General features: G+C 45.0%; 1 protein-coding gene across 4 annotated transcripts; it reads right to left on the reverse strand.

The window, feature by feature from the left end:
* Window positions 1-29648: 29648 nt before the first annotated feature.
* On the reverse strand, window positions 29649-54440 carry Mcur1 (mitochondrial calcium uniporter regulator 1). 4 transcript variants are annotated; one of them, XM_013110657.3, is made up of 11 exons: window positions 53964-54440; window positions 45084-45203; window positions 42597-42700; window positions 42015-42116; window positions 40550-40591; window positions 39646-39717; window positions 36524-36577; window positions 35147-35264; window positions 34596-34618; window positions 34242-34356; window positions 29649-32961 (listed from the first exon to the last, which is right to left on the reverse strand). In XM_013110657.3, the coding sequence occupies exons 1-11, from the start codon at window positions 54307-54309 to the stop codon at window positions 32906-32908; spliced, it is 1152 nt and encodes a 383-aa protein (XP_012966111.1). In that variant the 5' UTR covers window positions 54310-54440; the 3' UTR covers window positions 29649-32905. The 4 variants fall into 4 exon arrangements, 3 of the variants coding, with proteins under 3 accessions (XP_012966111.1, XP_005066402.1, XP_040611837.1); XR_005880901.1 differs by lacking the exon at window positions 35147-35264; XM_005066345.4 differs by lacking the exons at window positions 34596-34618; window positions 35147-35264 and having other exon boundaries at window positions 53964-54434.
* Window positions 54441-66565: the final 12125 nt, after the last annotated feature.

Here is a 66565-nt window from a genome sequence, read left to right on the forward strand (position 1 = left end):
TTGAATGCACAACCCTCCTGCTTCAGCCTCCTGAATGCTGGGATTACAGGTCCACCACTGTGCTCAGCTCAGTATGAACTTTTTTTAGGAACACAGTTTAACCCATAGTGGTAGCTAAAGAAGTGATGAGAGGAAAGTCAGGGCATCATTCAAAGGCCTCACAAGGAAGATGATAGGAACTGTTCTGTGAACAGAAAGAGAAGAAAGTTGGGTATGGTGGTACAGGCCCACAACCCCTGTACTCAGGAGGCTAAGACAGTTGTGAGTTTGAGGCCAGCCTGGGCTATAGAGTGACCAGCCTGGGCTCCATGGGGAGACCTTATGTTAAAGAAAGGAGATGAGGGGAAGGGAGGAGTTCAGGGAGAGGAGATAAAGGTGAGGTGAGCCCGCCGTGTCTGCTGGGGCAGACCACAGAGCATCTTGTAAACCAAACATGGCTTTAATTTAAAGGCCAGGTGTTTTCAGTGTGATATTTAAATGTCAAAATGAAACAACAAAGCAATCCTTCTGCCTTGCTGCCCCCTACTTGTTAACACTCTGGAAGCTGTCTTGGGAAGAACTCAGCTCAGAGTTCTGAGGAAGCTTCTGGGTCCCTCAGCTCAGTCCTGGCATGGTCCAACTAGAGTGCAAGGGACTGTCTTGTGTCTCGGTATTCATCTCCACTCACCATGCTGTTGTCATGGTTTGCTTAGAAAGCAACTTTTTGGTTATTATGGAATCTTTGGTCATAATTCCTTGAATGATATCTTTTCTGAAAGAGATTCTTGCTACGTAGCTCAAGCTTGTAGTAGGATAATGAAAACCTAGAGACAGATACTGGGGTTCAAGCTGAAAGATCAGAGAAGCAAAGCAGCTAAACCAGTAGCTCTTACCTCTACCCAGGCTGAAGCAAACCTGCCATCAATGTGGCTGGAGACCAAAATGCCCCAGACTGAATATCTGCTCCTATCTTATTTACCTCAAATTCTGGGATTAAAGGTGCATGATCCCAAGTGCAGAGATCACCTTTGGTGAGCTGTTTCTCTTTTAGACTGGATCAACTTCATGTAGCTCAGTGTGGCCTTGAACTCACAGAGCTCCATCTGCCTGTCTTCTGAGTCCTGGAATTACAGGTGTGTGCCACCACTTTCATGTGCATGTCCGAGAGTACCGCATTTAGTCAATATGAAATGAACAGAAGCCAGAGCTCTCCAGCTGTGGTGCTGTCCTCAGTTGGGCATCTTCTGGTACCTAAGGGAGAGCCCGGTGGGCCTGGTACTTTTTTCAGTCCAAGGAAGTCATCACCTATCATGGTATCTAGGTGGCCTAGGACAAAAATTCCATGGTAAACACAGTCCTGGCAGTGACCCTGCTATAAAAAGAAAGGTCAGCTGTGCAGGGTCAACCTTCTTAGGAAAGGCATGATCCAGAAGACACAAACTTAAAACTGGTCAGATTTGACTACATAAAAGAATTACAGGTGGGTGTGGAGGCTCATGCCTGCAACCCCAACACTTGGGAAGCTGAGGCAGGAAAATAATGAGTTTGACTCCATCCAAGGTACCTTGGGAGACCTTGTTTTAAAAAATCATAAAACTAAAGCCAGTAATGGTGGCAGATGCCTTTAATCCCAGCACTCAGGAGGCAGAGGCAGGTGAATCTCTGTGAGTTTGAGGCCAGCCTAATGTACACAGCAAGTTCCAGAACAACTACATAATAGAGAGAACCTGTTTCAAGAAAACAAAACAACAAAAACCATAAAGCACACACACACTTTATAGGGTTTTAGAGATGGCTCAGCAGTTAAGAGCACTGGCTGCTTGTCCACAGGACCCAAGTTTGAATCCCAGCACTCATATAGTGGCTCACAACTAAAGTTCCAGGAAATCCTACAACCCTCTTCTGGCCTCCTTGGTTAAGAGATACACACATGATACACACACACACACACACACACACACACTTGGGAAACAGAAAAAAGGAGGACCAGAAGTTCAAGGCCAGCCTTGGCTGTTTAGTAAGTTTAAAGACATCCTCTTAAAAACAAAAACAAAACAAAGTCTACATTATATATTGTAACTAAGATTTAATAACCTAAATGCACACAAAGAGAAGATAAAAAGGAAGAGGGAAAGATGCAAGCCAAATGAAGAGCCATTGGTGTAGCAGCAAAATGAAAATTCTCATTAGCGACTCAAAACTCATAAACACTGTAAAAAGGAACTTATTTTTCCTATTGCATAGTCAAAATGTGTGTGTGTGTGTGATATGATGTGTCTGTGTGAGTGTGTATGTGTGTGTGATATGATGTGTCTGTGTGTGTGTGTGATATGATATATCTGTGTGTGTGTGTCTGTGTGAGTGTGTGTGTGTGAATGATGTGTCTGTGTGAGTGTGGAGGTCAGTGTGTCTTCCTCTGTCATTCTCTACCCTATTCCTTTAAGGCAGGGTCTCTCCCTGAACCTGGAGCTCCATGTATGGAGTTGCCTCTCTTCCTCCACGTGACGTGAGATCCATGGATTGAACTCAGGTTGTCAGGGTTGCACAGCAGATGCCTTTTCCCGATGAGCTATCTTTGCATCCCAACATTTGTCTTTTTATGAAGCATCTGTCCATACACTTGAACGTTTCTTCTTTTTTATAGCTAATTTTTTTTTCTGGGAATGAAAAAATATGGGGGGTATTTTTAACTCCCTTCTAATGGGAAAACATTAGGTGGTGCCGAATGGTTGATGGAGGGTAGGAGGGATGATCCAGGAAGAACTCTCTAAGTGATAAGGGGTTCAGGTGACAAGAACAGAAAAACTCATCGTGGACATAGCCAGTGAACTAAGAACGGCTGTGACAATGTCAAAGGATTTAAAAGCGACACAGACAAGCAAAGAAAGAGCATTTATGGAGGGGACCCCGTGATCTATAAAATCTAAAATATTTACTATCTGATCTCTTACAGAAAACACTTGCTGAGCTCCAGAAGGGATGCACATAAACAGAGGGCACTGAGCTAGGGTCATCTGAGAGACCAATGAGACACTGAGGCCCACTCAGACATGAAATAAATTACAAGTCTGTGAGACCAGAGACAGAATTCTGAGTGTAGCCAAGATCTAGGTAAATTGAAGATGAAAGAGTGCTTTAGAATCGGCAATTAGAAAGCAGGTCACTGTGACCTTTGGCAGTGAAATTTTGAAGGAGTGTTGGTACTCAGTCACAAGGGAAATAAAGCAGGGAGGGAAGGCGAGGTGGAGGGGAGGGAGGGGTCATAACCAAATGGGTGTTTAGTGTAAGTTAATTGAAAACAGTTGCATGGTGTGCTTCAAGTCAAATAATTAGTATTTTGAATGTGAATAGTGTTTATTTAGCACACACCATAGGTCTTTTGGTCTAAGCTATGGCTCTTTTCATTTCTGATCTCTCTCTCCATGAGGATTTTGGGTGGGAGGCAATCCATCCTCCAGGCTGCCAGGCTGTTAGCAAGGCAGCAGGTGCTCCCCAGAGAAGTGATGTCATCTGGCCACCCAGCTGTAACTGGTATTAGAAGCTTGCTTCTGCTAAAAGCAGCGATTTTTCTCCTGGGCCCACAACATAGCACAGGCGGGGAGGCCTGGCACCTCCGCATGTGTTTTTTGTGTCTCCCTTACTTTGGGTCATCTGCTTACCTCTGCCCATGGGCATGTTAATCACTCAGAAGGCACACTCTACAGACCAGCATCACCTAACCCATCAACACTGATGATGCAGTGGTAAGAATAGCCAAGGCATCTCACTGTCATCTTTTACAACTTCCTGTTCACTAACCCCTCAAAAAGTCATTGTCCCAAACCTGTAGTAACCTTCCAGAAACAGCAGAACTTCACAAACACATATCTCCATGATGATACTTTCCCTAGTTGCTTCCCTCAAGCCGAAAGGACTTGCAGAACCAGAACTGAGATGATGATTGGCCAGACCCACACTGGACCAGGACTGCTTACCCATTGCCATTGCATACCCATTGCCATTGTCTCAATTATTCTGCTATTTAATCCCAATCTCATGTCAGTATGCTTAAGATGGACTTGTGGGGGACCCCTCGCCTCATCTGGACTTTCCAGTGTAGACACATTGATTAACTCTCTTTTCTTTGCCCATGGACATATTTGTTTGTTTGTTTGGCATATTAAGATGGGTGGCTAAGCCTGGCTGGTCAGGCTGTTTAAGAGTTCTCCCAAAATGTTTCACATAATCATATGTTTTATTTCCAGACATTGTATTTCATTCTTTTCCAACCTCCTATTTTCAATACGTTTTGGAAGGGAGGGGGTAAAATCTATACAATAGAAGCATAAGTCGCCTATAGAATGTCCATTTAGGAAAATCATTGACATACAGGGTAAAATCTATACAATGGAAGCATAAGTTGCCTATAGAATGCCCCACTTGGGAAAATCATTAACATACACTTAGTATAATCATCATCATAAACAAGATTTTGAATCTTTCTATCATCACAACACATCCTCCACTTGCTTCTTTCTCACTCTCTGGTCTTTGGTATCACCGATTCTGCACTGTGCCCTTTCCTAAGATGTCATATAAGTGGGATTAAAGACGTGAGCCATCACACCCAGTGTTTATGAGTTCTTAAGTGGACATGTTTTCATCTCTCTTAGGAGTGGAACTGCTGGGTATATGACTAATGTGATTTTATAAGTGACAGCCCATCTATTTTCCAAAGTGGTGTACCATTTTGTACTTCTCTTAGCTCCAGTGGCTTTTCTTCCTTGCCATAACCTGATGTTGTCAGATATAAGATTTTAGTTGTCCTAGAGACTATACAGTAGTATCCTATTGTAGTTAAAAGCTTTTATTTATGCTGATTATTATTATTGTATGGGTGTTTTGTGTGTCTGGTGCCATGGGAGGCCAGAAGAAGGCTTTGGATCTTCTGGGATTGGCATTACAGGTGGTTGTGAGCCCCCAGGTACGTGCTAGGAATCAAACTGGGTCCTCTGAAAGAACAACGAATGCTCTTAACCTCTACTATTGCTCCAGCCCCCTACTATAGCTTTTATCTTTCTGTGATAAACAGAAATGTGAGCCATTTTCATGTGCTTATTGACCAGTTTCTTATCTTTTTTGGTAAAACACTTGTTTAAGTCTTTTATCAGGATTTTAAAAATTGAATCTTGTCTTCTCATTGTTGATCTTAAGAGTTATATATATATATATACATTATAGATACAAATATTTTCCAATATATATGTGAAAAGCTAAAGTTTGATGGAGTTGTTATGGTTTGAATATAAAGTATCTCCCATAGGTTCACGGGTTTGGGCACTTGGTCCCCAACTGCCAGTGCTGTTTTGTTTGGGGTGATGAAACCTTTAGAGAGGGGAGTCTCACTAGAGGAAGTGGGTCATTGGGGGGAAGCCTTGAGGCCTTCTAGCCCAGCCTCATTTCCTGTTCACGCTCTGCTTCCTGAAAGTAGACACATTATCACCAGCCACTTTCTCCTCCTGCTGCCAACCCTCCCGACTCTCCTCCCCACGGTAGATTGTATCTCTGGAACTGTAAGCTGAAATAAACCCTTTCCCCTTAAGTTGTCTTTGTCAGATGATTTTACCACAGTAACAGGAAGAGAAACTAAGGGCTTAATTTATTAATTTCTAATTGTATTGTCCAGTGTTGTTCTATTTTTAAAATTCTTGGTTTTTCAATGTCCTTTGAAGAATTCCATATGTTTTAAAATCATTTTTGAAGAATTTGCATACAAAACAGTGAGTTTCGTTGTGACATTTTCATACAGCGTTTAGAATGAGCTTGTCAGTTTCCTTTCAGAGTGCTGGAACACTGATGGGGATCAAATAAATGCACAAGTCCTTCTTCAATAAGTGATCATCATTCAGTTTTCTGGCTGGTTTGCAGGACAGCTGTGTGTTCTGAGATGGTTTATTGGTGAGTTCATACTCCTTGGAAGCTACTTCTGGTAATTTGTTGATGTCTGAATTTAAAATGTACATTTCAGAGACTATTCCTACTTTTAGGCATAATGTAAAACACAGGTTTACTTAAACAACAAAATTAAAACAAACAAAAAACCTTTTCGTTGTTGCAGAATGACACCCAACTCCCATTTGTTTTGTTCTCGCTCTCTCTGTCTCTCTCTCTGTCTCTCTGTCTCTCTCTCTGTCTCTATCTCTCTCTGTCTCTCTGTTTTGGTTTTTCTCATAGATGGGTGGAGATGATTGATTTGGGTCAATTTACATCCATGTGAAATAAAGTTATAATGATGCATTATCTTCATATCACATGAACCAGCTCAGGTCAGAGGAGAAAGTTTAGTGGCAGAGCACTTGCCTACATAAAAAACAAACAAACAAACAAACAAACAAACAAAAACCTGGGCTTAATTCCCAGACAAGGGAAAAAACAACTTCCAGTTGCTACAATGTTAGACTATGCTTTGGAGAGGATCCTTAAGAACTAAAATGAGAATTCCAAGAGAATGACACCAGTGGTTACTATTCTGTTACTGTGGTAGAATACCGGAACAAACCACAAACGGAGAGAATGACACACAGTGGTTACTTTTCTGTTACTGTGCTAGAGAACCCGGACAAAAAGCAACTTAGAGGAGAAAGGGGATACAGTCCGCCATAATGAGGAAGTCATGCGGCAGCACAAAGACTGCTTACATTTCTTCAGGGTGAGAGAAAGGGGGTGACAGGGTATAAAATCCCCAAAGCCCACTTCCAGTGACATACTTCCTCCACCCAGGCTCCATTTCCTAAATGGTCCCTAACCTTCCTAACTGGGGATCAAGTAGTGTTCAAGCATGACAACCTGTGGGGGACACTTTATATTCAAGCCACTGCCCAAAGCAACTAAGTTGCATTTCTTTACTGGAGTCAACCAGCAACCAATTCATGCTAAATCATCCCTATTGAAAGTGAACCAGGTAACTGTACAAATAGAGAAACAGGTTCACGATATTCACCCCTGGTGTGTGGAGGCGTGTTTCTGTATGTCAGCATTAGAAAAGGAGAGTGTGAAGGGTGGAGGGAGAGGAGGGCGAGTCACATTTTAGAGAAGGTTTGGAGGAGAGGTACCAAGAGCGAGCAGGAAGGTTTCCACCTGCGGGGAAGTTTTCCCTCCCTCAATCACACACTCAATCGCACACCGGCTGCCCTCTAATTTTAAACAGCATGGTTCCATGCTGGTAGAATGAGTGATTCCAGTACCTCCTAGTTCTTGAAAGCAGTACTTCACAGCCTCTCCAGCGCTTACGCCTGGGCATCTCAGTACTACACAGACTCAGGGTGGTGGCTTAGATTCCACATTCCCAGAAAAGCTCCAAGAGGTCTCAATGCTACTGGTCCATGGCAATGTTTTAAATGTTAAAGCCCTAAAAATATGTCTGCCCTAAGTGCATACTTGTCACGTAAATCAAACCCTTAGCGCGTCTCCTCCTCTTTCTGTTCTGTTTCTCCTTCTTTTCCTGTCTCCTCCTCCTCCTCCTCCTCCTCCTCCTCCTCCTCCTCCTCCTCCTCCTCCTCCTCCTCCTCCTCCCCTATTTCCTGCTCTTCTTCCTATTCTTCCTTCATCTCCTCAGTGGTGTTTACAACCTGTGGTAACCCTCCTTCCCTACCTCCTCCTCCTTCCTCCTCTCTTTTCCTCTGCCAGGGCCTTGTGCATTCTAAGAACACACTTGTCACTCACCCACAAGCTAAGCCCCGGCACTACTTCTTAAAGGAGACATATCAATCATTAGTATGTCAGTGTGAATCTGTGTATCCGATCATCGATGTTTCAACAGCAATGGTTTGTAAGCAAGGAACTAGTGAATTTTTAACAAGGAAGTTCTTTATACAGCTGATGTATAGCTCATGGATACAACCCTTACCTATAACGTGCAAGGCCTTGGGATCTGATTCCCAGGAATGTCCAATAAAAAAAAATTAAAAGATAGAAAAGAAAATATTCCTGAGGGGAGAGAGAACTAAACCACATTAGCTAAAATTCATTTTACATCAAAGAAGCATATATATACAGAAACTAAAAATGAGTCATTATGTAACCCTGAAGCACACTGCACTAGGCATATGATAGTTCCCTTCTATTTAGATCCCAAATGTGTGATCAAGAGACTTCAGGCTTCATGAAGAAAATACAGCTGAAAGTGAAAGAATTAAGTATTTTATCACACACCAGCCTCTCTGCTAAGCTAAGCGTGTTTATGCCACGCTGCACACTCTCATTTAAACTCCAAAAACAGACTCAAGGGAGGGACCATTGCATCCTTATTTCACATATGGGGACCCCCTGAGGCCTTCTGAGTTTCTGTCTATTTCTTGAAGACACTCAGCTTGAAGGCTGCAATTCTTTCCTGTTGCCAAACTAATTCTTATTTTTTCCCACCCATTCATCCAACAGATATCCATTAAGTCCCTCTATGTTTAGAGTGCAGCACGGGGAATCTGCTTAAGAAATTTCTCCCTGGATGAGCAAGCACGTGGACAATCTTCCAGGAACATGAATGACGTGGCTGAAATGTTCTGCCCTTCAAAGCATTGTATGTTAGTGATGTTTCTTGTCAAGACAGAAATACCTGAAAAAAGGGGGGGGGCAACTCAAGGAAGCAATGGTTTAATCTGGTTTATAGTCTGAAGAGATACATTTCATCATGGGGGAAAGGCATGGCAGCTGGAGCAGGAGGCTAGCTGGTCAGACTGCATCTCCAGCCAGGAAGCACATAAGTGAACAGGAAATTAGACCAGGCTCCAGAACCTCAACACCTGTCCAGAGTGACCCACTTCTGGTGAGGCTCCTCCATCTAAAGATTCTATAACCTTCTGGAACGGTGACACCAGCTGGGACCAAGCGCTCAAACACGTGATCTTGTGGGAGACACTTCCCATTCAAGCCTTGACGTATGGGATGGATGCTCAAATGGACAGCAAGAGCCACGGGAGAGCAGCCGGAGCCCGCTCTGTTGGGACAGGCTGTTTCTTAGGGGGAGTGATCTAAGCTAAGAGGGACCAGGAAGCCAAAGCCAGGGCAAGATCTAAGAACTGGGAAAACACATCCGCCAAGATCAAAGAACAAAGGAGAGACCACAGAAAGAAATAAAGGGGTAAGAAAATGGTGAGTCCTTTTATTTTATGGAGACTTGGGAGTCTTGAGCTAAGCTGTGAGGGGTCAAGTTGTACCCCAGCGGCCTGCTCTCCTTGTAGGCTGACATTGGCTGATGGACTCATTCATTCATTCAACACTTAACTAACATCTACTGTTTATCAGGCATTCTTCCAGGTTCTGGAGATGCAACAGTGAGAAAAACAGATTCCTGGCTCTCCTGGGAAAGAGGCAGTCAGCCATTAGGCAAATGAGCATATCAAAACATCAGAAGGGACCATGTCAGGAAAACAGGCAAAGGAAAGAGTCCATGTAACCTGTGTTAATGTATATAGCAGTTACTTTGCTCATTGCTGTTACAAAAATGCTGGGTAGAAGCTGGGCAGTGGTGGAGCACACCTTTAATTCCAGCACTTGAGAGGTAGAGACGGGCAGATCTCTGTGAGTTCGAAGCCAGCCTGGTCTACAGAGTGAGATCCAGGACAGCCTCCAAAGCCACAGAGAAATCCTGTCTCGACCGCCCCCCCCAAAAAAAATTGCTGGGGAGAAAACACCTTCATGGACAGAGGGTTGATTTTGTTCTGCAGTTCAGGAAGGCTCAGTCCATCACGGCAGGGAAGGCCTGGTAGAAGGGATGTGTGGCTGTTCACACATGGAGGAACAGGAGGCAAAGAGATGGATGCTGGCTTCTTTGTTTGTCTTTTTTATTTAGTCCAGGATCCCAGTCCATGGAATGGTGCCACTCACATTCAGCATGAGTCTTCCCTGGTCAGTTAAATCCAGAAATGCCCTCATAGACTCACACAACAGTGTGTCTTCTAGTTGATTATAAATACAGTCACGTGATAATGAACTATCACAATTGACATTTTTACATAGGGCCCTCAGGACTGGTACCCCTGGTGACAGTTATTACAGACCCAGAGGAAGGGAAGGAAGGGGCTTTGTCTGCAGAGGCCCTGTCCACTCCACACAGACAAGTTACAGACTTTAAATCCCAGTGACCCTGGGAGGCACAGACCCTTACATTACTTTAGTCTTTCCACCCTATACCATTGGCTTAGCTCATGAAATAGCTATATAGGTGACCTCTGCCGCACCTTACTAAATAAGATGCCTACATACTTTGTTAGCTAACTCACTTCACAGCCGGATTTAGACGAAGCAATGCTGCCCCATGGAATGGAAACAGCTTTCCCAACTAAGTGATTTTTCAGGTAAAATCTTAAGGATGATAGAGGCTATAGGGAAGAGGGAAGGCCTGTGAGGTAACTTACTCATCCTAAGGATGTCACTCTCAAGGTGATATGGTCCAGCCTTGAATCTGTAAGCATTTATGATTCTTATCATAAATCGGGGTATGCATGTCCTTTGTACCCATTCCCATGTTGTGGTCAGATGTGTTCCATATACCGATAAATATTTTATTACATGCTGATCTTTAGATGGTGTGTGTGTGTGTGTGTGTGTACACATGTGTACATGTGGGTGTGGATATGCATGTTATGTGAGTATGTGAAGACAAAGGATTGGCATCAAGAGTCTTCCACAATCTCTCATCACTGTATTTAAAAATGTATTATTATTACTATTGCTATTATTATTGTGTGCACACACACATGTGCGGGGGCAGGCCTGAGTGTGCCATAGCATTCATGTGGAGATCAGAAGACAACTTTCTGGAGTTGGTTCTCTCCTTTCACAATGGATGTTAGGGCTTGAACTCAGATCATCAGGCAAGCACTTTTACTTGGAGAGCCATCTGGCCCTTCAACAACAATCTCTCTCTACCTGGAGTTCGTAGATTTGGCTAGGCTGGCTGGCCAGTGAGGTCCAGGGATGTGTCCAGCTCTTCCCTCCAGCACTGGGGTTCCAGGAGCATGCTGCTGCACCTGGCTGTAACAGGTTTGGGGATCTGAACTCTGGTCCTCACAATGGCATGCCAGGCACTTTACCAACAGAACCATCCCGCCAGCCTCCTGGTCTTTTACCTTCTTAAGGCCCTCCCTCAAACTTGGAAAACACACCCATTGTTCCTGATATGTGTTTCCTTTAGGTCCTGAGGGTGACTGGTTTTGTGCCTTTGAATTCTTAGTCCCCGTTTCACTGCCCAGCTTGGCTGGGCATTTATTCAGCAACATCTGGAAAACAACTCTCCTGCTCCATGTTTTAGTTTTTGAAAATGAATGCCATTCTTTCATCTCACAGCTGTATTGTGATGGCCTCAAGTCTTTTTTTAAAATAAATCTTTGTGACAATTTGAGGAAAATATCATATAAGTGCTTTTAACTCTATATTAGGTAGATAGAGAAGCAGAAGTGTGATTATAGGTGTGCCCTGGTTTGGAAAAAAAATGGATACATGGAAATTCTTATAGTCTGGAGATCATTCATGTTAAAAATATCCACTGTTTTCTTTCAAATAATTTCTCCGGCATAGTTAAAATGAGCACATATTTTTCATAAAACTGGGTACCTATTCAACTTGTCAACCTCTGTAGGAATCCATTTACTGGATGAAAGCGATGCATGTGTGCATTCCTATTCCCCATCCTCTACTGGCCATGCAGCAAGGCATGCTGGTCTCCTCTCCCATCCCACTAACCTCTACTCAGTTGTCCCTTTACGTATATATGCATTAGTCAGCTTTCTACCACTGCAACAAACCTGAGACAACCACTCAGTTTTCAAAGAGAAAAGCTTCACACTGGCCCCCAGTTTGGGCCTTGTGTGTGTGTGTGTGTGTGTGTGTGTGTGTGTGTGTGTGTGTGTGTGTGATGCATGCATACTCATATGTGCTCTTCTGTGTGCAGGCCCATGGCTACCTAACCACTTCTCTGCCTTATCTTTTGAGACAGGTTCTCTAACTGAACCTGGGGCTCACCTATCCCACAAGGCTGCCAGGGTTTGTGAGACACAGGGGTCTGCATGTGTGTGCCTCTCTGTTGCTGGGATTACAGGGGTGCGCTGCCACACCCGGCTTTTTATGTGAGTGCTGGGGATCTGAACTCAGCTCCTCATGCTTCCATGACACTTTACTGCTGCTCTGTCTCCCTGGTCCCCAGCTGCGGAGGTTCAGCTCACCCTGCACTGGCTCTGTTGCTTCTGGGCCTCCGTGAGGCAGTGCAGCGTGTTGGTATCAGTAGCAAAATGTTCACCTCAGGCCCAGAAGAGGGAAGAGGGGAAGAGGAAAAGACTGGTGTGTCAACATCCTCTTAAAGGACACACCTAATGCCCAGAAGTCTTCTCACTAGGCTCCACTCTTTAAGGGTTCCTCCCCCTTCTGAAAGTGTCATGTCCTGGGGACCAAGCTTTTAACACTTGCATTTCCCAAACTGTAGTACAACCCCACAGATTTGGCTCAGCCCAAACTCTGGAGCCAGAACCAGGAACCCCTGACTTGCCAGCATAAGCTTGGTCTAAAACCTACCCTAACTAATTCCCCGTCTCTTTGCCCCTATTTCCCACAAATCCCTCATACTAATTTTTCTGTCTTTCTTATCTTGACTCCATTTAAATCAGGTGACCATCCCCTAAGATGCTTTTGTCAGGGGCACCAACCAAACCTAGTGAACGCAGCTCAGCTCTCCCCTAAGTTGCTCTCACAGTGGTCCATTGTTTTGAACTCTTCTTCTTTTCATGACAGCGTTTCTTTGTGTAGCCCTAGCTGTCCTGGAACTCACTGTGTAGACCAGGCCTGAACTCAGAAATCCACCTGCCTCTGCCTCCTGAGCACTGGGATTAAAGGTGCCCACCATGCCTGGCAGAACCCTTTCTTTGCTTGGCCTCTCGACCACCATTATCTGGTGCTTCTCCTCCACTTCCGGATTACTCTTTGTGTTTTCTCCTTATCTCCCTGATCCTACCCACTGGAATGTTCTGGAGCTTAGTTCTCTTGGTTGAAGAGAAGGGCTCCCCGCAGCGTCTCATGGCAAGTCCTTCCCATGCAGCAGCACCTAAACTAAATGATGGAGAGTACGCAGGCTTGGCTCTTCCCAGCTGCAGTGCCTCTCAGCATTGACTGGGTCCTCAAACTCCCCTACGCAGTGTTTGAAAGTATCCACTGTGCCACGTGGCACATCTGTGCCGGCTTGCTCCTCTCTCTCCTGCAGCTCTGCCCCCTGAGAACGTCCTGATAAACACCATGTGTTCTGAGTGCCACCTCAGACACTACTTCCTGGAGACCCAACTTGGGAATGCATTTCTCTGCTATTCTTCAACTCTCCAAGCACCCCTTTGCCTCAGAGCTTTAGCGACGGCTCTTCCTTGGCTCATAGAGCCTTTTTTCCCTATATTCACAAGCATGGTCCTTTTCTCCCTGCAAGTCTCTACTCTACTCAAACATCCTGTGGCACTCTTTGAGGGCCTTACGGGGAACGGCAGCGGCCATCAGCACCAGCACTACCATCTCCCTTAGGCATCTCAGCTTTCCTGTAGTTTTTAATCCTCAGCAGATCCACATTTCCTTGTTTTCTTCTCCTTGTACTCCAGCTTCCCAAGGGCACAGAGTTGGCTATTTTGTTTCCTGCTATTTATAGAACAGCTAGAGCAGAGCCTGTTGGGTATGGAGTTAGGACGGTGCTGGCTGTGATTCATGTCACATGCTCACCTGCCTTATCCCTCTAGGGAAGGTCCCATCACGGGGCAGCTTTCTCTTCCTACTGCCACAATACCTAACAGAAACATCATAGGGGAGGAAAGATTTTGTTTGGGCTCATGGTCTCAGAGTGTTCAGTCGCTTAGCCCCGAGTGCTGCGATAAGACATAGTGACAGGACCCTGTGGCAAAGGAGCTTCTTCATGAGGACTAAGAGGCAGAAAAAAAGGGGTAGGTAGGGAGCCAGGAAGCAGAGAAAATGGGTAGAGGAAGAAGTCACTACAAGGTATACTGCATGGGCATGCCCCCTGTGACCTACTTCCTTCAAGGAGGCCCCCCTCCTACCTTTCAGCTCCTCCCGATAATGTCACCAGATGATGAATCCATGAAGAGACTAACCCATGCATTAGAGCAGCATCCCCATCGTGTAAACTGTTCCAGCAAACACCCTCACAGATGTCTCCAAACCTTTGCTTCAGTAATCCCCAAAGCCCCTCTTAATCTTTTTTTTTTTTTTTTTTTTTTTTTTGGGTTTTTTCGAGACAGGGTTTCTCTGTATTGTTTTGGAACCTGTCCTGGAACTCCCTTTGTAGGCCAGGATGGCCTTGAACTCACAGAGATCCGCCTGCCTCTGCCTCCCAAGTGCTGGGATTAAAGGCGTGCGCCACCAACGCCCGGCTGCCTCTCTTAATCTAATCGAAATGAACTGTCCCAACTGCTTTCTGTCTTGACTCCTATCGTTCCACTGATTCTTGATGTTGGCATTGATCCCAGAGGGATGGGCACATGCTACTCCATCCCCTCTCCTATTATCTCCTCCAAGGCTAAGGATCTGCTTTGAGGTCTCCTCAGTCTTTTTTGAGATTACAATCTGGCACCCAAGCCCCAGTACCTACATACCTGCTAGTAGCCTAAAGGGAATCCCACCTCTCAGGTTCCAGAAGCCCTTGTGTAGTCCACTATGAAAACAAACCTTGGTGAAAGACTCTGTGCTCATCAGTGTCCTACCCAGGCAGGGTCCAGCCAGCCTTCCTGAAAACCACACAGGGGAGGATGTTCATACTGGGGTCAGGATAGCCTGGGATGTGAGTCCCAGCTCTGTTGCCTACCAGCTGGGTAGCCTTGGCGGGTCACTGTCTCCCTGTGTAACAGCTGCTCCCCTGGAGAAGCCGAGTTGGTGATGCCAGACTGGCATCTGGCACAGCAGAACCTGCTGTACAACAAGATGTGAGGACATTTGAAAGTGGCCAGCACACAGCTGGCAGAAACTGACCCCTGACTGTACTGAGGTCGCCTGGAACACCTGCCCCATGGTGTTAAACACAACATCCTTAGCAGGACACTCTTGAGATCAGGAAGCTCCAGGCTCAAGAGAAAGCATTTGCGCCAGGCAGTGGTGGTACACACCTTTAATCCCCCAGCACTTGGGAGACAGAGGCAGGTGATCACTGTGAGTTCAAGGCCAGCCTGGTCTACAAAGAGAGTTCCAGGAAGGCCAGGGCTGTCACACAGAGAAACCATGACCTGAAAAACTAAAATAATTAATAAAAAAATAAAAGAAAGCATTTGCTGTGGGCCTTTAGTACAACACGGAGTCCCATGATAATTCCACACATACTTTATGTAGGAAAATGACATTGTCAGCCAAGTTTGCTAGGTCCAGGAATTGTCTCACATCAAGGAAAACATGGTTTCACCTCTGAAGGGTAGCCTTATTTCATCTTTTCAGTGCTAGGGATGGCATCCAGGGCCTCACTCATATTAAGCAAGTACTCTGCTACTGAGCTGTGTCTGCAACCCCCAAAGGGGGGCCTTTCCTAAACTGATAACGAAACTGTAGCGAACGGGTAGACCTCTCTTTACCACCTCACTTTCGCCAGATCTAATGGGAGCATTTTACTAAATCTTGCCAAATTCACAGGAAGTTTCTCTAGTTCCCATCCCTTTGCTATTCAAAAGGGAGTTGTTGCTGGAGAGGTAGGGTGTGGCAGATTCAGCTGAGTGCTGAAAGCAAATTCAACACAAATAACCAATGTGGGCACATTGCACAATTCTCAAGTTATTTTTGTGATGGGCTATGTTTTTCTTTTTCATTTTCCTGCCTCTCAAGTTGGCTAACGGTTTCCAAAGACTAGAAATCTGTCCGGGATGATCCTCATCACATAGTGGACACTTGCATCGCTGGGGGATATTGTGTTGATACTCTATTTTGATGGATTCCTAACGGAGTAAATACAGAAAAGGAAGCACTGTTGGGAACTTTCCATTGTAACTTGGCTTGGAAGTGGGTCATCAGCCCAGCAAAGTGAACACAACATCACAAAATAAGGTCACAGCAACTTCTGGAGTTCTAGAGAAGCAAAACAGTGTGTAGACACATTGTGCAAGTGTACTTAATATTCTGCGTGACTGGGTAGGAAGCTTCCTTGGCCAGCCCGGTGAGCTGTCTCATGTTGGTTTGGCAGGCAACTCAGTGGAGCATGTGATGTATGCACTCAGCTCCATGCAATCCGCCCCTGCTCGATTCCCAACCAGCTGCATCTTTTTCTGCAATGTTGCCAGAGAGAATGTGCCTAGAGTCATTGTTGATTACCTTTTAGTCCATACTGTGGAATAAACAGAATCAAGTCTGACAGACACGGTTCTCTTCTCAACATTCTCTTTCCAGTCTAACGGACAGGGGTGAGACTGTGTCCTGCTTCTGAGGAGTCAGATGGGTTCCTTCTTGTTTTCAGCCCATGACAGTTGAGCTTTCTGATTTCTTCCTGGAAGCTGAAGGTAGGGATCAGAAGGGGTATTTGAGTCAAGTATTTCCCCCAAAGAAGCCTGGACATTTAAACTCCACTTTATATTTCTAAAGTATTACATGAAAATGATCAAAGTTAATCTACATGAAGAATTAGCCTCTCTTACTCCACTGGCCCCTGCCTAGTTTTCTTCCCCAGAGGCCACTGCCTCTTCAGTGTCCTTTCTGTGTCTAGGCAGAGGAGAGAAGCTTTGAACGGCATTTTTATATGTTCAGCTCGAGTGGTTCATAAAATGCCTTTTCCAAATGACTCTCCATGGCAACATAGCTCTGGCACACACGGACAGACATATACATGTCCACACGCTGTCGCTCTTTGAAGCACAAAATGGAGGAAATGATGATGCAGCCGAGGAGTGAGTGAATAGGAGGCACGTTGCAGTCAACCGCAGTGGTTAGTGGCTTCTCAGATGGTTCCAGACAGCTTTTTATACAGAAATAGCTCGGTGAGAGCAGCCCAGCCTACTCAAACTGCAGAACAGATCCCCGGGACCTGTCTTTGTGCAACTTTCCCCCTGGAGCTCAAGTCTAAACACATCCTAGCTTGGCAGGGCTATGCGTAGACACATTAGCACACAGACAAACACCTCAGCTCCCCTGCTCGCCTCATTTTTTTCCCCTTCAGAACCAGCAGTTTTCTTACAGTTTACACCTGTTTTCCCCAACCCCAGCGCCACCCAGCAGTGGAAAGCACTTCGAGTTTTCAGTCATGAGGTTGAGTAAAAACCCAATTCTCACACTCTGAAGAGGAAAAGTAAATAGAGTCCTCTCTCTCTCTCTCTCTCTCTCTCTCTCTCTCTCTCTCTCTCTCTCTCTCTCTCTCTCTCTCTCGTGTGTGTGTGTGTGTGTGTGTGTGTGCATCTGATAAAACTGAGTTTAGAAAAATCCGTTTTTGAAGCAATTTTGAAACTAAGCAATGAGTAGAACTGTTCTCAATCAGAAGGTATATCTGTCACCAGACCAGAGGTAGCCGGGCAGGAGTGACACAGTCACTTCTTAAGTTGTGCTAGAAATTTCCCATAGCAGAAGCATGAGTGAGGGCATGTAGGCACTTTTACCTAACCACTAATATCAGAATAGACAACGATGTGTTGTGCTGGGGACTGAATCCATGGCTGTGTATATCCTAGGCACACGCTCTGCTACCTGCCTAGATACAGAATAAAAAACACTAAGTTTTCATAAAGGGGCTGTGCAAACAGCTCAGCTGGTAAAGCGCTTGCCACACAAGCATAAGGGCCTGAGTTCAATCCCCAGAACCCACATTTAAAATGCCATGTGAGGTAGCATATGCTGGGGAGGAAAAGCCACGTGAATCCCCAGGGCTCAGCGGCCAGCTGGCAGAGCCTACTGCTGAGTGCTGGGCTGTAGGAGATCTCGTCTCATAAAAACAAGGTGGATGCACCTAGGGACGCTCTCTGACCTCCATACGCACAGGCACATATGTACAACTACACAGACAACTATAGAAATCCAAGAGGAAAAGTCCCTTATTGAAAGCTAAATTCTTGCTGGGCAACAGTGGCGCACGCCTTTAATCCCAGCACTTGGGAGGCAGAGGCAGGTGGATCTCTGTGAGTTTGAGGCCAGCCGGTCTACAGAGTGAGTTCAAGGACAACCTCCAAGATAATACATAGAAATCCGGTCTCAAAAAAAAAAAAAAAAAGAGTACAGCATCCGTAGTGCTCATTTCCACAGCACTTAAGTGAGAGCCAAGCCTTCCTTCCTCACTAGGCAGGACCTTAGATGACTTCCTTTAGTCTCCGCGGTGGCTCCTCCCCAGGCCCCTTGCCTCCGTGTATTCCTCTGAGCTCTAGTGGGTACTTTCCCTTCAGTAACCAGCAGGACAGGGCAGACACGGTGCTGCGTGGCATTTCTAAGGTTGGGTTCGGAGAAGCTGTATAGCATCTGCGTCAGCCTCTTGGGGTAGTTGCTCTGAAGAAAGTCAACTGGCACCTTCAAAAACAAAACAACCACAGGGACGGGGAGCAAGTGCTTGGTGCACAAGTGTAAAGACCTGAGTTCAATCTGGATGCACACATAAAAAACTGGATGCACACACCTCTAACCCCAGGGCTGGGAGGCAGAGATGGGGTTCATGGGGCTTGGTGGTCAGCAATGTAGCTGATGAGAGACCCTGTCTCAAAAACTAAAGCGAAAAGCAATAAAGAAAGATACACAATGTTGATCATTGGTCTCTATGCACACACACACACACACACAGACACAGACACACAGACACACACTTGCAGACTCCTCTTGGGATCACCATATTGTAAGAAAGCACAAGTTTTGTGGGGAAAGAGATGCTTGAGCAGCCCTTAACTATCACATGCCATACTTGAGTAAACTCAACTGTCATACTTGAGTAAAGATAGAGTATTGGATGTACAGTTTGGTAGTCTGGATGGCTCTGGTCTCAACCAACAAATGCACCAGAGACTCCAAGTGAAAACTAACCAGCTAGGCCCAGCCAACCCCCAGAAACATCAGAAATAGTACAAAGCTACAATTTTAAGCCACAGAACTTTGGAGTGCATTGTTGTATAGCAACAGGTTAATCCCCACAATCTCCACATTTCCTCCGCAAGATTTCAAATCTCACAGTCCACTCTCCAACATGTTTCACCTCTTCTTCACTGTGAATTATGGGTAAATAAACCCACATTAACCGTGTCCCTGCTTAATCTATGTGTTCATTGTTATCCAAGTGTGGTCCGATAGCACCAATGTCCCTACAGAATGTGTTAGAAAAACACGTTCTCTGGTTTTCTCTGGACCAAATGACTTCGGCTCTGGAGCTGAGGTCCTCGTTCAAATTTAATAAGCCTTGTGTGTGGGGGGCAGGGGTGGAGCAGAGGGATATAGCTCAACTAGTAGATACTTGCCTAGCATGCACAAAACCCTGGGTTCAACTGGCAGCATCCCATACACTAAGTATGGCCATGCTTGCCTGTAATCCAAGTACTCTGGAGGTGGAGGCAGGAGGATCAGAAAACTCAAAGTCTTTTTTTTTTTTTAATTTTGGCTACAAGTGAGTTTGAGGTCAGCCAGGCTACATGAGGCCCTGTCAGGAAGCAGTCATTTGGGGGATTCTGGTACCTGTTCATGCTTTAGACTGTTCCCTACCAGGCACGGTAACCTTGTTCCTCCTTGCTAGAGTTGGTTTAGGAACCCAGACCCAAGCCACTCAGCACATAGCATTCCTTGGTATTAGTAATTCCTTTGTGGCTGAAGGAATGGTTCCCTTTCTTCCCACTATGAAGGGAGCGAGCTGGAATATGCTGCTGATACTGAGGGTGGAAAGCAGAGATTTGGGGAGAACACAGGTTTTCAGTCAGCCCATCCCGTCTTTGAATTTCCTGTTTTGGGGTAAAAAGGACTCCTTGTTGGTCAAGCTTTTTTGAGTCAGCTGTTAAATTATCTGCAGCCACGAGTGCACCTCCAGATACAATGGGCTTTGCACCCTGTATTTCACAGGAGATTAAGACATTTGCACCAGACAGTTAGAAAATGAATTGCTAGGATCTGAACTCAGGGCTTTGCTGCCAAAGCCCATCATGAGGTTAGAGCTGGAAACGAGACATGAACTCCTCTTTCTTAATGGGTTAGGGTCCTGAGAAGCCACGGAGGCAGTGAGTATCTCACAGAAGAAGCAATACCATGGAATGAAGAAAAGGTCCCCAGAGCTGGGGGGGGGGGGCGGTGGTGGTACACAGGACAAATGACATTTGCCTGATTCTCTCCAGAGCCTGTGTTGATACTTGTGTCCTTAAGTCAAATGATGTTCTTTCTCCCAAACAGATTGCCATAATGTGCTGTTTTGCAAGACTCACAGGAGAAGAGCATAAAGCCAGTGTTCCTTTGAGAAACAGGCAGATTGGTCCAAGTGCATCTATAAACTGTAACCACCCACACATACGGTTCGAAAGGCAGTGCCTAAGACAAAAGCACAGTCTAGGAGATTTCCATCAGTGCAGATAAAAGGTGAGAGCCACAGACCTGGTCTCCAGCACACACATAGCATGGCACAAGTTCGGTGTCCTACAACCCTGGGGAGTCTCCAGCCATGTGCCTCCCAGAGGATGACCACATCCGAGGGAGGCTTGTGTGGCCTGCTCACACGCTGTCACTGTTGTCTGCACTTCGGGTTAGCATTCACCCACTCCCACCATGTTCCTGCTCTCTCTGGCGCCCTTCAGAGCTGTGCGGCTAATTTTAACCTGTAAGCTGAATCGCAGAGCAAAGAAGACCTAGGACTCAGGGCGGCTGTAACCAAAGGAAAAAGGACCCAAGTGCTCAGAGAAGTAAGGCAAGCTGGGCGCTAGCCACTTTTCTCTCTGACCATTACCCAGAATTTAAAAACAAGAGCAGATCATCTGTGGAAATACATCTTGCCATGGGAAACAACCTGCTATGGCAAACAGATACCAGGCATTTGCTGGAATGTATGGAACATTGTTTTGGAAGAGGCCTGCTTACAAAGGTGTGCTAAGTTTCTCTAGGCTTGGGGCCATACGTATACAAACTGATATAACCAAGGGGAGGCAGGAGAATAGCAGGTTGTTTGGGAGGGACACAGAGAAGAATTGCATGGATGAGGAAGCTTCTCAGAAACATGGCTCGTCCAAGAGTGATGGCAGTTCAGGGAAATTTCAGGAATACGAAGTTGCCCCATTTGCTAACTGCTGCTCTGTGTGTTTTGATTCAGAGGACTGCTACAGGACAGATGAGAGGGACCCCTCTTTATCCAGGGCACTGGGCAACTGCTATGGGGCAGATGAGAGGGACCCATCTTTACCTAGGGCACTGGGCAGGTGTTAAGCACTGTTTAAGCACTCTTAAAATCAGTTAATACTAACAATCAGCCTTCGCTGTAAGCACTCCTTCTAATGTTCATTTTCCTGTAAATAGCAAAGATGTTGGGGGATGGGCAATCTGACTTCCTAATTGGCAGCTGTTGGACTCTCCTTTGTTGCCCAGGCTGCCTTGAGCAAAAGGAGTGTCAATCAAAAGCCAGCTGGACTACACTTAATGCCAACACTGGCTGTGTCAAACACTACACAGGCGCTTTGAGAGAACTACCCTCTGATTGCAGCTGCCTGGCCCTGCACCTGAAGGGTGGCCTCAGCCAGAGTTGTTCAAACAGACAGCGCTGGATTGTTTGATATCACAAGCCTCAGTGAACTCAGGTTACCTTGTAACCACTTCCAACCTAGGCCAGAGGGGGGAGCACTTCTGCTGTGACTAAAGGGGCTGAAGGGACAATGCTCTGATTGGTGCAAACACAAACCATCATTTGCATGTGGCTTGCTGTGATTGGTGCAAATTCCAGGCAATTTAGTAAGCTGCCCAGAAGACATACCTCCTTGTACTGCTGTCCTGTGTTCTGTTAGCCCAGTAAAAAAAGGCTTCCCTTGAGTGATCTTTCTTGCCTTTTTAATAGTGTGGGCTGAGTTGATAGTATGAAGAAAGGGGGGGGGACAGAGGAGCAACAGTGATGATAGATGACTTTCGGGGCAGGCTGCCAAAGCAGTAAGGTGAGTGGCTACTTGACAGCTGAGGGACGACAGAAGGCTACAAAGAGTTAAAGGCAATGCAGGACTGGAAGAGTGATAGAGAGCTCTCAAGCCTTCTGGGCCACAGATCTCTGACACCCTAGGCCAGGAACTGTAACACTGGCCACTGTCAACATGTCAGTGCTGCTAAAGGCTGGAGCATTCTGACTTTGCAGGCCTACATAAGAACAGCAACACTTGCCGGGCGGTGGTGGTGCGCGCCTTTAATCCCAGCACTCGGGAGGCAGAGGCAGGCGGATCTCTGTGAGTTCGAGGCCGGGCTGGACCGATAGCCTCCAAAACAATACAGAGAAACCCTGCCTCGTAAAAACCAAAAAAAAAAAAAAAAAAAAAAGAACAGCAACACTTGTAGAGCTAAGAATCCAGTTACCTAAGGCCTCCATAAGAGCTATGGACACTAAAGGGTGCTGCTTGCTGCTGGCGATTGACTGGTTCTGTCAACATCGCTGAATACGAATGCTGTTGAGACCAGGCTGCTTCCTACCTACCCACACTTGTCATTATTTTTCTCTTAAATATGACGTTGTCTTCAAGTTTCAAAAACAAATGAAAGAAACACACACACCCCAAAACAAACCAACAACAAAGAACCAAAGCCTTCCTATGCTAGTTGACTGGTCACAGCTATATAGCCAAGGCTAGCCTCCAAACTCATGGTTATCTTCCTGCCTTGGTCTCCTCAGTGCTGGGATTATAGGCATGCAGAGCCAGTTGAGCTTAACTTGTGTTGTTTTTAATACTGTGATCTCTTCCCATCTGTGGAGTTCCTGAGTCTTGGTCAGAGCATGTATCGCTTTGAGTTCCTAGATGGAAGATTTTTAGGGCCCCAGCAGTGGGCTGGGCAGGACCACCAACTGTTGAGTTTTTTTAATAGGTTTATAGCTGAGGCAAGAGAAGGGGCCAGAGAGCCTGTGGTGACACACACTGTCCTCCACTCTCTGTCTTCCATGCTCTGAGGTTAGCGTTTGAGCTTTCACCATCCTCTTTTCCTGAGGTATCAGGGAACTGCAGTATAGCTGGGTTGAGTCTAAGAAGGGTTTCCTGGCTGGAGAGAACCCGGGCCCCTTGGCTAGCCTACTCAGGTCCATCCTGAATCTGAGGGACAAGCAGGGGCTCCCCTGAGGACCTTTTCCTGGTGTTGGTGGTTTGGGCTCCCTGGGTGGCTAACCAGAACCTTCCTGCCCTGAATCTGGACTCTGTTGTTGGTGCTCCCTTTTGGTCCCTCACTGAGTTGCTCCAGGGAAAACCCCACGGGGATGCCCCTGATGGAAAGATGGCCTCTGCAGACAAGTGAGTTTGACCCCCAGAACCCACTGAGTGAGTGAGCTCTGGGTTCAACCACCTCAGCAAGGAAGATGGAGAGTGATTGAGGATGATGCCTGACATCAACCTGGGTCCTGAATACCCACATGTATGTATATATATGTCCCTGTGCATGTATGCACATGCGTACTTCACACATATACACAAGTCTTAGTTAGGGCTTCTATTGTTATGAAGAGACACCATGACCATGGCAACTTCTTACAAAGAACATCTTCACCTGCTTTGTGTTTTCAATGGCTTCCTTAACTTCCCAAGTTTGGCTGTCCTTGAACTTGTTTGGTGAATCAGGATGGCCTCAAACTCCTTGCTCAGCTGGATCCTTTTCATTATAAATCCTTAAAAGCATGACCACTAGTAACCACACAACAGAGTCTATACTAGGCTGTTTTGAGATTTCCCCTGTCAAAGGAGTTAATCCAAAGCTCTTCAGTTTAGCCTCAGGCAAACTTCTTGGACAAGGGCTTTAAAAATAGCAACTACATTCTTTACCAAAATATCACACGAATGATATCTAGGCAACACACTACAATTCTTCTCTGAAGCCTCTTGACCCCACAGTTCCTACACTCAGCACCACTGTCTCCCATGCTCCTACCAGTATGGCCCATCGAGCAGCACTTATAGTGTTCCACTGCCTTTATAACACACAGTCCCGAGGTCCTTCCAAAAAAAGCAGTGGTCAGGCCCATCACAATATCCCTGTCCCTGTCCCAACTTCTGTCTTAGTTAGGCTTTCCTTTTGTTGTGAAAGGACACCATGACCCTGGACCTAGTAAACTACTGTGTGGGAGCTGGGAATGGGACCTCAGTATCAAGAACAAACACTCTTAACTGCTGAGCCATCTCTCCATCCCCAATGTAGTTTGAAAGAAAATGGCCCCCAAAGGGAGTGTGTGGCTTTGTTGGAGTAGGTGTGACCTTGTTGGAGTAAACGTGTCACTGCTGGGGTGGGCCTTGAGGTCTCCTTTGCTCAAGCTACACTGAGGGTGGCACACAGTTCACTTCCAGTTGCGGGAAAATCAAGATGTAGAACTCTCAGCTCCTTCTTCAGCACCATGTCTGCCTGCATGCTGCCATGTATCAGCATGATGATAATAGACTAACTTCTGAAACTGTAAGCCCCACAATTAAACGGTTTCCTTTTCCAGGGGATCAGGTGTCCTCTTCTGCCCTCCAAGGGCACTAGGCATGCAGAGGCTACACATACATACATGCAGGTAGAACACTCATACATGTAAACTAAAGTAAAAAAGAAATTATATAATATTCTTATTTTATTTTATTTTGAGTCAGGGTCTCACCATGCAGCCCTGGCTGGCCTAGAGCTTTCTGTGTAGACTAGCCTGGTCTCAAACTCATAGAGATCTGCCTGCCTCTGCCTGTTGAGTACCAAGATTAAAGGTAAAGGATGTGCCATGGCATTGTAGCGCATTTTTGACAGATAGAAATTTAAAACCAACAAACTGAGGTCCTGTTTTTCTTGAGGAAGACTGAAGAAGGCACATGATTTCCATAGGAAGCTACCAGAAGGTAAGAATGAAGCAGAACCTAGAGGTGCGTGCTCTGAGGCCTGGCCCCAGCTTTCCAGGGAGTTTTGGAAAAGCTGCTGAAGAGTATTTATTCCCTTACTGCTATGGATGGTAAGAATGACAAGACACAATGAACAATGACATCACAGAAGAAGACAATGGAATCAAACGGCAGGCTTATACTTAGATGGATCTAAGGCCTAAACAGAGGGTTCCATGCTTTTATCAACCCATTGTGTGAAGACCCCTAAATATAAAACATGAATATAGCCACCTCCCTTGGGACATGGATGAGGAGTGTTCCCAAGTGGTAATTTATACTCTCCTGCTACCTGTCACAGTGTGGTTTGTACTCCAGCTGTTCAAAGGAGAAGGTTAGTTTGGAGGCTACTGCATGATTCTCAGTCTGTTTGTCCTTCTTGGCACCCTGGATGGTTGCTCTGGAACATTTGCAGGGAAATATGTTCACCTGGGCAGTTGTGCAAATATAATTACAACCACCAGTGAATGATTTCAGCCGTTGCGCACAGACTGCACAATGGTTTCTAGGCACGCTTGGGGCTTACTGTTTACAGAACATTTTCATGTTCGACTTCATTTGATTCTTGCCAAGTGTGGTGTCTATTTTCCGACAGGAACGTGTTTTGAGGAATCACCACCTCTAAGCTGGTTGTTCGGGGCAGGGGAGTCACTTCAGTTTTCTATGCCTCATGCCCTCACTGGAAAGTAGAGACGGTTCCAGTAGGTTCTTCAGCAGGGCGTGATGGGTGAGGTGAACAAAGGCCTTGACACCTGAGTCTGCAATGACTCTGGAGGTAGGGCTTTGCAAAGTCTTCAGGTCTTGAGGGTGGACACCTCCCGAGGATGACATTAGTGCCTTGGTAAGAGACTGGGTTTTCTTTCTGTGTCTCTGCAGGGGGAGTGCTCAGAGAGCGCCTGGAGAGGGTATGGTGGGCAGGTGTGCGCATCTTTACAAGCAAGATGGCCAAGGTAAGGAAACTGCTCCCTGCTCCCTCTAAGCAGAAGAGAACCCTACTGAAGCCCCCCCAGTTCTCAGGTTAAAACAATACATCAAAGATGAGGTTATATAACTGTATGAAGTTTGAGATGTACCCAAATGTGTTTGTGAACTTTCCCCCTCCCTCTTCAAGTATCTAAGTCAATTCACAATTATAGTAAGAGTCTATTAAACCAGTCATGTGATTTTGAAAGTCACTTCAAGAAGTGGGGCTGGACAGGTAGCTCAGAAGTTGAGAGCATTCACTGCTTTTGCAGAGGACCTGGATTTGGGTCTCAGCGCCCACAGGGGGGCTCACAATTGTCTGTAACTCTAGCTCCAAGGAAGCCTACACCCTCTTCTGGCCCCACTGGAACTGCACACACATGCTGCACATACATACAGGAAAAACTGAACTGAAACACATAAAATAAAACCAAATCTTTAAAAAAGTAAAGAGCTTGTGAAAACACTGTTGAAGAGCTAGAGAGATGGGTCAGAGGTTAAGAGCACAGGCTACTTTTTTCAGAGGTTCTGAGTTCCATTCCCAGCAACCATATGACAGCTCAAAATCATCTATAATGAGATCTGGTGCCCTCTTCTGGCATGCAGGCATACATTCAGATAGAACACTGTATGCATAATAAATAAATCTTAAAAAAAAAAAACCACAAAAACAACCCATGGTTGAAACGGAGTAAAATAAAATCACCCCTATACTGTGGGTATTAAAAGGGACATCCTCAAGTGTTTGTGACCACTAAGGGATGGCAACTGTGTGCTCATTGTGGGCTTCCCACTGTGTGTGGCCTGTTTTAATTGTGTAACATTGTAACACTGATGCATGCCAAGCTAACAACCATTTCTGCCTTGTAAGACTTGTCTTTTTATCTTGATTCTGGTCTATAATGTTTAAGGAGATGAGAAATCCCCCCCCACACACTTGTTATATCAAGGATGTGATGTCTGGAGTTGTGGCAGCCCTCTTGTGATCAGGAAACTTCCAGCTTGAAGCTAAAAACTAGCACAAAGGGAAGTAAGACTGGGAAGATGAAAATCGTCCCTGTGACAAGAGTTTTCATGGCAAGATGCAACATACACATCTACTTACTCCAGACAGGCAGTCCACGACAGACCAAAGTACGGAGAGCACCAAAGTCCAACTGGGCGAAACAATGAGTTTTATTGGAGTTACTTACAGGAATACAGGAGACTTCCAGGAGCAAAAGTGACTCAAAGAAAGCTGCACCACCAAGTCCTTCCCAGTATGGGTGGAGCTCACAAAGTTGGGCTGCAGCACCTTGCTCAATGCAGGGTCCTTGTCAGTCGTCTACAGAGCTGCCAGGCAGCTCAGCTGGTTCCTGCTGCTTCTCCAGAAGCTGGTCTCTAGTCCAAGAGTCTTTGCAGCTTGGCTCATTAGAGAGTGACTCTCTGCTATTTTATTGTTTACTCTTGGGGAGGAAGGGGCCTAGTGAATCTGGTCAGTTTGGGGGACTTGCTGATGCTCTCTTGTTTACCTTTTGTCTTAAGGAACTTGTGGGCAGAATGGAATGTTTCAATCTGGAGGAAGCTGCTACACAACAGTCTCCCTGTTAACTGCTCCATTAGCCTGAGGGTCACTGATCACCATATTAAATAAAAAGTCATTAGGTATAGTTTTGTGTGGGGGTGGGGAGACAACTAAACACATATACTGATAGAAATGTTTAATAAAAACCTCGTAGGTGCTTTCCCATGTTTAAGTATGTTGATCTTTTAGACTTCATCTTTTCCCACTGAGGTAACCATGGTGATTCCTGAGGTTGGAGAGACAGTTTCTCTCTCTCTCTCTCTCTCTCTGCAGAAGATCCACTATATTCCTAACAAAAGTAAGGGCTATAAAAAATAATGTTCTGGGAAAAGACTTCAGGGCAGGCAAGATAGCTCAGTGGGTAAAGGTGACTGCTGCCAACCCCAACAGCTGGAGTTCTATCCCAGAGACCCACATGGTATAAGGATACACTGACTCCCTGTAAATTGTCCTCTGACTTCCACACATGTGTCACAGAGTGCACACTTACAAATACACAAATAGCCAAGAAAGGAAAGCACTGACGTTCATGCTGGGAGGGAGGGGCCACCAGGCAAGCAGCTGTGTCTTCTCCTGGAGTATGGGTACTATGGAGCCTGAGGTGGGGGAGGACAGTGGATGACCTTCACCAAAGGACACTAGCAGCAGAAATGATGCACTAGGCGGAGCCTGCAACCAATCACAGCTTCCTGGGCTTTAATATTAAGCTGACCTGGAATTACAGAGTGACCAAGAACTGATTAGGCTCTAATGACACACCTGAGTGCATTGAGGAAAAAAAGATTGGTTCAAAGTGAAGAGTAAGGGTCTGATTAACACTTACCACAACGGCTTATGCTTTGAAACATCGGCCTAAAAATAGTTACCTAGCAGGAGGTCTCAGTGCAGATTCCTAGCATGGTAGGGGTGCCTATGATCCCAGCTTTAGAGACGTGGAGATAACTGAATCCTGGGGTGGAGGCTTGCTGGCCAGACAGTAGTGGGATCTCGCTGAGCCCAGGTTCAGTAAGACACCTTGTTTTATTAAAAACAATCAAACAAAAACCCCCCAAACAAGAGGTAGAGTGCTATCAAGGAGGAGGCCTGATGGTGATCACTGGCTCCCACATGTACACACTGCGTGAACACACATGAACACATGAATACACACACATACACACACACACACACACACACACAGAGTGACCAATGTCAATGCTGGTGGTAGCTTGTGGCTCCGTGGCAATAACCTTTTGTGGAAACTGCAGGTCTAAGAGAAACACAAGTCTGTCAGTATAGCAAACAGTTAGATGGAAATCTTTTTCTAGAAAATGCTTTCCTTTTAAACACTTAGAAAAATCAAAGTGCCTAGACAAAGGCTTCGGTTTGGTAATGACGTGAACAGGGCTGAGGAAGACCAGGAGATGCAGGACGAAAATATAAAACGCTGCATAGCATATTGCCACTGAGCTGAATCTCTGACTCACTCAGGGGCTCACCTTGTCTCTTCCATCTGCTGTTCGTCTTTGAGGAACCATGGCTGCTTTTCTTGTCCTTTTTTTGAAACAGGGTCTTACTCTGTAACCCCAGCTAGTCTGAATCTCATGACAGCACCCCTGCCTCAGATTCCTAAGTGCTGGGAGGGATTGCAGATGTGAGGCACTAGGTCGATCCCTAGCAAACACCTCAAGGAAATAAAAAACAATAAAAAAAAAATCCTGGCTACATCTAGTTTCTTTGACTGTCTTAACTTTGGTGAAAGATTTCTGGTCGGAAAAAAAACGAGCCTTGCTCAATAAGGACTTTCTGGCTATGTTGACAACCCATTTCCCCACCTCCCCAAGATTTCCTTTGAATCCCTCTGGGGCACCATTCCTGACTCAAGGTCAGCCTGGAGTCCTCCCCAGGAAGAGCATTCCTAAGGTGGGGAATTCGACTGTTGCTCCCCCAGTCCCAGTGCCAGCTTCTAGGTGGTTTTGGCAAAGGGGAGGTCTCTGGTCACATGACTGCCCACAGCCGTAGGTCTGAGTTTGCCCATTGGGGACAAGGGGAGGACAGCGGAGCTAACTCTGATGGCAAGCTGCACTACTGCTTTCCTCAGCCCATAACTTAACCCCATGTGTTAACTGAGCCATTTCTCCTCACACAGGGAGTTCACACGCAGATGCTGAAGATTCTTTCAAATAAAAATTTATTTTGCAAATCAGACATTTACTTTCAAATATAGTTTCTCTGTAAATCCAATTTTTTTAGGTATTACATTTATTCTTAATTCACTAGAGGCAACTGAATGGTGTCATTTTGCAATGGGTGGAATTAATAGTTTAGATGCAGTTGTTCCAGGTAGAAGGTATATTCCATTTTCATAATTCAGTCTGAACCAGAAAGGTATATTAGCCACACAAGCAGAAATCTTTTTTCTTAGATAATAAAATACATTCACTCCATACAATAATAAAATATAACTCAATATTTGCTGAAGTAATAAAAGGGCTACAAAATGATTCAGGTTGTCAATGAAGAAATGTAAATACAAATCTATAAAAGGATTATTTTCTAAATAAAATTCTAACAAGGCTGAACATTTCCAAATATCTTACATACAAAAAAGAATAAATTACTCCTGGTTAACACATTTTTGCCTTAAGGCCACTAAAAGCTGTAACAATTTTGATCACCTTAAAGTCGTAAGTTTTCTAGGGTAGGCTTTGCCAGTTCTGGCTCACAGCATACACGGTCGGGGGAGGAAGATGCTCAAAGCAGTGACAAGGTTAATTAGCTGGCAGAAAGGCTCGGGAAGAAGGGACAAGGAAAATCAGAGGGAAGATGGCACCCAGGCACTGACAGGCCAGCCCAACCGCAGGCTCGCTGTGGCTTGGGGTCCTGGTGCTTAGGGCCATCTGAGAGACCCCAGCAAGCCTTCCACTTTGAGTCAGGCCTTTCCTCTTGAATGCGATTTTTTTTAACTGAGGTGCGTGGTATACTTGAGGAGGAATCATGTTACCAGATGTTAAGCAAGAAAAGCAGGACAGAAATCAAAGCAAACGTCTCCAGTAAAGAGCCCCAAGGGCTCTGCATACGAATGCAGCAAGGAGTGAAACAGGACTTGAGGCTCTTAAAAAAAAGGCAGAGGGAGCCAGACACGCTGACTAGCGCATGCAATCTCGGCACTCGGGAGGCTGAGACGAGATGAAGGAACATTCAAGGCCTGTGGTTTGGTCCCCAGCAAGTACCACAGGGGAAAAAGGGGACAGAAAACACAGTACCCAGCAGGAAGGCAGAGACACACTTTGAGATTAGAGATGAGAGAGTGGAGTAAGTCTCTGACCACTGGACTCTTCTCCCCTACGTAGCTACTGTTAAATGTCTCCACAGGCCCAACCCAAGGCAGCCACCTGGAAACCTGCCAGACATTTCCTAAGGGCTCCGAAGCTTCATCGAGGAAAGTTCAGTTAAGTGTCTGATCACAGCGACGGGAGGACATGTGTATTTATAGCTCAATGCTTTTCAACTTTATTAGGAAATAAAGGGAACATAGCCCTGAACTCTCCTAAACTTCAGATATGCATGACACCCACACCCTCAATGACAGCAGTTTCTGAGGCCAAATAAGACTGTAGTGTGCTACAGAGGAGGCTAGAGTAAAATCAGCAGCGCCACAGCACGCTGAGACCAGGTATGAGGGAATGTATACTTGGTCAGGATATGAGGGAATGTATACTTGATCAGGTATGAGGGAATGTATACTTGATCAGGTATGAGGGAATGCATCTGGACCTGGAGCCCTTTCTCCAAAGCTGTGCTAACACGAAGCAGTTAACAGTGGTCTAGATGGAATGGCATTCATGGAGGCCTGCAGTGTGTAAGGGGAAGCTTTTGCTGGACTCTTTTTTGAAAGGGGGAGAGAATATATCAACGAAGTATTTTATTAAGTGGCTAAGACTTTTTTTTGTCTACTTGAAAAGGATAACTTCCATTGCACCCCGATACTGTTCCAAGACAAAAGCATTTGATTTCCATATCATGTGGGGCTCAGAATCTTTTTATGTAATTGTTTTCAAAAGAGGCAAGAACTTAATGATTTCTAAAACAAGAGGTAGCTTTTATTTTTAGCAATGTGTTTGGAACAGTGACAAGGGGGGATTTATTCCACAAATCTGATGGTGCAGTCTCTTGGGGTTTCTGCTCTGTGTACCAGCTTGTGCATTTGTGCCTGTGTGGGGAAAGCCAGGAAGGGTCCCTCGGTGTCACTGCTTCCCAAATGCTCACTCTTAGCCATGTGCCAACAGCTCAGGTAAGAGGAGAATGAGCTTCTCCAGAGAAACCCGCTGCACCCAGGATCAGCTTGTTTCAAAGAGGAAAGGTGGCCATGGGGTGTCTTCGGCCACAAAGCGATCAATGCACCCAGGGCCAATGCCAAGCACGGTGGCTCTCTCCCTGGGCAGGCGACAACCTGAGCTGCTCACAGGCACTGGATACTCATTCTAAAAGCTGTGTACACTATAGACATCCCTCAGGAGGACAAACAGAAGGCAGTTCACTCAAACCACAAACTGAAGCAGGGTTTCATTCTAAGAATTCCAAGTTTTCTAGGTAGTAATGATGAGTGTGGTGTTAAACTCCCACATCATGAAAGAAAGCAGGAGGTTGAAGAGCGAGGAAAGTTAGCGTTCTGAAAGGGAAAGAGGTTGAGCATGGTGGAGTTGACGTGGGACTGTGAGTTCAAAGTCAGCCTGGGCTGAATAGCATGACCTTGTCTCAAAACCAGAAATGTACTCGTGAGTGGCAGCAATAAAAGAACTCGTGCTAGGATTTCAAGGCTTCATTAGGTACCAAGACTCCCAGCTGCAAGGCACATTAACAACAACCACGGCAATGTTACTAAGACAATGAAAGCCCAAAGACAAAGGCACCTAAGGTGACCAGCACAGACAGCATCATTAACACCACAGCTGCTGCGGCAGAAGCAGGGATGGGGGGGATCGGCTGCTGATGAGGCAGAGAAGAGCTGGTATTCTGGGTTGAAATCCAATGATTCTTCAGATTTAAAGTCACTTTGTCTTCCAAGTGACTTTCCACAATACACACTACTTAAAGCTGTAGAGGACTCTACTAGTATTTATTTTTGTCATATACTGCAGGTTAGACCAAGTCCAGTGTTAAGTTCAATGGAGTCTTGAAAGTGTGGTCCACACAGTTCAGTCCAAAGGCCAACTAAAGAGAGGAACTCCGAAGAATAATTACAGAAATCCCAACTTCTTCACCTTGGTTATGGATCCACAGTTTACACAGAAATAAATAATATGCATGAAGTCAAATTAGGATTAAAAATTAAAACAAGAAAAGAAAAAAGGATTGAGAGGGGTAGGTGGGACAACACTCTGGTACTCTTAAGGCAAAACAATGGGGATTTCTTTAAATAGACACTTTATTATATCCACAGGCGGTAAAATCCCAGAGCTACTGTTAGGCACGTAAACACAGACCCTGCAAGACAAACAACCAAGAGTGCTGTTAGCCCCCTCAGTCACTTTCAGGGATTTTCTTTCGTACTGTACCAGGTGTCAGGGCTGAGGGACGAGGGACGGCAGGCTACAGGCACTACCTCCCTCTCCTTGCGCCAGTCAAGACCTGGAGACAGCACACCAGAAGGTGGCCATCCATGAGACCCTGTTTGTTAAAGAACACGTCTCCACCCTTCCAATCCAAGGCAGAATCGAGACAACTGTAGTATCAAAGCGCATGCATGTGTGCTATGCACTTCCAGATAAGGAGCAAAATTTCAGTTAACCACTGCTGTAACTTTAAAATGCTTGATTAATCTGAAATATTAAAACTGACTGGAAATAGTGACCTTTGAAAATATTTATCTCTTTACTTGTATGCAAATGAGTGCTTGCCTGAATGTGTGTTTATGCAACATGTACATGCCTGGTGCCCATGGAGCCCAGAGAAAGGCATCAGATCCCCTGGAACTGATGTTACAGGCCGTTGTGAACCACCATGTGGGTGCTGGGAATTGGACCCAGGTCCTTTGCACGGGCGAACAGTGATGATGTTAGGCACCGAGCCATTTCTTCAGTCCCCTAGTGATATATTTTTTTGATGCCAAAATATTCCTTCTTTGGCTTAAAAACTACAAAAGCAAACATGTCTTCTTTACAAGATTGTCCTGTGGCGAGAGAGATGGCTCAGTGAGAACAACCTGAGCCTGTGTCTCTAGAATCCATATAAAAAGCTGTGTATGCCAACAACCCCAGCTCTCTCTCGTCCTCTCTCTCCCTGTGCATTGGGGGAGATACAGCTGCCAGCTTAGCTCCAGGTTCCGAGACAGATCCTGCCTCAGGGAACAAGGTAGAGAGTGACAAAGTAGGGAAGCCATGCCATCCACTGGTCTCTTCAGGTACCCTCCTGGGTACTCCTCACCAATGGAGTAAGATGGTCACAAATCAAATGCCTTCCATTCTGTTTATGAGCTACTCCCTGTGCTGAACTTCACCGAAATCCCCGAACCACAGAGGATGGCTAGCATCCTATCAAATTTAAGGGCTCATCAATTGTAAGTACAGAGGTGTCTTTATTACTAAGGGAAAATGCAAAGTAAAAGAGGTGCTCCATCTACTGAAAACTGCATGGTGTGCTGCAACAAAAACACGTCAGAGCAGGAGACGGCGCTGCCAGTGACGTGCTGCCTGCCCCTGCCTGTTCTACGCCATTGACCGCATCCTTCCCAGCTGTGCCAAATGCTCGGGCGCGAAGCATCTCACCTGCTAAGTATTTGATCGTGTCAAGCTTGTGTGCCTCCAGCATCGTCTTGAGGCCAGCCACCTCGGTTTCTATCTTCCTGTCTGTCTGGGTCAGGGCTCTGTCTTGCTGGGCGTGCTTTGAAAGCAAAGAGGTTGAGAACATTAGGGTCTGTGGGTGCTGGTCTGTTCCCTGGAGCTCTGAGCGAGAGCTCGCTCTCAGCAGTGTGCAGCCCTGGATGGAGAGCTGGAGCTGGGCTCAGTCTCGACCCTGCTAGCCTCAGGCCACACTGTACTGTCCAGGGCCCTTAATGTCTGCTGGCTCGTTTCATTCTGTTTGAAAAAAGGGATTAAAAACAGAACAAACCAACAACTCACCATTGGTCTTGTCTCCAGAAGAGCTATTGAGAGAATGAAAGACAATCATCTATATGGCAAAGTTTTTGAGAACCAGACAGCTTTACGTGCTGTGGCGTTATGACACCAGCCTGCTCTTGATGGCAGCGATGTCTAGTCCTTGTTAGCCCCTGCAGGGGACAGTGGACATAACAGATCTGCTGAAAGACGAACGTGGCCTTAGACCTGACAGCAACAGGGCTGATTCAATACTATTTCTAGCCCCATCTTTTCAGGCTGTCTTCTCTCACAGGTCAAACATCAAGTGTTTTACTAACACAAGTCAGCTACCAAGGGCCGTTTAATATCCTCCAAACATAAGACAACTCCAGAACGCATATTTAACTCTTAGTGGGCAATGATTATGGTTGTCATGCTAATGCATAAAAACACTGGGAATGTTCTATTAAAGATCCAAGGACGAGAAGTTTCTTTTTTTATTTTTCAAGATAGGGTTTCTCTGTGTAGGAACTCGTCCTATGGACCAGGCTAGTCTCAAACTCACAGACATCTGCTTGCCAATAGTTTCTTACCAATGTCAATGCAGGTAAATAATAAGCAAATGAAGCCATTCCAGAGAAAGATCCTTGTATCCCATGGAAAGTCCTGCAGCACAGGTCTGAGGCAACACAATATGGATATCTCCCTTCCCTATAAGTTACATTCGTGATATATATATATACATATACACATATATATGCATATATATGTATATATATCAGAAATATACACACACAGAAATTAATTCATGTCTTAGATTGAAAATATAAGTAGTGTCTTATATTTTGTTGTTTGTTGATCATTGAGATTTAAATGTTCATATTACTTGTCAATCACTGATACCGAACACTCATAAACATGATTTTGTTAAATCTGAAAGTCCTATAGTATTCAACTACTGGGCATTTACTCCAAAGAACCCAGAACAGAAAAATCTAAAACATGTCTATACATCCCTATTTGTCACATTTCACACAGCAGCCAAGTGACAGAAGGAACCGGAGTGCACAGCAACAGGTGAATGGATGAGGTGTGTTACACAATAGAACAGCTCTGCTCCCTCTTACAAAGGGAGTCTGCCATGCGCAGCTACATGATCGACCCAAGGCAACATATTCCCTGAGGCCAGTCAACCATGGGGAGACACACCCTCTCTGACTTTACTTACACAAGGTCATCTAGAAGCGTAGACACAGGGAGACAGCAGGTCTCTGGGGCCGGGAGGAGGGACAGAGATCTAGGGTTTAAGAGACCGTTTTGGGGACCAGAGAGATGGATTAGGTGTGGAGGCGTGTGCCTGTAATTCCAGGACTGAGAGTCGGGCAGGTGGATCCTGGAGCTCACCAGCCAGTCTAGCCAGCTGCTGAGCTCTGTGTTCAGTGAGAGACCTTGCCTCAAAACAGAAGGGGAAGAGCTATTCAGGCAGACACTCGATACTGACCTCTGACCCCTACAGGTACATGCAGAGTTGTACAACCCTCCCAAGAAAAAAAGTTTCAGTTTTGCAGAATAAATGACATTAGGGATGGAGAAATGGCTCAGTAGTTAAGAGCACTTGCTGTTCTTCCAAAGGATTGGAGTGTGGTTCCCAGTACCCGTGATGGACAGCTTACAACTTCCTGTAACTCCAGCTCCAGGACCCTAATGACCTCTTCTGGCTTCCACAGGCACCTGCATTCACATGTGCACGAGCACGTGCACACACAGCACATCTTCAAAGCATGACATTGAATTATAAACACAAAATTGGTGCAGTGGTCATTCTTACGTACATTTACCACACTGAAAAAGAACCCACACTGAATGTGCACATCCTCCTGTAACAGGTCAGACGATGGTTGACCCCAAAGCCATGCACGGGGAGAGGCAAAGATGAATAGAATGACAGCAAAGTCAGCCTCAGTCCTTACCAGGGACACCATTTCTGTCCTGAGCTGCAGCATCTTCTTCTCATTCAATGAATACTGAAACAAACATGCAGCACGGGTTAGCGTCTAGTCCATTGTCTTTCCAGTGAGTTAAATTTCCCGTTCTCATTGCTTCCCAGAACATCTAAGAGGAGACGTCACCCTGCATCCCGGCAGCCTACAGCTCTTTCTTTGGAGTTGAGCCTTCTTATTTATATCCACTGGTTGTGCTGACTGCTTTAACATCAACTCGAAACAAGCCAGAGTCTCTTGGGAAGACAGAACCTCAGCTGAGAAAACAACCCACCAGACTGACCTTGGGGCATTTTCTTGATTTGATGTGGGAGGGTCTAGCTCACTCTGCCGATGGTCTGGGAGCTCTAAGCTGGCTTAACAAGTCACTGGGAACAAGCCAGTAAGTAGCACTCCTCCATGGTCTCCAGGTCTCTGCCCTGGCTTGCCTGGACGATGGACTACAAGCTGTAAACCGAAATAAACCCTATCCTCCCCAAGCTGCTTTTGGACACAGTGTTTCTCACAGCAACAGAAAGGAAGCCAAGACACTGCTGAAGTGTAGTCCCTTTCCACGTCTCTTTGCTGTTTCTCATTTTATCTCTTGCTGTGATATCACTGGGTCCTGCCCACTATTAGAACAGCATATCTTGGGTCCCATTTAGATGGGTGTTGATCAAAATGCTTTTGGATTTGTAAGGGGGATGGGACACCAGTTTAATTTAGGAATGTTGCTCCCATAACTACAAATGTGACAGACATTACTGACATGATAGGAATGATAGGAACAACATAACATTAGGAAAAGATAAGTTCAAGAAATATGATTCTGAACAAGATATACTACTGCTATAAAGCATAACACAAATACAAGAGACACAGCAAAGCGTCACAAACTATCCTAACAACAACGGCCTAAGGAACTCCGCTGCAGGAAACTGCAGCCCAGTGTTTCCAAAGGCCTCTAGCTATTAATGGTGGTAAAAGATTTAGTACAACTCTGTTGACAATAAAATAAAAATCAGACATGTTTCCATAATGAGCATTAGCATTTAATTGAGCAAATGGCAACCTGTAGTTTAAATGGACATTTAGAACTTAACATTGTTAATAGGAAAAATGATAATGGCTGAAGGTACCTAGAAAATCTCTAGCTGTAAAACGTTGTCTTCAAACCACCGGAACAACAGAATGTAGTAACACAGTGGTCAGAAGTAAAAATGTGTCCCCAGACTCCGGAATCCTGAACTAACCAGCCTGGTGACTCAGGACCCAAACAGTTACATAAGCTGGGAGGGTTTCAGATCTGTGCCATTCACCATATCGCCACCAGAGGGCAGAGTGGAGCTGGATGTTCTGCATTAACAAAACCACAGGGAAAAGCAAGGCCTACATCTTGACACTGTCACCATTATTACAATGACACTTCTGTGGCCCTAGCTCCTGGAACTCCAGAACTGCAGCAGTCTATACTGCTATGACAATTGGCTGTAAATATCAGCACTGCTAATAATTGTTGGCTGTGTTGGATATCAAACTCAGGGCTTTCAAAGTGCTCGGCCAGTGAGTCACAACCTCAGCCCTAATTAAAATCTGAAATTAATATTTTAATTTACCAAGAAGAAAGCCAAACCTTCGTTTGCATTAATGCACAGTCACGTATTTACTAGGTGCCATGCACTTCTGTCAAGCCGACTTCCTCACTCAGCAAATCCTATACATTCAGAGGTTTTCATCCATATTCACGGCCTGCAGCTTGGTTTTGCAAAAGCACACCATGACCTTCCTAAACCAAGTGAACCGCAGCAAAACCTAGCTGCCAAGGAGGTCACAGAAGATTTCCATATGTTGGCGGCTAGATCTTTGTGACTGAAAGGTATCCTAAGATTTTAAAGACAGCCAATGGGCTCAGCAATTACTTTGCAAAGCTCAACTTAACCTCTGAACTCCAACAGCAGTCCTAGATACAACTATGCACTTGTCTGAGCTCCAGTATTAGCTTCATTCATCATCGTGACACATTCTGACAGAAGACGAACTGAGAAGCGATGAGCATGAGGGCTATGTGGACTTGAACGCGTGGGGCCCGTTCTGAGTGCAAACATGTTCCCCATGCCCTGGTTTCCTCATGCCGCAAGAAAGAAAGTTGCCTTCTTATGTTACCCAAGCTAACGAGGGGCGAGCAAGAAGACGGGAGAATTCAGACAGGCTAAAAAGTCAACAGGAGGAGCTCAGGGCTGTACTGTAGCCCAGGAGCATGGGGTGGGGTATTGTACTGTAGCCCAGGAGCATGGGGTGGGGTACTGTACTGTAGCCCAGGAGCATGGGGTGGGGTACTGTACTGTAGCCCAGGAGCATGGGGTGGGGTATTGTACTGTAGCCCAGGAGCATGGGGTGGGGTACTGTGGCTCAGTGGAGTCACACTAGAGAATAGGAGAACCAGAGTCTGAGTCCCAGAGCTGCTAAAACATGAAAAATAAAAATCTGCCGGAGCAGCCCGACACAGTCACTGAAACACACGATTACTCTGGTATTTAAGAGACAATACAGAGGCTGGGCAGTGGTGGCGCACGCCTTTAATCCCAGCACTCGGGAGGCAGAGGCAGGTGGATCTCTGTGAGTTCGAGGCCGGGCTGGACCGATAGCCTCCGAAACAATACAGAGAAACCCTGTCTCGTAAAACCAAAAAAAAAAAAAAAAAAAGAGACAATACAGAGATACACATCACCAATTCAGGGTAGAATTTAATATAATAACAATATTACCTAAGTTAGAAAATCAGGAACTCTTGAAAAGTTAGGGACCATGGGGGATTAAACCAATATTAAATAGATTGAGTTTGATTTTCTTACTAACATCTATGTAACATAATCTACTATCTTTGAAATAAAAGATTCAAATTCAATTTGAACAACTTTTTAATTTAACTGTTACTTTTGAAACCAAATTTAAGTCTGATCTAAAATGTAATTAAAATTTAAAATAAAGTTGTGATCTCTGATAAACGGATGAGTGTCTAATATTTGTATTTTGCATACAAGATTAAGACTTCAACAAGCACTCCATTCTAAAGAGAAATAAATTAATAATTTACTTTTAATAAGGGAACATACCAATTCTTTTACTCTGCTCTTCTCTAGATTGAAGTTTAATTTAGTATCTGTCCGGACTTTGAGGACTTCATCCTGGTCAAAGGGCAGGGGACAAAGAGATTGAAAAAGCCAGTGTAAGCAATCTGAACCTCTTGAGGGCTTGCACCGGGGACCGTCTATCCTAAGGGAGCCAGCCCAGGAGGAACATGGCAGAGGCCTTGGAGGCAGGGACTCAGGACCAACCATCTCTTAGCCAGCTCTGTGTCTGGCCCTCCCAGTTATCTGCATGGACGATGCCCTCTGAGCCGAACATCAGCCTGGGAGGGCCCAGCTGTTTTACCCTCAAGACTCTCATGACCTCCCCCATGGAATCTGTGAATAAAATTCTTTAGAACATTTTTGAAAGCAGAGATGGACCAAAGGACAAATAGTCAACTCTGGTTACATAAAGCTTTCTCACTACGACTAAAATCTTTTCTAACACCACTGTTCTTTCCTACTTTACAAAGCGACCAACTGGGTGAGCAAGCATCTAAACCCACAAGGAATCCTGCAAAGCCACCCTCTCCGAGAATGGTCTCAGGGACCCACGTGGCTGCTTTACAACAGTTTTGATTTACAGTGACTTAGGCAGACCTGGGGGCAGAGGCTATCAAGTCCAGCACTCAGGAGACACAGGGGGAGATGGCAAGCTGGAGTTACACACGCTGAGACCTATGTCAATACACCCTTCTACAACACCATTTCCCTCATGAATGTGACCACAGACAAGTGTAACTGATACAGCACCTGATGTGTGCTTTGAAATATATTACACAAATTCTAGAGATGTGCGTTCTCCAGCACCCACAATGTACGTGTGAGATCTTATCTATTAATGAACGTATATGATTACATGCATGCCTGAGGACAAGAAGGAACTTACCATCACTTGCTGTTTTAACTGATGTAGTTCAAGTTTTATTTTCTAAAAAGAGTAAAGAGAAAAAAGTCAAGGACACGACAGTTAGAGGGAACCATAAATCAAACATCACAGCAAACATGCAAGCACAGGCTCACCAACCCCTCATCTGCGGCACACGACTACCTCAGAACACGGAACTACCTAAGCTGGCTGCAGTGGTGCAGCCTCCAATCTCAGCATTGGGGACACTGGGGTTGAAAGGCTGTGCAATTAATGAGGCCAAACTAGGCTACATACTGAATAGAACACTAGCCTGAGCTACATAACACTCTGTCTCAAAAAAACCAAAAACCCGAACAACTAAACAACCAAATGCCCCAATGCACAAGTAACTGGGAAACCAGCCCGAGTCCCGTGTGGATGACATCAAGTGAGGAACACCTGTGGCACACATTTGTCCTGAGGGACCCTGTTTTCTTTTTAATTCCTCCTTGGCTTTTCCTTTCAACCAATTCTGCCCTCTACACGCTGAGTTCAAAGTCAACTGTGTGAGTTCCCCAGGCAACAAATGACTCCCTCACAGGACTTCAGTGCAACTGAGGATGAAAGCAAGATGCAAAGAAACACTTCCCTAAGTCACACACCACACTTTAAAGAGGCAGAAAGTGGGCTGGTGGGGTGGCTCAGCGGGTAGAGCACTTGTCTTGCAAGCCTGACAGCCTGAATTCTACTCCCAAATCCCACAGAAAGGTGGAAGGAGACCCAGCCCCACAAGGTCGTCCTCTGATCTCCACAAACATGCTGTGGAATTCACATATGCACATGCATACACATTCATTGTACACATATCTAATAAAAAAAACCGGGGGCTGGAGAGATAACTTAGTGGTTAAGAGCACTTATTGCTCTTATAGAGGACCCAAGTTTAGTTCCCAGCACCCACACAGCAGCTTACAACCATCTGAAACTCCAATTCCAGATGATCTGACACCTTCTTCTGGTCTCTGTGGGCAGTGCATGCAAGTAGCTCACAGACATACATGCAGGCAAAATACCCATAAACATAAAAAAGCTTAAAAAGAAATAATATTTATTTATGTATTTATTTTTGTAGGGAAAGTGTATTTTGTAGATCTATTCCTAATGCTGCAGACTGGACAAAAAATCCTAATACTAGGATGATCTGCATAGTAATAAAATGCCATAGACAATGAAAACAAAAGGCTCTGTTATTGCAGGGCACACTGTATGCATCCACCAACCAGATGTCTTAGAATGGGCAACACCAGTGGAAGATTAAATCAGCCAGGGCTGTTCTCCTCTTGAGAGGAGGGGCTGGAAGGGGCCTGGGCAGGGTTTCCAGGGCTAGCAGCGTTCTCACTTTGCTGTGCTCAGCAGTGCAAACTCTTACCAGCTGCTGTGAGTAATTTTCTAGGCATGTGAAAATGTCTTAACAGAGAATGTTACAGTGGCTGTGCAGTTTTACCTCATTTTCTGCTCTCAGGGCTGAAAACTCACTCTTCTCCAAGATGACCATATCTTTTTTCACGTTAGCAATCTGAGACATTATTTGCTGAAGAGTGATTTCCTGGAAAGAGAGAGACAAGCATGGACTCTAGTGTGGCCCTAACCCACTTCTTACCTCCGCCTACCGTGGCTATAAGGAACTAGAACAGGGGGGTAAAAGGGACTGGTAAGGGCCCCTCTGCTCCAAAAAGAGAGAACAGGGAAGAGGACACTCACGGGCAGCAAAAGCGAGTGAGTCACATCGTAGTGGGAGAGACTGCACTCGGTTACACAGTGCTGTCACCTACAGCTCTGGCCACATCTCCAGTCACTAACACGAGCGTGCCCTAGCAGTCATGTTGACACAGTGAGCCTTCAAGCAAAAGCCTGTAAGAACTGACTAAGTGGCTTTGATGAAGTGTTTTTGTTGTGATTTTTGCCTCTGAACTACGGTTGAAATTACCACAGACTTCTCAGCAGAGCAGTACCCAAAAAAGCTGCTTATTACAAGTGACACTCTGCTTGCAGACTCCAGTGTGCCCATCCACCCTGCCCATGTTACCTGCTGCACCTTGGTGACCATATCATTGTAGACGATATTCATGTTGGTCTCCATGATCTTGACCAACGCAGACACAATGATTTCTGCTTGCTGAGTGGTAAACCCTAGGCAAACACACAGAAACCGGACTCAGAAGAAAAACCAGACAAAGATGTGGAGAAAACACGTGTTTCTGGGAAGGCCTGAATTCTGAAGGAGGAGGAAAGAATGGCCTAGTGGGAGAGAGAGACAGACCTACAGGCTGTGACGTGTCTGCCACCCTGACCAGAAGGAAACACCTGAGTATGCTTCAGTGGCTGGATTCACCAGCAATCTCTGACGCCATCCCAGGTTCTAAACCAAGACAAGCAGAGCATTTCTGCTTACCAAGACAACTTTACATTCCACCCCCATGTCTTTTCTTTTAAATTCTAGGCTGAAAGGCGTTTTGGTGGAAAAGGCCTGCTGTTTCATTCGGTGAGAAAAGCCAAACAAACTATTACATCGTGCTTGACCATTTTCCCGAAGCCCACTACGCACATTATTGAATTTAATATCCAAGGGGATCTATGGGAGTCTTCTGAAGTCTGTGGTACAGATGGGCTGACACACAGCAGCCGAGGAGGCGGGGCTTCTACGGCTCCCCAGAACCAGGGTGTCTGCCCACTTAACGCAAATGTGTATACCTGGGTAAAGCAACTCAGTGAAGTAAACACAGACATGTTTATTTCAAAAGCATACTCCAGATTTGTGTCACGGCAACCTTTCTGGTCTATGTGTGAGATGTGTGCGTGTGGAATCTGGGTGGATAGCTGAGGGTCTTCCCCAGTCACTCGACACCTTATTTTTATTTTACTTTATTTTTGATTTTGTTGAGGCAGGGTCTCTCACTGGACCTGGAGTTTGCTGACTCAGATATATGGGCTGGCTAGCAAGCTCTGAGGATAATTTTGTCTCCCCTCCCAGTGCTGGGATCAGACACATCATGATGCCTGGCTGTTTACGTGGGTGCTAGGGATCTGCAGTCAGGCGAAGAGAACTTGCTGTTCTTCCGGAGGATATGAGTTTGGTACCCGGCACCCTTTACAGGAAGCTTACAACTAACTATAACTCCAGCTCCAGGTGATCTGATACCTGCTTCTGGTTTCTGAAGGTGCCTTCCCCAATAAATAAAAAGAAAACAAATCTTAGAAATTAAAAAAGGGGGGCTGGAGAGATGGCTCAGTAGTTAAGAGTACTGGCTGCTCTACCACAGGACCTGGGTTCAATTCCCAGCACCTACATGGCAGCTCACAACTGTCTGTAACTCCAGTTCCAGGGGATCAACACCTCACACAGACATACATGCAGGCAAAATACCAACGCACATAAAAATAAATAATTTTTAAAAATTAAAAAAGAAAAGAAAACAAACAAATAGTAATAAAAAAAAAACAAAAAACAAAACCACAATCCCACAGAGGACCTATGGATGTCTCTCAGCTTAAAGGTGCTTGGCATCGAGATGACACGAATTCTATCACCAGAACCCACACTGCAGAGGGAAGAACTAATTCCTGCAAGCTGTCATTTGACCTCTCCCTAGTCACAGTAAATATATGTAAAAAACCAAAATAAAACAAAACCAATCCCCCAAAACACCTAAAATACAAAGCAAAACAACAACAAAAACACCAAAAAATCTCAAATAAGCAAAAATGTACTGTTTTTCCCCACAAAAGAAACTTTTAAGAAGTCTCCATTGTACTGATACAGTAAAAAGGCTTCCTTCATCAAGGCAGGGTGCAGGGGAGCAGGTCAATGCAAAGGTTTGTACCCAGCAGGCACCGAGCCCTGCAGAAACTGTGCACTGTGGTACGTCTGTAACCCCAAGGAGAGGCGGGGTATCAGAAGTTCCAGTAAGTTCGAGGCCAGCCTGGGATACTTAAGTGTGTCTCTCAAAAAAGTCTCAAGCCAAGAAAAAAAAAAGTGTACTTAAAAAAGAGGCCGACTCTCTGTCCTAGTTAGCTTCAGCTGTCTACACAGCTGGGAAGAGGAAGCAACCTTAACCAAAGAACTGCTTCCACAGGCCATGGGCATGTCTACTGGGTGGGGGTGGGTATCTGAGAGGACCGAGCCAACTGTGGGCAGTGCCATCCCTGGACAAGTGGACCTGGGCAATCTAAGAAAGCATGCTGAGCAGGCGCGTGGAGTAAGCGGTAAGCAGAACTCCCCCAGGGTCTCAAGTTCAGCTCCTACTGAGTTCCTGTCACTCTTCCCTCAATGATGAACCTAACACGTAAGCCAAACAAACCGTTTCATCCCCCCACCTTGCTTCTGGTTATGGTGCTTACAACAGCAACGAAGAGCAAATGAGAGCACCAACCAAAAGCTTCCTGAAGGCTGGGAAGTCGAAAGAGAGTTACCGGAAATGAAAGGAAGCACAGCAAAAGTCACGCAGGGCTGCACAGATCCAAGGTGCAGCCAAAGGCTGGGGAGGGGCAGGGGCAGGGGCGGGGTGGGGCTTACCATTTGCTTCGAGTAAGCACACCAAAGAGTGGGTGTCAAAGTAGAGTTTTCGACTCACAGAAGAGGGCAAGTTCCCCTTTCTATGCTCCAGCTGCCGGCACTCGGCGGACAGGCTTAGATCTAGAAAGGAAGCAACTATCAGTCTGAGCAGGACACAAAAGTCAACGCTATGTTTCAATACCTCAGCAATCTGTCCCATTTTCACACTAGAATCCACACATACGGTGGAACCAGCCCATTTCATGCATAAAATTCAGTTGTTTCTTATAAATTTAAGAGTCATGCACTACTTTCTCCATCCTGACTAGAAGCTGCATCCTTCAGCCAGTACTCTTCCCTACTGTCTCAAATAGGGTCTCTCTCACTCTGCAGTTCAGACTGACCCGGAGCAAACTAGAGGGCCCCAGCTGGCTTCAGACTCAGTGATACTTCTCCTCATCAGTCTCCCACATCCTGGGATTGCAGGCTTGAGCCACCACACTCAACCCTCTTCCCCACTCTCCACCACTGCCTTAGACAACAGAAATCTGTTCTCCACCCTGCTGTCTGCCTGCTCTGTAGATTTCATATGCATGGGGTCATACAGCATGGTCTTGGCATTATGGTCAATGGCCATCCACGCTGCAGGACATGCCAGCACTTTATTTCTGTGTCACGAATAGCATGCCACTGCCCAGAGATCCCACACTGTTCATACATTCCACAGCTGAAGGATATATACTGTGTACAGTCCATGGCTCTCAATGTTTCAGTTCTCTTGAGTATGTCCCTAGGAGCAGAACTGCAGGATCCTATGGTAGCTGTTTGCAGAATTGCCAGATTTTTCCCCAAGTGGCATCACCAGTTTTCTCGTTTATGTGCAGCCAAAGAGGCTCCCAATTTCTCCACATCCTCACTGATACTTGCTATGATGTTTGCTTTATAAATTATAACTACCCTCAAAGGTACAAACACTATCTGTAGCTTTCACCTACATTTCTCTCTTATCTAACAATGTTGGCCATCTTCTCATATGCTTACTGGAAATCTGAGTATCTTTGAAGAAATGTCTAAGTCCTTTGTCTACTTAAAAAAGTATTTATAGTCAGGTGTGGTGGCACATAACTTTAATCCCAGCACTTGGGATGCCTAAGCAGGAGGATCTCTGTAAGTACGAAGCCTGGTCTACACAGAAAGTTCTATGACAGCCAGAGCTACACAGGGACCCTGTCATAAACAAACAACTGTAAGTCATCCCATGTGGGTGCTGGGCACTAAACTCATTCTCTAGATCAGCAAGTGCTCCTTTTTTTTTTTTTAAGTCAAGAGTTTCTTTTGTAGCTCTGGCTGTCCTAGAACTTGCTCTGTAGAACAGACTAGCCTTGAGTTTACAGAGACCCACCTGCCGCTGCCTTCCAAGTGCTGGGATTAAAGGTGTCAGCTACCATGCACAGCTTGCTCCTAACTATTGAGCCACCTCTCTAGCCTTTTTGTCTGTTTCAATTGGGCTTTCGTCTTTCCATTATTGGACTGAATCATTTTTCATATATTCAAACACAAGTTCCTTATCAGACTATTTGCAAATACTTTCTTCCATTATCAATTAGTTAATATTTTTTATATGTTTTATACTTTGAACTTCTGAAAAGTTCAGTTTTGATGATGCCCAAATAACCTATTTCCCCTTCTGCTGTTTCTCCTACAACTGTCACCTGTCAGAGACTATTGCTAGTCTAATGTGTATGAAGACTGACACCATGTTTTCTTCTCAGAGGTTCCCAGTGTTAGCTCTTTCAATGAGGCCAATGCTCAGGGAGTTACGTATGGCATGAGGTAGCCTCACTGTTCTGTATGAAGACAGCTAGTTGTGTCAGCACCATTTTCTCTATGACACTGTCCTGTCACCCTGGCTAAAAATCAGTTGACTGTGTGAAGATTTACCTCTGACTTCTTCATGTATTTAATTCCTCCACAACATGTGTCCTCATCAGGAAGTAGATTTTGTTCTTTATCATGATTGTTGGGCTATTATATATGAATTTTAGGATAAGTATGCCATTTTTTTTTGCAAAGAAGAGGTTGTGAGATTTTGAAGATTGAATTCTGTGACTCAATTAGGGGTACTGTCATCTTAATAATACAGTATTCAAATCAATAAACACGAGACATCTTTCTGTTGATTTAGGTCTTTGATAGCTCTAATCATGTTCTATAGCTTTCTGAATGTGTGCTTTGTGATCTTTCACAAGCTTATCCATAAGGGTTAATTAAGGTCTTTCAAATGTCCCTGGAATGAAACTGTTTCACTTTTACTTTCAGAGTGTGTAGTACGGTGTGTAGATATACGCCTGACTCGGCACTCATTGATGCCTTTTGGACTTTTCCAGGTAATTCAGGGCATCCCTAGTGTTTCCACAACCAAGATCACATCATCTGTGAGGGACAGCTTTACTTCTGCTTTCCAGCCTGGATGCCTACCATTTCATTTTCTTATCTAACTGCCCTGGCTAGAACTTGCCCAAGGGCAAGGCTGGACCCTGATCTGGGAAGGAAAATTCAGTCTTTCATCGTATCTAGGCTGGTTTTGAAGATATTTTTTTAATCACTTAAATTCCTACTCCACAGACAGCTCACCTCTCTTCCTGCCAATTTTGATCTCACTATGTAGCCTAGGTTGATTCTGAACTCAAGATCCCCCTCTTCTGCCTTCCAAGTTCTGAGATCACAGACCCAACCCATCCTGTACACTTATTTCAAGGTCTTCATCGGATGCAGAAAGCAAAGAACACTGCAACGCTCCCCTGGCTTACTGTGCTTCACCAACACTAAATGTTTTGCTTTGTTTTGAAATTAGAGTAACATTTGGGGGTGGGGAGACAGGGTCTCTGGTTCTTCTGGAACTCTCTATGTAGACCAAGCTGGCCCTGAATTTACAGAAATCCTCCTGCTTCTGCCACCACCAATTTGTGTGTGTGTGTGTATGTGTGTGTGTGAGAGAGAGAGAGAGAGAGAGAGAGAGAGAGAGAGAGAGAGAGAGAGAGAGAGAGAGAGAGAGAGAGAGAGAGAGAACAGGACTGTGCCCCCTATGAGGCTGTTTGACACCCTGATAGCACTCTATGCTTTACCCCTTGAAACAAGGTTTCTTAGTGAATCTGGAGCTAGATGGACAGTGAAGAAATATTGATCCTCATGGCTCCCCCTCATAGCAAGGTTAAGATGCAGGCAGCCCTAAGGGGCCTTGGGTAGTATTTATCCCTGGCGTACAAATAGACTTTGAGTGCCCATGCCACAATATGGGAGGCTATCTCAGCTGGGACTCTTGGGGGAGTGCCTAGGCCCTGCCCTGGATGAAATGACAGTTACTGGAGATCCACCATGGAGTGCCTTACCCTCCCTGTGGATCGAGATTGGGTGGGGGACTGGGGGACCTGATGGGGAGGGCGGGGGAGGAGGGGAGAAAGAAGGAGCTGGGATTGACATGTGAAACAAGCTTGTTTCTAACCTAAATTAAAAAATAATATTAAAAAAAAGATGCAGGCAGCCTTGCCTGGCACTTTACACAGATGCTGTGGATTCAAATCCCGGTCCTTTTGCTTGTGCAGCAAGTGCTGTTATGGCCCAGCCATCTAATTTTGCCAAGAAAAGGCGCTTAAACTCAGTAAACTAAAAGAGGCATTCTGACACAAAAGCAGGGCAAGTAAAAGTAAGGGACTTTTGTTCAAGTTACAGACCATTAGGGTCATGGAGATCTCACTACACATTTGTCTGTACTCTTCTAACTTTGGCACGGTGTGGCTGCAATGCAGCCAGCTACTGTGGAGAGTAGAGAGAAGGACCCTTACTAACTCAGGGATAAAAAGGTTTCTTCAGCAGGCCGCCCTAAACCAGAACACACTTAAGCTGATTAACCAAGTCTCGAACCTTCAGGGTGGCGTGGGTAAGACCCCACAGGTCTGATGTTTCTCTGTGGCCTTCGGCAGCCACCCCGAACTACTGGTTACGTGGGAAGACGTAGCCATGCTCGTGGTGAGCATCCAGCTGAGAACAACAGGTGCAATAATTGTGTCAGCAATGTCTGCTGCCCAACAAAATATAAAGGTCTGTGCATCTGATGGTCAAAATGGGCTCTTGGTGCTTCAAGGAGGCTGCTTCCTTTCCCAGCTGTTATGTTTTTAGCATAAACTGTGTCTATTTCCTCCACACAGGTAAAGAACAGCCTTTATTGCTCCTTTACCCGTGTTCCCAAGCTGGCACAGGAAGCCTTGTTACAGCATTGAATACTGTATTTCCACATCTGCATCATTCAGTAGTCCACATGGTTTAGAAGCAGCCAGATTCACTGTCTTCATTTTTAGCATCCATCAGAGGGCCTTCTACACAGCAAGCCAGGAATAATTTTATACTTTGTACTGAAACTATAACATCTGGGATCTAGATTATGACACTAGTCTACCTGTTCATGTGAGCGAACTCACATTACCCTGGGCCTTTTTCATCACCATTCATCTCTAGCTCAGGACTAGAGGCAGCTCTGTAAGGTAACAGCAAGAAAGTCTGGGGCTGAGGATGAGGCCCTGGAGTCAACGCTCGACACCATATAAAACCAAGTGTGGTGGTGTACACCTGAAATCCTAGCATTCAGGAAGCGGCAGGAAGACCAGGAGTTTGAGGTCATGCCTGCCTACATTAGGACTTTGAGGACAGCCGAGGCTATATTACGAGACCCTGCTCCGCCCCACCCCTAGGTAAATCAGACCTAGCTCAAAAAACAGTGTTACATGAATGAAAGTGCTCCTCTAGGGCCATCTCACTCATCTTAGATCTCTGCTGGAATAGTCCACAGATTGAGGCACTTGAAAACGTGAGTCTAGAGTGTATGGCAGGGCCACTCTAGTCCCCAATTCCTTGTGTTGAATGAGAAGGCAACTCTTGTGACTTACAACATCAACGCCAGCCTCACTCTACCTCACTACCATATTCACCCAGTAGAACAAAAACAATCACAACAGGGTCTGGAGAGAAGACTAAGCAATTATGGACACTGGCTGTTCTTCAGAGGATCCTGTCTATTCCCAGCACCCGGATGGTAGCTAGTTTACATGTATGAACACATGTTCAGGTGTATAAGCAATATGTGTGCCTGTCTGTAGAAGCCTGAGGTTGATATCTGGCATCTTTCTTGATTAATCTCTACCTTATTCAGCCAGGCAGGGTTTCTCAATTGAACCCAGAACTCATGTGATGGGGGATATCCTTTTGTATGTTGTGAATATATGTTTCTCTTATTGGTTAATGAATAAAACTGTTTCCGCCAATGGGCAGGCAGGATGTAGCCAGGCAGGAAGTGTAGATGGGGCTACCAGACTAGAAGAAGGCTGGGAAGAAGGACGTGGAGAGTGAGTAGCCAGAGAGATGCCATGTAGCTACTGAGGAAGGTAGGATGCCTGGGCATTCTCTGGTAAGCCAAGACCATGTGGAAATACACAGATTAATAGTTATGGGCTAATAGTTAAGAGAGAGCTAGCCAGTAAGAAGCCTAAGCCATCAGCCAAACAGTTTATAAGTAATATAAGTCTCTGTGTATTTGTTTGGGATTGAATGACTGCAAGACCAGGTAGGACAGAAACTTCCATTGGTACGGATTTTGGTTTATTGATACAAATTTAAGGTCAACTTTTTATATGTATATTGCTACTCTTGTTTAGGTATTGTGTTTGTATAGCTCTTTTAAAAGTGTTATATATAATTTAAAAATACAAATTAATAGATAATAATCTGTAATAATCAAAATTTATACTCATGTTAGTTAGGTTTTTTAGATATATAAAGATTATTTTAAATGGACAGGTATCCTTCAAAACCTTTCAAAGACCTACAGAACATGGCATTTAAAATGGTTTATCAGGGTTTTTCATGTCAATGAGATACAACTGCTCCTAACAATATCAATTACATCAGAGAGGAAGATAGACATTGAAGAAACTTGTTATGGAGGTGGCCTTCAACATGGCATGGATAGCCTTTTGGACAAGAAACTGTCTTGCCTGGACTGCTTGACAGCATGCTGTCCAACCTGGAAAGGCAGGCTACAAAGAAAAGTGACTGCTGAAACTGCCAAGGGACAGAGTGGTCCTTCGAAGCTCCTGTTTCATAAAAACTCTGCCACACAGTCTGGGCCTATAGGCTAAAGAGGGATGCCCCAACGTTACAGAGGAACTTTGGGTGACTGTCCAGGCAGCAAGATGCCTCTGTCAATTCTAGAGTTTATATTATAACCTTCTGGAGTCTTTGACAGAGTTAAAGAACTTAGTTATGATAAATATAAGTTACATATAAAACTTTAGACTCACAAAGATAGGACAGATGATAGAACATTTTCTTTAAAGTTTGCACAATGTTAATGTACTAAATATTGTTAATATAGTTTTTGCTTGATAACATATTTTGAAATATATATATATATATATATATATATATATATATATATATATATATATATATAGCTTTGGAGCCTGTCCTGGAACACACTCTGTAGACCAGGCTGGTTTCAAACTCACAGAGATCTGCCTGGCTTTGCCTCCTGAGTGCTGTTATTAAAGGCATGTGCCACCAACTCCCAGCTGTTTTACATAATTTTATTATGTTAAAGCTAAAGCCTTCCTTTTATTTAGAGAGAAAAGCAGAGATGATGGGGAATGTCCTTCTGTATTTGGTGAATATATGCTTCTCTTATTGGCTAATGAATAAAGCTGTTTATTATACATACAGGCAGGATGTAGCCAGGCAAGAAGTATAGGTGGGGTTACCAGACTAAGAGAATACTGGGAAGAGAGTCGGTTGTAAGGGTGACTCCATGTAGCTACCGAGGATGAAAGGCCCAGGCATCACTGGTAAGCCAAAACCACATGGAGATACACAGATTAATAGTAATGGGTTAATAAATAATAAAGATCTAGCCAATAAGAAGCCTGAACTATAGACCAAACAGTTTATAATAATTATAAGCCTCTGTGTGTTTATTTGGGACTACACAGCTATGGAACGGATGGGACAGAAACTTCAGTCTGTACTCATGGATATGGTTAAAGATCACTCCAATGGTAACTTCTGAGTGTTGGAATGACAGGAAGATCATTATGCAAGCCCAGTATTTATGTGGGTTCTGGGGAACTGAAGTCTGGTCCTCTTGCTTGAGTATTATATCCCCAGACGCACAAATCTCCACTGCTAGTAAGAACTAGCAGCGATTTGTACGCGTACATTTTTTTCTTTTTCCTAAAACAACTGGAACTGAAATAGCAAGCTTATTTCAAGAAAACTGTCTTTTAAAAAGTAGGGAAAAGGGCTGGCCACTTCCCAGTTGGCATTCTATTTGCTGAGGGAAGGGAATGCCATCATGTTCTCTGTCAAACGACAACAGTGTGGACATGGCTGTTCTGTATTCCCAGGAACCACAGCAGGAAGCTAGCAAGTTAAGGTGTATTAGAACGTAACACATAATTCTCCTTTCTGGAGACTTTCATCATAGCAAAAGGATGTTAAAACCCATAATTACAAAAGAAGTCCAAGGCTAACCTTGAATAGATGAGAAGCCAACTGCAAATGTTGAGGACACAACACCCCGAGGTGGATCTATCTACTGGGGACATCAGGTACACAGCCAAACAAACAACCCAGGGCTGAGAATAGAGGAACAAAAATGGACACGAAAGCTTCCTACTGTCTCCGCTGTGTCCCTTTTAAAAACGCATCTATCCTCATGTCTGACTCAAGAATGACACTAAAATGACACCACCTTGCTAATGCAATAAGAAAGAACCTCTTCCTTTGCTCCAAAATCGTAAATTTTAAGAAGCAAACAAATCAGAAGGCAACAGCTTGTTAAAAGTACATCAAGCAGGGTGTGGTATCCTAGACTTTAATCCCAGCACCTGAGAGGCGCAGGAGATCATTATATGTTCCAGATCAGTCAGGGCTATGCAGGTGTGACCCCCTATCAAAACAAAACAAATTAAAATAACATATAGAAAGGCAAGGCACAGAAATAAAAAGCCAAACCCACCCCCAACTCCCAATTCCTATAAGACTGATACAAAGCTCACTGCTCATTCCCCTGTGTATAAAGCGTCCTTCATCTTTCGGAACTATTTATCAGTTTCTCCCCTAGCCACAGGTATCCTTAAATTTTAGATGCTGGCAATCCGGAAAACAAAAGCATGGGTGTGGATGGCTACTAATGGACAGAAACAAGTTACCTAAGGTGTAATTATGCCACCTTTTCTGATTAGTCGGCACAATAAGATTTTATCTACTTACTTTGAGCAAATTCCAGCTAGTTTACTTTCAAAATCTTACAGTTCAGTGTTGCACCTCCCCACCTTCAAGTATTAAATGACACATCAGTGAATCAGACTTCTGTCACCCAATTTAAACGCACAAACGGAGGTCCTCTTCAGTTCCTAAGCATACTGCCTCTATTTTTCTCTATAGTATTTGTCAAATTAGTACATACAAAGTCAACATGGATAAGTACATATTCATATACAAAACACACACATACATGGTGCGTGTCTTGCGCGAAGTAAGCTCCAGAAAGGAAAGATTCTGTTGAATTAACTACACCCAAACAGCTAGTAAAGTGCCAGGCACAAAATGGGCGAGTGCGGGCCATGAGTGAATCAATACAGTTTGGAATCAAGTCAAAGTGTCATGCCATCTCTTTATTCCCCGATCTGCACGTTTGAGCATCCGCATCCAGCACTTTTTCCAAGTCTCCCTGGCTCTAACAGGGAGTATGCGTGTCAGCGGGTGCCCGACCACGCGAGCTCTGCGCTCCGAACCTTCGCCCGGGCGTGGACAGAGCCTCGCCGCCTGGGTGACCCGTGCTCCCGCTTGCCTCACCTCTCCGGCTGCTCGCCAGCGAGGGCACACGCCCGGCGCCCAGCGACAGACGGCCCTGCGCGTTTCTGCCGGCGCCGAGCGCGGCCGCGAGGACGGCGCGCCCCGGGCGCGTGCGCTCAGCCAGCGTCCTACGCGGGGCGGTGGCGGCCAGGCGCGGGGAAGGCACGAGCAGGAGCAGCAGCAGCGGGGCCGCGCGGGCGGTCCGTCCTCGAGGAGTCAGCCAGCTTCGTCCGCAGGGCAGTGGGGAGACGCTGGAACGCGCCGGGACTCCGCAGCCCGAGGGCAGCAGCCGCTGACGGCCCGGTGTGCGCTTCGGCCGCTCGCCTGCCACGGAGCCGCTGGCCATCCCCGAGCGGGTCACAGGCCCGGGCGCGCAGGCATGTCGCTCCCGCGCGGCCCCGACCACGAGTCGCCGCGGGAACGAGCGTGGGCGCGGGCACAGACTTGCCCCTTCCTGTCGGAGGGCGGCGGCCGCGGTAGTCCGCCGTTGCCACGCCCCCTCCAGTAGCCACGGGCCTCTTTTAGGCCCTCCCTAACCACGCCCCTCTCCAGGCCCTTGTAACTACTCCCATCATGTGGCTGTCTTAGCCACGCCCCTTCCCGGGTCTGGCCCATAGCCACACCCTCTCCGGGGCGGCCTTTACGTTACCCTGCCCTTAGCTCCTTTGTCGTGGCCTGTGGTGACCTCGTCTCTGGCACAGAGTTATGGTGCAGGGTGTCATGGTTGTTTATAGTGGAGACACTCAGAAAGTTACGTTGCGCTTTCTGTTGCAACGATGTACACGATGTACACTTTCATTACGCCGTTGTCTCTAAAAAATGTTAATGACTCCTTTGTCCTTCGCAGACCTGTAAAAAGTCCTTGGCCACTGACTGGCTTGGATTTTATTAACTACCCAGGTCTCAAATTCCCTAGTGTTGCGCGTTTTAAGGAATTATTCACAGGGCATAGGAAACTGTGTTTGCAGAGTCAATACACTTACAGCTAAACTTTCAGAGTTTTGCTTTTTGAGTCAAAGTCTCACTGTGTAACCCTAGCCTTGCTTCCAGAGTGATGGGATTAAAGGTATACACTACCACGTAAGACTACATTTCTTGTTTTAGATTAGAGCACTGATAAACATTGGAAGGCCCTTGTGTGTAAACACCCAGCCTAAATGCTAAATTAGACTACTTGGGGGTAATAAAGAGACACTTGAAGCAGGTGGATAGTTCAGAACTTTTTGAAAGACTGTTGTACTTCATGGTTATTGGTCCTTTGCATAAAATTGAAAAAGTTTGTTGAGTGAATGAGTAAAACGCACAAGGCACTATGATAGGAGAGAGGGAAAAAAGGAGATTGTGCTGAATTAAAAAAAAAGAAATAGGAAAGAAAGGACATGACTGCTCCTAGGTATGGTGGAGGAGGTTTTTACTGAAAACAAAAGGGAGAGCATAGCCAGAGGCAGAGACTTCTGGGAGAGTCCAGACTGAACATGACCTTGAGCCTGGCCCAATGGGAGAGGGAGGGAGGCCAGAGGGGAGTCTCAGGAGCATTAAGGTAGAGGAAAAAGTGGCTGGATTGTGTAGGGAAGGACATCTGAGGAAGAGCAGCCCAGTCCCTGGGATGAGAGTTCAGGTGGGGGAGGTGCGTCAGCCCGCAGGACCCTGAACAGGTAAGGACTGAGGGATTGGGGAGAGCCTGGCAGCCAGGTCCACTTTAATATGTTAAATAGGCGTTTCAGCGTGTTTGCTGACCCAACGGTTGTATTCTTGGAGTGGTCAGTAATGAGCTAGTGTGGTTTCTTTGTTGTTGTTGTTTTGCTTTTGTTGTTTCAGTTAAAGGCTGTTGCCTGTACACTGCTCACTCCCAGTGTGCTGACTATGATGCTGAGCAGTGGAGTCTGTGGACAGGTGTGAAGTGACCTCAAAATGCAAAGAATTAACAGTGAGGGACAAGCCAGACACTTAAAACACTAGGAAATCAATTTGTAGAATGACGGGCAATGGAAGGTAGGGTTACTCACCTACAGACTTTTGTGTTGAAGAATTTTGCTCTGAAAATGTAATCTAAGAAAAAAAAACCAAAAATCCTGTCAGTTTAGATCATAAGAATTTCTATTTTTATAGGTCAAAACTATTGAACATTTGGGAATTTCCTATAGGACAATTTAGTTCATGAGCAAAGGGAAGCTTAGATGTGGTGGTGCAGTCCTGCAGTCCCAGAATTCCAGAGGTAGAGGCAGGAGGACCAGGAGTTCATCCTCATTCTTGGCTGCATAGCAAGTTCAAGGCTAGTGTAGAATACCTGAGATAGGTGTGTGTGTGTGTGTGTGTGTGTGTGTGTGTGGAGAGAGAGAGAGAGAGAGGTAATGTGTCATGATTTGTGACTGAAAAGGTAGGCAAACAAATGTACAACGTTAGAAACATGGTTACATGAAACTGACACAAACAAGTCTTTCAAATCTTCAAACTTTAAAGTCCATGGATTTTATATGCTTAATAATTGTTCTTAACAATTACATATACCACCCAAATAAGAGCTGGGGCATTTTCATTTCTCTGGAATAGTCCTTTCCTGTTTCCCAAATCACCCAGCAACCCATGGAGAGGCACCTGGGCTCTGATTTCAACCACTGCAGACTAGTTTCACTGGTTCCTGGCCTTCAGTGCAACCCTGCAAAAAGCATTGCCTAGTGTCGAACTCGTACTTCATGTCTGATCTCAGTACAGTATCTGTGAGAGTCGTCCATGCTACTCTCATTATTAAATGCCTCCCATTGTATGACTAACAATGGCCATGTATCCATTCTTCTATTGACTGCCATTTGGTCTGTTTCCAGTTTGGGGTTACTATGAGTAAATCAATCCTGTGGACATGTCTTAAACTGTCTTATGAAAATATCTAAAACTCAAACTGCTGAATCATATGATAATGTAATTGAACCTTATAGATACCAATGAATTGTTCTTTCAAATGGACCACATTCTTTTTTTCTCTCGCCAAGGAATGGGATTTTCAGTTGTTTTACATGCTTGACTGCTTGAGTATTTTTAACCCCTTTTTGGAAACTGTAACCATGACTGGTGGAGTTTTCAGTGTTCATGGATGTAACACAGGGCAATCACAAAATAAAGGGGTGAAGACAGAGAGACCAAAGATGGTCAGCATGGATTAAAACATTCTTTTAAAATACTCAAAAGAGGAAATAATTAAAAATCAATTGATTAATTCAATTAAAAATAGACAAATACAAATTTTAAATGGAATACAAAAAATTAAAGATAAATGAACTATGAATTAACAAGACATTGTCTTCAATTATAATGCATCTGGGTTAAAAATAAAGGGCAAGGAAAGGGAGATGAATTTTGTCCTCTTCTTGGACTAATAGAGTTGCATGTTGACAAAGAATACATAAAAGCTATGGGTTTTCTCTGACTGAAATGTATCAAAATGTTAGATACAGTAAATATGACAATTAGGAGCAGAATACATTGGTGAGGACTTGGTGGGGAACAGTGAAGGCTTCTAAAATGCATGCAGTTATTACAGTATGTTAGTAAAAATGTTTTATATATTTTTGTCTATTCTATAAATTAATTTTCTTTCCTTTATTTCAGCAAAATCACTATGTTGTATTATGAAAAATTTCACGTAATTAGTTATCCTTGACTAGAGAATACTTAAAAGATTATGGCATAGAAATTGAGCAAAATGCTGGGTGGTAGTGTCACACACCTTTAATCCCAGCACTTAGGAGGCAGAGGCAGACAGATCTCTATGGGTTCAAAGCCTGGTCTATGAAGTGAGTTCCAGGACAGCCAGTGCAATTACACAGAGAAACCCTGTCTTGGAGGTGGTGGTGGTGGGGGGGGGGATGAACAAAATTTGAAATATCTGTGTAGTGACATCTTGTTTGTATAAAAGCATGTCTGAAGATCAGAGGGTGGAGGTGCCACTGGCTAACCATAGAGGTCTGGAGGTCTGTACAGACAGACAGGAAGTGAGATGGCTGGGCAGAGAAAGGAATATAGGTGGAAGGAAACAGGAACTCACTCTCTTTTCCACTTGGAAGCTAGTGAGGTAAAGGTGACCTTGTCTTGCTCTTCTTCTCTCTGATCTCTCAGCATTTTCCCCTATATCTGACTCCATGCTTTTATTATTAGGACCTATTAGAACTCGTGTTACATTTCTACATCAAAAGCATCAAGGAAATGTGAAAAATGTTTAAATTTAAATTGTTCTAACGACTTACATAAATGTCTATTAAAATCTGAAAATTTTTATTGAAAGGCCAAATTATTGCAATGATCAAAATGATTCCAAGTTGATATTTCTATTTAATATTTCAAAAATTTTATGTAACCATAGTGAATGTTTTTATGTTGAAATGCTGTTTGTAGTTTCGGTGTTCAGTGCCCTCTAGTCTCTCTAGTCAGTAAGATAAAGAATTGGGATCATGATTTACATATGCCATGTCTGTCTCACTGAACACTGTGAGATGTGGCTGAGATGTCATCTGTCACACCTGTAAATAAAACTCTAATGTTCTGTATCTTCTAGACCAACCAATTAGACATAAAGATAAGTGAGAAAAATGGATGCTTGGCTGTCCAGGAATCAATACTTTGTTAGGCAAGAATCTATTGCTTTGTCTAGTGGTCTATTGATTGGCCTTTCTTTGCTTGGTGTCTTCCTTCTGTCCTTTTATCACAGACATGCTTGAGAGCATTTGTTTATAAAATTTCATTATATATTATTTTATTGTCATTATTATTAAGTTTATTATCTTGGTATCTTTATTGGAGTTTACTGTTTAATATTTTTATTATTATTTCGTATGCATGGGTGTTTTGTCTTCATGTATGTCTGTATACCATGAAAATGCCTGGAGCCTGTGGAGGCCTGAAAGAGCCATCAGGTTCTCTGGAACTGGAGTTACAGTTGTTTGCGAGCCATTATGTGTGTCCTGGGAACCGAACTTGAGTCTTCTGCAGTAGCTCTTAACCTCTGAGACATCTGTCCAACACAGTTACTCTACCCTACATCCACAGGTGTAGCTCTTAAGTCATTGGTTCTCAACATGTGGGTCATGATCCATTGTGTGTGTGTGTGTGTGTGTGTGTGTGTGTATAACAATCATTTCACAGGGGTCTCATACCAGCTATTATGCATATCAGATATTTACATTACAATTCATTACAATAGTGAAATTACAGTTATGAAGTAGCAAGGAAAATACTTTTTTTCTTTCCTGTTTTTTTGAGACAGGGTTTCTCTGTGTAGTTCTGGCTATCCAAGAGCTCACCCTGTAGACCAGCCTGGCCTTGAACTCAGAGATCCATCTGAGTGTTGGGATTAAAGGCATGCACCAACACCTCCCAGCTAGCAAGGAAAATAATTTTATGGTTGGGTGTAGACTGTAGCCTTCCTGCCATCTGCCTGGGCCCTTCCACAGTTGCAGTCCCCAAATAACACACAAGATGCTATATTAATTATGAAGCTGTTGGCCGTTTGCTTGTTTCTTATTGGCTAGCTCTGACTTAAGTATTTAACCCATCATTGTTAATCTAAGTATTTCTCTTACCAGAGAAAAGAGTCTGGACCTCTTACACCTACGGCGACTACATCATCTCTGACTCTGCCTCTCTTTCCCAGAATCCTCCTTGACTCCTAGTCCCACCTATCTTGCTTCCCTATTGGCCAACAGTGCTTTATTCAACAACCAATAAGAGACAGATTTCAGAATTACATCTCCCATCAGTTGGAGGTCACTGCAACATGAGGAACTGTGTTAAAGGCTCCCAGCATTAGGAAGGTTCAGAACCACTGTCCTAGGTGGCTCCAAATCCAGTCTAGTTGAGTTTTTACCCTAAATGTCCAAGTGCGGTTGCTTGATTTCTTCTGTGTGGAGCCTGGTGAGTCAGATGGTCGGCATGGCAATGTTTTGGAAAAACAGTTCATCCACAAGCCGCTGGAAACTGTGGTTTTCATCTGGAGACTTCTGCTCATTTTTGCCGCTGGCTAATCAATGTGGATTTTGGAGATGCTTCTCAGTTTTTTTTCTTTATCCAAAACATCACTTACACAGGGTATTTCAGTCACCAGATGCTTTTAAAATTTGCGAGGCCCCTCTAATTATAGCAAAAAACAAAAGGTCGGATCCATCCCTCACTCCTCCTGCAATTCTGTAACACTCCACCAGGGGAAGCTTTTCCTGCTCTTCATGATGCCAAGTCCCCTGTTTTCTGTGACTTCCCCTCAAGTTCCTTCTCACAGAATCAACTGATACTCCCAAAATTTAAGAATTCATTTTGCTTACACATTTTCCTTGTTTCCCTGATTCAGCTACTTTGAACTTAACAGGCAAACATTTTGATGTTTCCAGACGGGCACACCTGCTCAGGTTTCGGCAAGAGGGAAAGATAAACTTGTTGAAGACCAAGAAAACCATTTCATCTGGTTTTGCCTGTTCTGTTTGTGGGCAGGTGCAGGAAGCCACATTATCAAGCTGAGTCCTGTTGTGTTCACAATTCTCGGGTAACAGGAAGGCTTTAGCTTGTGGGAAATGCCTGCCTTCCAAAAGTTAAGATGAAACGGCCGGTGTTATTTGCAGAACGCACAGTGGTTGAGAGCACAGCCCCCGCCCCGGCCCCGCTGTCTTTTCCACACTGCTTCCTTCCGCTCTTGAGCTCTGTCAGAGTGATGCCTGCTGTATCTTAGAGGAGACTGACAGTGAGACCATGGACCATTGCTCCTGCAGCATATGCTCAATGAATCAAGCTCTCTCGGTTCTTTATGCTGCATAGGAATTTAAAGAGCCTGAGGAGAGAACTATACTTCTACAGAGTAATATAGCTTTCAGAAATGCCTTTGTGAGCATATGTATTTGTGCAGGGTGCACGTATGTGTTGGTAATGTGTGTGTGTGTGTGTGTGTGTGTGTGGTGTGTCTGAGTGTGAAACTGTTCGCCTTTTGTTTGAGAACTGCAGCTTCACCAAGTGGGCTAGACTCCTTGATCAGTGAGCTCCAGGGATTAACCTGTTTACCTCTCACCGTTGATAGGGTTATACAGCACTGTGCCTAGCCTTTTACCTAAGTTCTGGGGCTTGAGCTTAGGTCCTTGCCTTTGCAAGGCAAGAGTTTTACTGACAGCCATCTCCACAGCTCCTAGGGTTTTCTTTTAGGAACTTCAGTTGAAATAACAGTGAACATGAGCTGTGCTAGCTTAAGCAAGCAGGGATTAATTTACTCTTTCAAAGCATGGTTGGACACTGCCAATCCAGGCCTGATTCAGTGCTCAACGATGTCCTGAAAAGACTCCAGCTCTTGTCCTTCTCATCTGTTTTGCTTAGAGTACATTTTTCTTAAAAAAAATGTTATTTTTAATGTGTGTGCACGCATGCGTGCACATCAGGGCCTAAAGAGGCCAGACGTGTTTGATCACCTTAGAACTGGACTTACAGACAGTTATGAGTCACCTGACATGTGTGCTAGGAACTGTACTGGGGTTCTCTGGAGAGCAACAAGCCCACCCCACCGCTGACCCATCTCTGCAGCTTTTCAAACTCAGGCTGTAGAATTCATGGTCACAGGATGTCCAGACTGGGAGAAAAGAGAAGGTCACAGTGGCCAGAAGCCTTTTCCTTGCGGGGAAGGAGGCCTCCCCAGGGCCCTCCACTTGATTCTCACCAGAGAGAAATGTCACACGGTCACGGCTGGATGCAGAGAAAACTGCAAGCAAGGCAATTAGTTTTCTGTCTCAGAAAAGACTGCGAGGGAAAGGAGAGGAAGCAGATATTGACAGACTCATGCTCTGTCACAAAGAGTGGGTACAATTCAGGGTGCAGACAAGGCCAGCTTTGTAGGAGGTTACCCTCCCTTTCCTATTCCAGGAGCCTGGGCAACCAGAGCTCTGGATCCAGAAACTTGTATGGGTGGGGAAGGGAAAGGCAGGTGCCACTTTCTACTGCTATTTTGTTTGTTGGTTTTTGAGACAAAGTCTAGCTATGTTAACCAGGCTGATCTCAAAGTTGCAATCCTCCTGTCTCAGCTTCCCAAGTGCTGGGATTTCAGGCGTATACCACCCTCTTCACTAACACTTACTAAGCCATCCTGGAATATAGTGACTCAAGTCATTAATCCCAGCACTCACTCCAGAGGCAGAGGAAGGTGGATTTCTATGAGTTCAAGGGCAGCCTGCTCCTCAAAGTGAGTTCCAGGACAGTCAGAACAGAGTGAAATCCTATTCCAAAACAAAACAACACAATACAATCTACTTATTGAATGAATGTAAGCAAATAAGAATTCACAGGTGAATAGTGGTGATGCAACAACCTCTGTGTTCAAAGGTGGAGGAACATGTGCTTGTCACCCTGTGTTATGTGACATCTGTTGAAGATTTGTCTTAGATACTTTTCCAGTTACTGTGACCACATACCCGACCAGAAGGGACTAGAGTGGTTTGTTTTGGCTCACAGCTTGAGGGGAGACATGAGACCACATCTTTACAAACAAAACAATTCTGAGGAGGAGCAAGGTCAGCTTTGAGGAAAGTGGATGGGTTTGGGTTTGGCTAATCTGGACTCAGTCTGAGACTCTTGAAGAACATTTGCACACCATGTGTGTAGGGGGCATCCAAGAGCCACAAGCCAGCATTGTAGCCTGGAGTGCTAGGGACAGAGTTCAGTGGTTAGACCATCTGTTTAGCCTGTGTGAAGTCCCAGGTTCAATGTCCAGGACCACAAAATCCAAAAAAATTAAAAGAAGTGTTATCTGGGCAGGAGGTGCTGGTGTTTCATCTGCAAATAAACAATGTCTGCAGGCTTCAAAAAGATGTGGGTAGGCCTTGTTCAGGAGCCCCAAGTTGAAGCACCTATTGCAAAAAAAAAAAAATTCAAGTGAGTATATTAACCCTCAGTAGAGCAACCATGAAGTGAGTCCACATAAACTCTACAAATCAATATTTAAAATATTGTATGTTTATTATTTTATGAATATTCCTTTGGGGACAGATATTCATATCTTATTGCACATATAAATAACACTCAGGAATACAAATCAATTTTTACAAAGTACTTTTTCAAAAAATGAGACTAGGGGCTGTCATTTGGCGTAGCTAGTGTGACAGGAAGAAGCAGGATGGTCTTCGTAGTCTACCTCTTGGTGTTTCCACCCACAGCATCCTCGTGTCATGAGCAGTTCCAATGCTGCAGAATAACCCTTCTCTACACACTCATTGCTAATGAAAAGCTGATTGGCTGACAGCTAGGCAGGGTTTTCAGGGCAGAGAGAATGCTGGGAAGAAGAAGGGTGGAATCTGAGGAGTCTCGAGCCAGATGTAGAGGAAGCAGGATGTACAGACAATGAGGCAACAGGCCATGAGCCATGTGGTATAATTTAGGTAAGAGATACTGGTTGATTTAAGTTGTAGGAGCTGGGTAGTAGTAAGCCTAAGCTACGGCTGAGCATTTATAATTAACATTAAGCCTCTTTGTGGTTATTTGGGAACAGCTGCTGAAAGACCCCAAAAGGGATACTTTCACGGAAGGGAGACCCGAACCCAAGGAACAACGAGACCACGAGCTTGGATGCAACAGCAAGAGGCTTTATTGGTAACACACGGGTACCCGGGCGTCTCAGTCTCGGGAACTGAGCGCCCAGAGCTGGGGACTCAGGGGTTCTTTTATAGCAAAAAGCGCGGTACAGAAGCGAGAAGCCTAGTAACAGGACCCTGATTGGGCAATTTAAATGAGGCTAGGGCTCAGAGCGCGGGCAATTGAGGTTTTTCTTGGAACTCAAGTCTTGGCCCTATCTGAGGAACAATCGGTCTCTGTGTTTGCTCAACCTTGCTGAGCTGGCCATCTGATCGCCCGCAGATATCTCTGTGTTTGTTTAACCTTGCTGAGCTGGCCATCCGGCCGCCCGCAGATATCTTGTTTGACACCCGGCAGCCTGTGTCCTTGGGCTGAGCTCCCTTCTGATAGGCAATGACTATGCAGCTGTGGGGGAACAGAATTTTCCATAAGCCTCAGCTGCCTGTTTAGACTGGGCCAGGGTCTTTCACTGCCAAGACACAGAGAAACTCTGCCTACATTACAAAGACAGACCCACATATGGAAGACAGCAGACCTGCTGCTGCCAGCCCTGTGAGGGCACCATATTGGATGCAGAAGATTCAGTCTTAGCAGACCCTTCAGCTCTCGGTAGCCCTGGCTAACACCTGAGTCGTGAGAGACTCTGAGCAGAATGGCCAGGCCAAATGCTGGTCACATCCAAGAGAATAAATGTAAATTGCTTTAAGCTGCCAGGTTGTTTGGTGAGAATTACACAACTAGGAATAACTAAAAAAAATAGTATATAATGTGTTGAAACACAAATATACGCTTTTTCACAAAAGTAAGCTTCTTGTATCTATTTAAGTGCCCCTTTTCTTCTTTGTTGTTGATGTTTTGAGTCAGCTTCTTGTTTTGTAGCCCAGGCTGGTTTTATACAGATGATCCCCTGCCTCTGCCTCTGGAGTGCTCTGATTGCTACCACACCAGTTTTCAATATTTCTCCTCTGTAGAAATGACCTTTGATTTCTATCACCTTGCTTTGAGTTAGTAAACGGTGAACATGTTTTACCTAATTTTTAATTTTGAGGAGCTTTATTTTTTTAGTACAGAGGAATAATTAAATAGATGAGCATCTCGACAGAATTCATCACACTTTGAAGTAATATCGAAAAGAGTAACAAGCTGATGAATTTTAACTCCTGCTGACATTTTGTACTCATTACCATTTCATAAATAAATGATTGCTGTAACGCTACTAGTCTGTCATTGCTTAGTCACTTCTGATTAATTTCCATATGTTAGTTATGTCTGTGAATTATTCACAGGAAATAACAGTTGCACCGTGGCTTGGTCAGAAACAATGCCCTGCCTGTTACGTGAATGAGAACTCAGAACCTGAGACCCATTCTGTGAAATTGTTTTCACTCTAGCTCTTCTGGGGTTACTAACAATTCCTACGTCCCACCTTTTCTTAGAGCACATGTAAACTCAGGCCCTGCCTTACAGCTGACTAAGCGTGGCTCTCAAGGTTGCTATGGTGTGGATGGGGTCCCGAAAACCATGATAAACTGGGCTTCCTAGGGGGCAAACTTCTGAATTATACCTGGATCTGGTGCCCACCATTCTGTCACCTCCAGAAATTTATTCAGTTTTACTTTATGCCCTGACACTTTTGAAAAAGAGAGTGATTAATAAGTTCTCATGATAAATTTCATTGTTTATATACCGTGCTGGCTAGTCTTCATCAACTTGATACAAGCTGGAGTTATTTGGGAAGAGAGAACCTCAATTGAGACCCCACCCCCACCAGATTGGCCTGTGGGCAAACCTGTGAGGCATTTTCTTGATTGATGTGTGTGTGTGTGGGGGGGGGAGCATTTTCTAGTTCACTGTAGGCAGTACCACCCCTGGGCTGGTGGTCCTGGGTGTTAAAAAACCAAAACAACGACAACAAAACAGGCTGAGCAGACAATGAGCAAGCTTGAAAGCCGTGTTCCTCCATGGATCCTGCCTCAGTGCCTGCTTCTGGGTTCCTGCCCTGAACTTTGCAGTGATGGAATGTGATGTGGGAACTCAAGGGGAAATAAACTCTTTCTTCCCCAAGTTGCTTTTGGTCACGGTGTTTTGTCGCAACAACAGGAAAGTAGCTAAAACACACACTGACACTTGGCTTCCCAAACCTTTCATTCACCTTGTCGTTTTTGACCCAGGGCCTCGTGCAGGTGAGGCTGGCCTTGCACTCTCCGTCCTCTTGCCCTCCCCACGCCAAATTCTGGGATTGTAGGTACGCGCTCTTCCTCCCTGCCTTACTGTTGCTTTAGAAATGCTTTGCTCAGTGTTTAAGAGCACTAACTCTTCTTCCAGAGGACCCAGGTTCAATTCCCAGCACCCACATGGCAGCTCACAACTGTCTGTAACTCCACTTCCAGGGGACTGGACACCTAAAAGTCAGATTTTAAAAAGAGATTTTAAGATTGGGGCCAATGAGATAGCTTGGTGTTTAAAGACACTTGATACCCAACCTGATGACCTGAGTTCAAATCCTGGGACCAGGATGGTAGAAGGAGAGAATTGATTCCCATTTGTTACGGTCTGACTTCCACATGTATGTTGTGAGGCACACACACATACATCACATATGCTAATAAAATTAATAATAGCCGGGTGTTGGTGGCACATGCCTTTAATCCCAGCACTCTGGGCAGAGGCAGGCGGATCTCTGTGAGTTTGAGGCCAGCCTGGTCTACAAGAGCTAGTTCCAGGACAGCCTCCAAAGCAATACAGAGAAACCCTGTCTCGAAAAACCAAAAAAAAAAATTAATAATAAACACAGAGGCTTCAGACTATGAAGGTAGGTTGAAAGGTTGAAGAGGTCATGGTGAATAAAAGAGTACAAATCATCTCAAAATACTAGCTACTGTGTTGGGTGGACCTTGTGGTGTAATCTTTTAGCCCACAAAACGTTTAATGTGAAAATGGTGTTAAACAACCCTGAATGAAATTGACTCATGAGGTCTTTTTGGTCTTGTGAAATTTGGTAGCTGTGAATTTGTTCACAGAGT

Source organism: Mesocricetus auratus, unplaced genomic scaffold (assembly GCF_017639785.1).
Source record: "Mesocricetus auratus isolate SY011 unplaced genomic scaffold, BCM_Maur_2.0 Super-Scaffold_100013, whole genome shotgun sequence".
In the NCBI taxonomy this organism is placed as follows: Eukaryota; Metazoa; Chordata; class Mammalia; order Rodentia; family Cricetidae; genus Mesocricetus; species Mesocricetus auratus.

Excerpts from the sequence above, each read along its gene's own strand:
- Mcur1 (XM_013110657.3), bottom strand. The coding sequence starts at position 54,309 with ATGGCCAGCGGCTCCGTGGCAGGCGAGCGGCCGAAGCGCACACCGGGC. Across the intron at positions 45,204-53,963 it reads GCTGGCGAGCAGCCGGAGAG|ATCTAAGCCTGTCCGCCGAG; the intron begins GTGAGGCAAGCG and ends CTTCCTTTCTAG. Across the intron at positions 32,962-34,241 it reads CACGATCAAATACTTAGCAG|GGTCTGTGTTTACGTGCCTA; the intron begins GTGAGATGCTTC and ends TTTGTCTTGCAG.